Source organism: Thermobia domestica, chromosome 3 (genome assembly GCF_964235325.1).
Source record: "Thermobia domestica chromosome 3, izTheDome1.hap1.1, whole genome shotgun sequence".
In the NCBI taxonomy this organism is placed as follows: domain Eukaryota; kingdom Metazoa; phylum Arthropoda; class Insecta; order Zygentoma; family Lepismatidae; genus Thermobia; species Thermobia domestica.
In genome coordinates, this window is record NC_137456.1 from 35,946,073 (window position 1) to 36,018,161 (window position 72,089).

The 72,089-nt window shown below is 34.8% G+C and overlaps 1 protein-coding gene across 1 annotated transcript; it reads left to right on the top strand.

Moving 5' to 3' along the window:
* The first annotated feature begins 1,950 nt into the window (after positions 1-1,950).
* Positions 1,951-49,971, top strand: LOC145680279 (uncharacterized). Its single transcript, XM_081750634.1, has 2 exons — positions 1,951-3,030; positions 42,657-49,971. The coding sequence occupies exons 1-2, from the start codon at positions 2,675-2,677 to the stop codon at positions 44,296-44,298; spliced, it is 1,998 nt and encodes a 665-aa protein (XP_081606760.1). The 5' UTR covers positions 1,951-2,674; the 3' UTR covers positions 44,299-49,971.
* The last annotated feature ends 22,118 nt before the right edge of the window (positions 49,972-72,089 follow it).

Genomic DNA, 72,089 nt, shown 5'->3' on the forward strand with positions numbered 1-72,089 from the left:
ATAAGATTTAGTCTACAGGGCAATTCTTACTTAAAGAGTGTCACACACTACTGCGAGAATCGAGATAAGACAAGAAATATTTACGATACTTTTCGTCTCATCTCGATTGTCATCTCCAAACCGAGAATATAATTTAATTTAGCCTTTTACAGTCCCGAATGTTAAATGTGAAGTCTCATCCTGATTTTTTTAAAACGAAACCGAAATGCTTTTTGCCCAATGTCACGTTTCTGCTTGTAATGGCATAACCTGAGCGATAATAAGTTTCTAATTTTTAATATTTTACGAGATAATAATAATTGTTATTATTGCTATTGTTATTCCTGAAGATTTGATAGTTCAAGCAGTGAAACATCCGAGTATTCAAATATTTGAATATAATAAAACGTGTGTCTTCGCGAATTAAGCGCTATCAAAATTCCTAAAGTAAAAACAATTGCCCGACGTGGATTCAATCCAAGAACCTCCAGATTACTGTCCAAGCGCCTTGGCCACTGAAACACGATGATTACGCTGTAAATGATTCGTCTTTCGTTTGGTTACATTAGGTTTCTTTGCCCCTGCTTGCATAGTTGTATGCTAGTTTTCTTCGTTTCAAAAAGCGTTTCGTGTTTCTTTCATGATGATATAAGTGAATAATCTTCGGGAAAGTTGAGCTGAATAATCTTCGGAACAAACAATATTGCCACCTCCACGTAAATGTGATGGATGCAGTGATACCAATTTTCAAATCGTTATTGATATATTTAGGCGAGAATGTCTGTTAAAAATGCGTGTTTTATAATTCTTTAATGCACGCCTACAATTTATTTGCACATTCAAAACTGCTAAAAAGTGTGCGTTCTAAAATTATCGTATAATCACCTATTATCGCAATTGCATTATCGTATATCGTATTAAGGCTTAAATTATAGTATAACACGATAAATTATCGTATGGTTGGCAACCCTAGTGCTATACACTTTAAATTGTGCTTTATTTTGTAAGATTATGCTTTATTATGCTTTTAAAATTAGTTTCTTCTGGATCCTTAGACAACCACAATCATGTTCAAGGTACCAACCATTTGTGTAAATTGCTTTTAAGCCGCGCATTCATTGCTTCCGAATGTGAAGGCGAATGCGAATTTCTCTGCACGTGTAAATAAGTGTGAGTGCCTCGACTAGTTCCCAATTGCAAATACTTACGAAAAGATGCTATTGCGAACAATCCTAACGTGCTGGGATTGTTCGTCCGAACTCATGCGAATGGAGAGTCGTCTGCAGAGGAATTTAGATCTACGTGAGAGAAAAAAGTTTGATTTGCGCGAAATCAGACGGCGTTGCGAGGCGCGGAGATAAAAATACAATAAAAATATAGTTGGAATAAATGTTTATGTTTTATTTTTTTTGTGGGGGGGATAAAGTTCCATTTTGGAACCAAGCTCGTCCAGATTACCAGAAACGACGCGTCGTGAACAAAACATGGGCTGATGTAAGCAAGGAAGTTGGAGAGGAACATATGTATATTTTTCTTTGTTTTGTCTTTAAAATATAAAGATTTAATTAATAAAAGAACCACAACTTTTTATTCAATGTATATTTAATTTTTGTTCCTTAAATAATAATTTTACAAATACACGTAATGATGTAATTATTGACAAATATGCTTGAAATAGCAAAAACAGGTTTCTTTACTCATGGAGAAAATATAGTATTTAATTCTGTAATGTCTAATTTTATTTAGTTAAGTTAAGTTGCCACGGAACCATAATAATAATGGGAGCGACATTCACTCTATTTTGCACACAAAGGAAATTAATAGATATTATTATAATTAGGCTCTGAATACTTTAAGGTACGAACTTACAAGCAAAAATATTTCACATTGAAGCTTTGAAAAAGACATTGAACTTGATTCGCACTCACAAAGCTTCGGAAGTAGTAGAGGCACATGAATTCGCTGTTGACGTTCGCATTTGAATTCGGTATCACATTCAGAAACATTGGAGACTCGACCTTTTGCTTTTTATGCTTTTGGATTGTTCTACTTCTAATTTTATTGTTAATAATTATAACATGGAAAATGTAAGGCATGACGATGACTTAGTGTTTGTAATTTTACTATTATTGTCTGTTTTACTTCTGTAAACACAAAAGTAAATATATAAATCACGTGTCCACTTTAAATGGATTGTAATACAGTGTAAAATGTAAGAAAAATGGACGAAAATAAAGACAAAACAATACAAACAGTATCATAATTTGCATGCAGTGTTGGATGGGTAATGTACTTTTGTAAAGACAAGATTGAAGGGAAAAGTAAAAATTACGAGCATAGAAGACATTAATGAAACAACTTTACTTGGTAGTTCAAGCAAAAAAAAAAAAAAAAAAAAAAAAAAAAAAAAAAAAAAAATCTTATCACCAAACTTCTAAAGGCTAGGGAAAATTTCTAACGGACATCTACTAACACTGAATCAGGCTCGTAGAAGCAAACAACGAAGGCGTTAAAACCTTTTGTTTTCAAAGAGCAATTATTGTGTATTTTATTAAAATCTGACTGTATGTTTGATTGCAAGTATAAAGTTGCTTCTGTGAACTTGTTAAGTCATTTCATTAACATTGGCAGCATAAAATAAAATGAAAATATCAAGTACAGTTGCAAATTGGTACGTATTAAATGTAAAGTCATAATGGCTAGTGAGGCGTCTGTTAAGTTGGAATTTTTGTGCAAAGAAGAAATTGATTATGGATTCCCTCAGGAAGATCCACTCGAACGGAAAGGGTGGACATACGAACTGATGACTGATAGCAAAGAATTAATATTATCTACAACTGAAGAAGAGCAAACAATGGAGAAGGATGTAGCTGTGCGTTCTTCGGATGTGAAATTAAACATTGATGCGCTGAAATCAGCAGCAAAAGGTCATGCATTTGAAAATAATATGGAAACACGAAGAAAAGTAGAGGTTGAAGTGACCTCTACGTCGTACTCTGGTGAATATAAACGATTAACGGCAAATGGTTCTAATTCAGTTGGGCAAGAAAGGTAATGTTAAATTTTATATATAGTAATTGGTTCAGAATGATAATCCAGTCACATGGGTTGGGACATTTTATAGTGAAAAGCAATGGTTCGCGAGAAATAGAAATGGGAGATAGGCCTACGTCAATCCTAAGTTAATAATTACAGTTTAGAAGCGGAACGACAGACGTACTCTAGTTGTACGCAAAGACACACGTGAGTAACGCCATACCGGTACAAATATCATGTAGCTCGTATCTCAATGAAGTAATGATTACTATTGATTACACATTTTTCACGAACTCTTGTTAATATTTGAATTATGGGTGACTTGTGATTATGTTTCATATCTAAAGACTTGTGATAAAGAAAAGGTATGACTCAAGGGGATCCGAAAATTTCCGAAATGCAAACGTAATATTTGTTATAGTGGATTTTTTTTTAATAAATAAATAACCGACTCTTGTGAGTTTGCACACAGTTCATTTCAAGTATGTCCAGCCGCACTTTTCCAAAGAACTTCCAAAGTCAGCAAACCGTAACACAAGAGATAATTATATCTGCAAACTGTAGATTTGCCAAAAATAGGTCCCGATTTATTGTAAGAACCCATACATAAATACTTTCCATACGTAATTCTTTTTTAGAAACTTGACCTTTTGTGTTTTCAACAATCGTTTCTGGAGAGTGGACTTGCATGCCTTCATACAGCTTCATTTGATGGAATGCTCCCGTGTACATACACGAGAATGGTTGTTATACAGAAGGCACTAACCAACTTTTGCGTGGTGACCACTAGAAACTTAAGTGCTATTTAAATCAGAGCAGGAGAGCAACATATTGGCCACAGAGCAATCGATTGATGCGTCGGTTCTGGACAGGCGTGTCACCAAACTTCAATGTGAATATAAACGAATGTAGCACAAAACAATATTTGGCTTAACCCGTAAGTACTATGGACCGTCTCTCAGACCGCTGCGACTTTTCATATCATTATATTTTCCACAGTCTCACTATTACAAGTGGATCTTTTCGTCTACCTTCCTGTCTAGCAAATGGTTACGTATTGTGAAGTTCGTGTTATAATTGATCCCCTGTGCGCGGCGCTGGAGGGGTCGAGCGGTCTCGCAGACGTACTATAGTAGTTACGTGAGTATTTTGCTGTTCAGTTGTCTTTCGTTATCTACTGATTATCAGCTGTTTTCTGTCTTACCGTGTGGCACGTCTTGCACCACACATCAAATAATGACCCAAAACCTGAAATAATCACCTTTTGTAACATGAGTAAAGGCGGAATGGATACCCTAGACAAAAAATGTACAGATTACACATCAAGTCGTCGCACAAGACGATAGCCATTGACAATTTTCTTTATGCTGGTGGATGTTGCGTGTGGAGTCAATGCGTAAATCTTGCATCAAGTCTACGCTAAGTCCGCATTGATGACAAGACTTGATTTCATGAAAACGTTGGCAAAAGGACTTGTTAGGCCTCACATAGAACGTAGATTGTTCATCGGACATCTGCCGCGAGAGCTGAGTTTTTCAATCTAGAGCATACTACAGCTTGAAAGTGGGTTTCCCACCATTGCGCACAAGGAGTTGAAAAGGAAAACATAATCTTCTGTTAACTGAGTTGTAAGCGGAAAGCAAAGATATTCATTCGTGTCAGCGGTGTTGGATACCGATTTCCTTGCAGTGCAGAATAAAAAAGATATAAGTGCCTACCTGAAGAAAGTGCATGCTGTCAGAAAAGTTAGTGCGGTACTTTCTTTACCAGCAAAACGTATTTTCTTTACTTTCTCCATCATATAAGAACTAAAAATAAGTTTTATTCATTACCTTTTCACTACAAAAAACGTAAAAGTACAACTATAACAGCACTTTCCTGTAAGTTTAAAATAGCTAAAATTCCATGTTTTTTCCTCCGGTTTTTACTGTACTTTTTATTCCTACTGCATCTATAAGAACAGTGCATTTTAAATTAGTGTTGTTTTGACTACATAGAAACGGAGCAAAAATTGAATATTTCAACAATTACAATTTTAGAATAACAATGAAGGCATTGTTGCAAATTTTGACTATGTTCTCTTTCTCATTGTTTTAAAAATATAAAGCATTTTTTACATCGTGAAATTACTATGTTTTATTTTTCTATAAGCAACTAAGATATGTAGGATATCATTTTAAAAAATAAGCAATGAAACTACTATTCAGAAAATGTGAAACAACAATGCGGTCTGACAGACCGTTCCATAGTAGTTGCGTGATTCTTCTCGTCCATAGTACTTAAGGGTTAAAGTTACTTACCTTTCGTGTTGAATTATGTATTTGTATACTCGTAAATACGTTATAGGTAACATTCAAATACGTTTTCTTTGCTTATATCTGTGTGTATCGGAATAACACGGTTACTAAGATATATTTCGCAATTATGTGGATCCCTTAAGTCTGGACACTCCTGTAGTTGCGGTACATTTACTTTAGATACTTCACTTCCTTTCACTTACAATGGTTACCGGATACTTTGTCGGGAAACCCGTGTATAACAGGTTCGACCTTCATTAATTAGTTTTTACGTTGGTAGGAATCTGACGGGCAAGAAAAAAAAATATATGAAATATCTACTTGTGGTCTGTTAAATATTATTTCGGATTTGTTACATAAATTATACAGTAAATCTACCCCAGTTAATGTTAGCGCCTTTGTTTCCTCTGGTATAAAAATTCACGCCGTAGAGTTTGAATACTTCAAAGTAGTTTATCGAACACAGCATAGTTTAGGTGAAATCGTACGATATATTAACGGGTTACTGTCAAAGAAGTGTATCTACATTTTTTTTTTTTTTTTTTTTTTTTTTTTTTGATATACTAACATTTCTGACATTATAAAAGCCCGAATATTTCTCCGTGTAAAAGATTATAAGTTAAAAATTGCTTGTAAGAAATAGTTGATCAAATAAAAAGCATTGTGGATCATCAAAAACTAAAATCAAATATATATAAAAAAAAAATATTTTCGCAATTATGAAAACAAATCTTTTGTAGATACATACCTGTTACACTAAGGCGTCTATATATAAAATTTTTATTTACTTTAAATGGAGGGAAGAAAGCATCAAAATAGAAAACATGGGTGAAAATTTACTGCCTTTCTCTTATACATATAAATATATATATATATATATATATATATATATATATATATATATATATATATATATATATATATATATATATCTAATCAATCACATTAGAGAGATAAAAAACAGTTTGTAAACTGATTTCCAAAAACAACATACACATTTAACTTAGAAGGCGAAGAAGGGCACTATTAAGGTGGGCGATTCCTAGGGTTTCGAAAGAGCGGAGATGTGAAAATTATCTAGAGGAGCCACTATTAGTGTCGAATCCGTAGTCTTAAAGGTGACTTAGTTGATGGCAGACTCAATAACACTAAGCCCAAGTTAATTCAAGAATAATTCTCATTTTGCATAGAAGTTGCCCATTCATATTTATTTTGCTCATTTATAATAATAGTAATGATAATGATTAATATAAATCAATCGTAATTGTACCGGAATACGTACAGAGAACGCAAAACCATAGCTCTTATTTATTCTCAATATTTTATTTCAAAATAATTTGCTTAACCATATTATTTTCCATACAAGTGCTGGTGTTTGAACTGTCACATGATGAAATGCAAGTTTGTGCAGAATTACAATAATAATTTCTTTAAAAATATCGGGTTTCCACGCTACAAAGCGGAATTTTCGAACTTTTGAGTTGAAATTATGAAGTTAGAAGCACGAGACATTCCAAATTTGCTGTATAAATTTTCTCAGCAATCCAATGTAAAATTTAAAAATGGCTGTTATTTATTTTCAAACCATCAGTGAATAGAAAATTGTTGCAAATTTTGACAATAACAACCTTGAAATAGAAATCACATTTTAACACTTTTACCCCCAAAACATTGAAATATCTGGAAAAAAAAAACAAAACACCTTGTTAAGGCCAAAAATTCCAAAGAAAACCTGGCCCGGTTTTTTTAACAAAACTATTTTTTTCAAACCCTAGTAATTTTACACTTTTCCAGATTCCAGAAAATAATAACTATTTTATTCATCAACTGCCGACAACATAATTTCAAACGAAACACTTCCACGTTAGTTTCCCTGAGCGGCGTATATAAGAGGTCAAATTTTAGAGTAAGTGAAAAATAAAAGGTATTAATAATTTTTCGTTGGTGGTATCTGCGGAGGTTTTTACATGTTTTATATGCCATAAGAGAGTAACCATGTATTTTTACTCACCTAACCGTGATAACATAATTTCGAATTGTATCCTTTGCGTTGAGAAGAAGAAAAGCTACAATTGCCAATTCTAAGTTCCACAACATTTCAAATAGAATGACTTGTAACTTATTCGTAACATGATTCGGACTTGTACTTTTTAATTGCACCAATTCTAGTTCAAACTGCTGAATGTGTAATTTGAGATCTCGTCGTTTTTCTTAGATAAGTGTAGTAAATTACTAGTTTTACTTCCCGAAATTTAGAGGATTGGGAGAATGTCCCTACCTATAAGCTACGAAGAAAATTATATTTGTTCTATTACAAACATATTCTGAATTTGAATCTCTTGGTTGCGGCTCAGTGGAACATATCGTGGAAGTATGAATTTTGCGTCATGCTAACTCTACTGACAAGCAATGAGAAAATACTCGATCGTTGTGTTTAAACTTGTTGGAAACTTGGTAATTTGAACGGCTAGTTTCTGCTTCTAACTGCGGATTTTACAATATCAGATCGTGTTATTTCTGCGACAAGTGACATAAATTGAGATCATATTTTGAAAATTTAGAACAACAAAAATATCCCTAAGTACAAGCCGTGAGAATATACACGTATTTCCAACTTGAACCAGCTGCTTTATTGCGAATATTTTTGCTTCTAACTGCAGAGAATGTAACCTCAGGTCAGGTGGGTGAATAAATCAAACTTTGCATTTTGTAGAAATATTTCTTCTGTGCTTTATTGGAAAGCAGCTTTTAAAATCAAGGATCTTTTATTTCATTTCTGTCCTTTAGATTATAATTATATTCAAATATTGTATATATTTGTATTTTGTTATACTCGACTGATACTTGTTCTCATTTCATGTAGTAGTGTATTATAATGCTATTTTTGTTAAAAATTTTCTGTTTGTTTCGAACTAATCTGCACCGATATCCTTAAGAATTGCGGCCTGGTAGGTTTGATGCATACCGTCAGTAACATCACCAACGCAAGATTTTGCATAGGTATGTATTTCTGCCACCCTTATGCAACAAAGGTAGCGAGTTTTTCAAGCTACTAATTAACTATATGATGTAATTTGTATATCTTTAACTAATGAAATGTTACATATATTTATCTTTAACTATACATTGAATGTTATGTACAGGAGATTAAAAGTATAATTTCCAATACATAATAACTGTATAGAATATATTTTCGAAAACAATAGACTGTTAATATCTTTTTGAAATGTGCATTATTCACTACGTTGGCTTCTTCTGTGAAGGCTTCCTTTAATGAAAGATGATCATTATGACTATACATCAATTTGTAAGCTACGTTAGTGTCAGCGTTTATTAAGGGCAATAACATTTTCTTAGAAAATATGTTCCTAGTACATTTGAAAATTCTATCTTATAAGTAATGTTGCATTAGTCTGTGCAGAATCCTTTACGGCGACTTGTTCGTTATTATTATTATTATAAGTTGATTTCAGAGCGAAATTAGTCTGAATTTTCATTGTCGGCCACTAACATTTTATCATAAAATAACAGCGAAAGGTTATCTATTTATTTTCCGTTAACCAACTATGGTCCAGTTAATGTCAGCAGTACAAAATTATTTAGTACACCCCGCCTTGAAGAGAAAAGTTTCTTAGTAGCATAACAGTTCCACCTTTTAACCGTCCTTGCATTTTTCAGTGCAAGTTTACATTAGGAAAGCACAGTGATTGCTATAAATAGAAGGTTTTATGAAAGTAGTTAGATGTAAAATACTTTCTAGAAAGGTAGTATCCTCGTTTATTAAGTTTCTTGCACGGAGGAACTCATTGCATGATATAGTGGAAATGTTTTGAAGATGAGAGTAAAAGCAACTCAGAGAGACAATTAGGTTATGGTTCAAAGGCACTATTTTTAGTTTACTTATATATCAGTTTTATAACTTATATATCAGTTTTATATATCAGGTCTCTACTTTGTGCACTTGAAGTTAAATGCAGTGAGCTAATCCATGTCAAGTAAAAGAAAAAAGTTGAGATATGAACCCTTACAAATTTAAGTTAGATTTCACATTCGAAATAATATGGTCAGTGTGTAAAATTGGAAATCTCAGGTTGATTTCTAAGCCACTTTTGTAATTACAATAATTCCAAAGATACCGATAATCTACCAAAAAATTGCATTCATGACATTTCTCTGATTGTGATTTGCAGCTAGATTACAGGACATACTGGTTTGGGAGCCACTTTAAAGCGTATGAGTCACCAGTGCCAAAGTTTCCATTATCAGATGTATGATTTTTTATTTATATTTTCGTTTTTTGATTGTAGCTTGTATTTCTACCTCCCTTGTCTTGGTCGAATTCTTACGGTCATATCTATGGTAACTTGTCTCATGCTGTTTCTCTTTTTTCTTGTGCTTATTTATTTCCTTTGTCTCCCTTTTTCGCATGATTAGTTATAACTCAGCATGTTGAGGCATTGTAGATTTTTATTGTTATCTGAAACTTTAACTCATGTCCTTTCTCCCTATTTTTTACGTTATTTTTTAATTTAAGAAATGCAATATTTATTTACTACAAACATAAAAAACGTATAATAGTTTGGAGCTAACATATATATATATATATATGTATGTATGAAACAGTTTCTCTTCTATATCTTCGGCAAAATAATATTTGGATGAATTCTTCGTGATTAGTTCCCAATTAGTATCGTCTTAAAATAAATAGTTAAAATGTGACCTAAAACGGAATTAAAACAAGGAGATAATGCTGGCAATCAACAAGGATATTTTCTAAAAGTTTTTTGTTGGTTTTGTATTATTTGTATCAACCACCATTTTTTTTTTTTTTTTGTTTCCATTTTGTTTGTTGCCACACTAAAAACAAAGATCTTCAATCACACAGATATATTAGAACGAACATTAATAATAAAAAAAAAAAACAACTGAGGTTTAACTGTTCCAGTCTATTTCCAGGAAAGTTTGTTTTGTTTGTAACATACTTCCGCCTTCATCTATAAAGCTTTGTCGTAGTCCGTGTCAAAGTAACATATGACTTTCTTCTCGATTTTCTGTATTCTTCCTCTCGACATATTCTGCAGTACTTGCTTATGTAAGATCTGAAATTTATTTGATTTTATATTTTTTCTTATGATGTTAGATTTTTCTCACGTTTTAGCTTATTTCTAATATCTCTACTGTTTTCATTTTTTCGTTCGTGTAATCTAGACTGCAGTAACATACTTTATTATATTCCATATTTAATCTTTTAATATTTTTTTAAAGGGACCATGATCTGTAACAGCTTCCATTGTTTCTTTGTTTAATTCTACTGTATCCTTATTTCAATTGACCGAATATATTATTTTCTCTTCTTTCGTTGAATTTTCGCAGCTTATTTGCTACTTTCTTTTGAATACTGCGTCCAGCTTCAGTTTGATAATCGGAAATTTTGCAATTATTTCTTTATATTTTATATATTTTTTATTTTCATCGAAATTTTTACTACTTGTTCTAGTACAACTAACGACTTAAGTTTCTGGGGGTTGGAGTTCCAAGGAAAAGTAGCTTTGTCCATCAGTAGAATTACTTCAGTGTACGCCTCATAGCTGGAGATCCAGCATCACGGTACAGACATGTCCTAAAACATGACATGCCTGGATATTCGTTCTTTTGAAGCAAAAAAGAATGAATTGTTCAATATCATTTAGAGAACCATTTGATAGATATTCCTTCAGTAGTTTATGTTAAATTAGTGACCATGGGTTAGTGGTGGTTAGGTGTCACGTTGTATTGTTACACTTTTCTTCCTTTCGACAGTGTAGATTATTCTTCTGACCGGGATGTGATTTTTAAGGTGTTTTGATGTGTATAACACTTAGGATCTTTTACGAACTAATTGACTGGCTTTGACACCATCTTCCTCTAATTTCGCCTTTTTATTCTGTAATTACAATGGACAGAGCAATATTTGTAAGGTTGTCTCGCTGGCGTGATGGTTGTAGCGTTGGTATCTGGAATGAAGAGACGGTCGAGTCACGGGAGTGGCTACTTTTTCACTTGCAAAATATATGTCTATATGTTCATATATATTATTATTATTATTAATTGCTTTCTTGCATTTTTTGTACATTGTATTAGATTATGCTACGATGGGTTAGAGTAGATTACGTAAAGTCACGTTTGTCGTTTCTTTCTTTCAAAATACATTCCAGTCTGTTTATATTTATTTGTAATAAGTTGCTTCTTTCATGTTTAGTGGACATGGGTTATCGCTAGATAAGGTTACGTTCGCAGAAATAGTAGAAAACGGTCGGACATTTTCTTACACAGCAATGGGTTGTATTTTCTTTCGTACTGGAAGTTACTGTGTTCAGCCACTGATAGTGTGTCAGCAGCTGTGTTACACTGCATTATTATCCCGATAAAAAATATAAAGTATATGTGTTAAAATTTGTACTGGTTTTATCTGAAAACCCAACAAATGGTTTAGAGTAAATATAATATTAAAACGGATATATCACAACTGGATTCGGATCTGGCATAATATCACGGCTATTTTTTTGTACTATATACAGAAGTCTTTTTTAGGTAAATTTTTGTCATAATGTGCAATTAAGCAAATACAGCGTTTTACACTTAAACTATTGTGTGCATAGGTGACAGAAGTCTTGTAGAATGGTTTGTGTGTTCGTCCGTCTGCAAACAGCTATAAACAAAATTCTAATAATAATAATAATAATAATCGACAAACGGATTTTTGCAAGCGGTTAGACGTCCGAAGAATAGGTTTCATCTCCTATGTTTATTCTATTCAAATCTGAAGTGGTTCAAATTTTCCATTTCTAGTTGCAACGTTTATTGCCACAGCTCGGAAATTTTAATATAGCGAGAAGCGGACATTTGTTAACGATTCAGCAATTTAGCACAACATTCAAGGCTATCCAGAGTATTCTACCGAAACCGAAGGTAGTTCAAATTTACTATTACGTCCGGTTTCAAAATTGGTTTCGGTACAAGATAAACAGTCAATGCTTTCAAGATGAGGTTTCTTATAAGTATTTCAGTATCTCATGAATAGGTTCCATTTCGTCCCATAGCCCTGTTTTCGAACCAAACTTTATTTATCTTAGTCATTTTAATTTTAACATTTATTGCCTTAGAAGGAAAGTGTAACACATAACGGGAAGGGATTGTTTACAAACGATCCAGTATCTATAGATAACATACGTATCATGTCTATTTATAACTCTGCCAGAACCGCTGTTGTTAAAAATCACTGTTACCTCCGGTTTCACATTTCCTGCCTACTCCTATTGAAACCGGAGCAACTGAAACAGAGTACTAGGTATTTCGCTATAAATATTTGTCACCATAGAAATGAAATCGTAACAGGTAGCTACAAATGCTTTTTATATTCAGTTGAGGGTCCAAAGAAGACATACACCCACAGCACGCTAGCAAGATCGGAAGTGCTTGAAATTTAATAGTATATCTAGTTCCTATACTGACTTCTATACACTAAGGACAGAAAGAGATATATATTTATATGTTTTCCTGTAATCGATTCAGCTTGCAAATAATAGGTTCCATCTCCTCCGTTAAACCACTATTCAGTCCGCAAGTTGTTCAAATGACGTTTTCTAGTTTCAACATTTATCATTTCTGATCGAAAACAAAAAAACACCATATGCTTTATGTTTTTCGGCGTTCTCGCTTTTTTTATTTCACCATTTCATTCTTTCTCATCATGTCTTTGTCCTTATGAAAAAATGAAATCTTTGAGTTTAACGTCCCACGGTTATGCCGGTTAGGCTAAAGGAGACGGTGATTATGAGAGATGAGTGAAATGGTGAAATGAAGAAAGTGGGAGGAAACGGGAGAACCCCGAGAAAACCCACGAGCACGGTGTTTGTCCACCACAAAGTTCACTTGGCGGGGGCTGGGATCGAACCCGGGACCCCAAGCACCAGAGGTGAACGCTCTACCACTGAGCCACCGCGCCCCCCTTTGTCCTTATGCCTAGCCAGCATATTCGTGGGACGTAAAAGAAAATATTTTATTTCATTTTATTTTGAATGAAAAGGGGTCAGTGTTTAAACGTTACCTCTGGTACATGGGTTCCGTGGTACGATCCCAGCTGGAGCAATGGAGCTTTTTGGTGGACAAACATCGTGTGCGTGGGTATCCCCGGAGTTTTCCGATTTTCTTCATTTCACCATTTCATTCATTTATCATCATCACTGTCTCGTTTGGCCTAGTCGGTATAACTGTGGGATATAAAACATATTTCCTTTCGTTTCTTACTTCTAATCGAAAATTTTAACAAATGGCGAAACGCGGCTTTCTGTAAAATAGTCAGCATGTATTGCAACATATCATGACTACCCAAAGCAATCTACCGAACCGGACGTGGTTAAAATTTACTATTTCTTCTAGTGTCTTCAGATTTTAGTACTGTTAATGCCATAGAACAGAAACTGTTGAGCATAACGAAAAGTAGTTTCCTGCTAAGGATTTAGCATCTCAATACAATATATATTGACTATCCTCAACAATATCAAAATAGGAAGTGGGACCGCGCTGGTTCTTGTAGACCTTACCCCTCTGGTGCATGGGGCCTTTGGTTCGATTCCAATACGCGCCAAGTGAGCTTTGTGGACAAATACCATGTGTGTGGGTTTTCTAGGGTTCCCTCCTTTTTTCCACGTTCTTTATTCCACCATTTCTTTCATTTCTCTTCATGACCGTCTTCTTTAGGATAGCCGGCGTATGCATGGGACGGAAAACTTAATGAATTTCAAGATTGGAAATCGTTCACATTTACGATTACATCCAATTTCAGAACTGATATACCTAGTGCAAAAACGCAAAAAGATGTTAATTTGCGTTTTTTTGCAATCGATTCGACATTGAAAGGATATGTTCATTTTCTCCGTTGAAATTCAATTCAAACTGGAAGTGATTAAAATTAACCGTATCTAGTTTCAACATTTATCGCCACAGAGGAAACACTTAATAGATAGCGAGAAGTGTTGTTTTTTAAATGATTCAACATTTGAAAATACGACTACAACACTATATGATAAGCAAAATCTTACCATTAAGATTTGAACTTTATTTCCGTAGAGTAAAAATGGTAATAGATAGGGATTTTTTTTTTGTAGTCGAGTTATCTTGCCAAGAAAACGTTCTATCTTTCTCGTTGAAACCCTATTCAAATGAGAGGTGGTTAAAATTATCAGTTTCCTTAACTTTTATCGACATCAAACGAAAATTTTACAAATAGCGTGGAATTATTTTATTTGCAAAGACTTGAGGAATTTTGAGCGTCTCAAGACAATTTGGCATAACTATCGACAAGAATCTACCAAAACAGAAAGTGGTACAAGCTTACTAATATTATCAGTTTTATTACTTATTTCTATAGATCAAAAACGATAAAAATATCTATGAGTTTTCTCAATTCATATAGTTTGTCAAGAATCGGTTCTATATTTTACGTTAATCCTAAGTTCAAACCGAAAGATGTCCAAATTATTCATTTGGGGCTTCAAAAGTTATCACCATAGAACACAAATGGTGATAGATATCGACAAATCATATTTGGAATGGATACACCTAGAGAAAAACTGTAAAAGATTTAGAGAAATGTTTTATTCTGACATATTCAGCGTCCCAAGTGTAGCTTCTGTTTCATTCCTTAACCCTCTATTCGAATTGGAAATGCTTGAGCTTAACTATTGTTTTCAACATTTATCTGCATTGAATTAAAAGTGTAAAGTGTAGCTAGTAACGGCTTATTGAAATGGACCCAGAGTCCAAGGAAAAACTTCTATCTAGGACCTTATTCTCTATTGCAGCTAGTATTTACAGATATATTATCTACAGTTCGAATATTGAATTCGCTTCGTTTGGAAGTCTTAGTTTCCCACTTCATAACGATTTTCACTTGTTTAACTTAGGTATTTGTACTGATGACTCGTGTAATAGATTTCACTGGGTTGACTCTTAGACATGGAGTTAAAAATTATAGCAATGTACCAGATATTTGGCAGACGTTTTGTGTATTTTTTTTATCAAGATATGTCTCCTTCCCCCCATTTTCCTCCAGTACCACCAATTTAATCCTTTCTTGTTATTGTAACTATTATCCTAGTACTAAAGCAATGCTGTTATCGTTGAAACAATCATATATATGTGTGTCACATCGGATTCTTACCAGTTCGACATATATCTTGTGTATCACACACATTCCGTTAACAACTTATCACTTGTTCAATCAAATATAAGCAATTTTTAAACTCGTTTAACTTTACCATGGCAGTTCTTTTACTGTAAAAAAATGGTTCGGTGAGATTTTTAAGCACTTCTTTTATTTTCTCATTTTCATATGTATGAAATACGTTGTCCGCTTCTATCCCTCTGCTAACTATCTTCTAAATAAGAGCTAAAAACATTGGGCGCTATGCGTTCTGAGGCGTTATTAGTGCCATGCTAAAGTCTTCGAACAATGTGTTTCCTGCTCTAGTCAGGCCTGTAGTAAGACGCTGATCATATGTCAATCCATTTTGCGTACGGCCCATTAGCTTGCGGTAAAGCGCCGGAGTTACATGCTTAATGTGGTGAGTTCGATTGTAATTTGGGTCACACTTTTTTGGTATTTATGGTATATTCGTTAGTGCATGAATAATTATATAAAGGAAATTTCGTCCCATATTATATTCATATATGTGCTACCAAAGTTTATTATCTTCTAAAATTCCAAAGCTTAATATCAATGCGGTGTTGTAAGAGAAATTTGTTTCGGATGTATCATAATTTATGTGAGTTATAGTTGTTGTAATCATGGACATAAATGCAGTTATTTGTATAGGCCAGTCACACAGCCACAGTTGTATTTTTTCTGACATAAGACCTGCAAACATTACTTGCAACCGAATGGATAGGAGAAACTTTCTGTTGACCAGATTCACACGATATCTCAACTGTAAACAATGCACATGCAGTACTACGTTGAGAAAAAGATCATTTTCCAAACTATCTCGCTTTTAATTAAGCTGAATAACATAACTTTGTGCAATAAATTATATTATATAGTTTGTTAATAAGGCGCAGGAAAGAAGACTTATGAATTTTCAAAACAAAGTTTTGAATAACTTACATAAAACGTTATGTGAAATAAATGAAAATTTACATCGCTAAAGATATAGCTGATGTTTACAACAGGAAGAGATAACATTTATATACAAAATTAAAGAGATCGAAATGACTAAGCTATTGGTTCACTTTGCTCGCGTCAGTAATACGCATGGGAAATGAATTTTTTTTTTTTTTTTTTTTGTTAAAGAATAAAACTATATAGGCGGGCTTGTAGGTGAAAAACGATAAGAGAATATTATGAAACATAATCCTATTAGAAGTAGGTGAATTCAATCTTTGGTTGCTTTGGTTCTATCCTGGATATATCCAGTAGAGAATTTCTTTTTTCTGAGGCCATGAGCTTTCGTGTTCAGTTAATAGCAGGGTGAATGTATTTTGTATATTACCGAATGTATACGAAAGTCTAACGTTGATGAGTATATTGAATTTTCTTCAGTGTTTCACATATCCTTCTATAATTGTACAGTGAAAATTATAGCAGAACTTCAAATGGAGGTCAGGTCTGTTGCAAATATTTAACTCGTTTAGGTATTCATTCATACTTTCGTGAACGTATGCACAATAAGTTCTTCGTCTGCTTGTAGCTAGCAAAACATCTGCTCGCGAGGGTGACAACTCTGCAACAGTATGCCCAAAAAACCACTGCTTAACTTCATCTTCTTAATTTGACAGGTAAATTCAGCCGGGGTGGGTTTGTCTAAGTTTATTGTACCTTGATTAAGGATCTTTGCATGTTCTCGATGTTACTTTTTGCTGGAATGAAATATTGGCCACTTAAATACACATTTCTACTAAGAAAATGTAACTAATATATATATATATATATATATATATATATATATATATATATATATATAGTTAGATAGATAGATAAATAGATAGATAGATAGATATAAATGAAATGTGTACTTTCTTTTGAATGCATTGGTGAAGGCAGGGCAAAAGATATATTCTAAATTTTTATTTTAAATGTGTGCTTCTTTTTCGGAGTTGTAATGATTTATAAACGTTGAGTGTTCATCACAACATTAAGAATATTGTATCACAATTTTTACTTCCTCAATCAAATTAAGTAGATATACTAAAAGAAATTGTCCAGAAAGTGTTCTCGCGTGAACATTGTTCTGTAATAGCTCTGGAACGAAACAGTTAATATGAACGGGAATTACGCACGAAGAAATTGTTAAATAACATGTTTTTATCAGGAAGTTGAATACTTCACATGAGTAAACGGCAAATTGCATTATTTGGATGAAAAATGATGACAATACTTTTTTTGTCCGAAAAAGATTATTAAGCCTTATGCCAGATCACCTTCTACAGTTTTAGACGTTACACAAGTTAGAATATCGAAACTAGTCCATAACATGCATGGGATCACAGTTGAATAGGATTTCATGACATTCTCATGAAAACGTAGATATCCTAAAATTTCTTGTATTGTAGCAAAGCTGCGAACACTGAACTGCATCAGATGAACTGCGTGGTGGAGGTTTGTACAATCGATATTATTACGAAGGCAGGTCGGAAAGTAACGCAGAATATTGTTATTCTTTTTCAAAAAAGTTAATAAGTACCAAAACCAGACAATGCGCTAACGAACTTATATATTTGTCCTATCTTTCTACATTGCCACCAAGTTTCTCAACACATTTCTACCAGCGTAGTACCAGTTTCAAGATGCTCTGTTCGTAGCAGTCCGCTTCAGTTCCGCATCCGTCGCAAAATTTTGACCGGCCTGGAATTTCTTCCTGTGACCAAAGATATGAAAGTCCGACAATGTCAGATCTGGACTGTACGAAACACCTCCCACCCAAATTTGTTGAGTTTTTCACGGATAGGAGCATCAATGTGTGGACGGGCTATCATGAAAATATTTTATATGTACAGCATTAATGTTACGGCGTTTGTTACGAAAGGCGAAGGGCACGACGCAATTTAACCAAAGTTTTCATGTAGGCTGGAGCATTAACACTGGTCCCGTCCTCAGGAAAATCCACCAATAACACACCAAGCATGTCCCAGAACACTGTCACAAACAGTTCCCCCGCAGATTGATTCAGCTTAAACTGTTTTCATAGTGAAGAATCAGCATGTTTCGACTCCGTAGAGGCCTGCTTGGTTTCGGGCGTGTAGTAATACACTCACGACTCACCACTAGTGACGATTCCTTACAGAAAGTCATGCCGTTCTGTGGCGTAACGCGTTAGGTGTTCCAAACTTGTCATCGTTCTCTGTCCCTTTTAGCTGTCAGGTTCTTAGTAACCCAGCAAGCACTAACTTTATGGAATTGCAACGTTTCCTGAACAATTTCGTACACCACATAATAGGAAATGTTGAACTTCTGCGAGAACGTTCGCAGAACACACGCCTGTCGTTCAAAATTTCTGCCTCAATGACGCGGATACTTACTCTTAGAATTAAGTTTACACTATATATGTATTTGTGCTGCTTATTAGTTCCTGATATATGAGCTGGATTAAATTTAAATGAAATATATTTTTTGTGTTCGTGAAATCTAATATGAAATGCTGCTTTTTGTCTTTGTATGTCAAAATTTGGCGTTATATCAAATATACCCTATTACAGTGTTCATCATTTCATTATTTGAAAATTCCAGATAATATATAAGAAATGTGTCCAAAAGTATCGGTATCGGTAACGGCAGTGTCGCCCTCCTTAGTATCGGTATCGGATATCGGTGAAAAAGTGGTATCGGTTCATCCCTACAATACATACAAATACAAGGATGCGAGCGAGTAATATTATGGGAACAATTTTCCCATGTGTACGAAATGTAGCAAAGAACTGGTAAAGTTTTTCAGAATGTTCTCAGTTCAGAATGTTCAGAAGTTTTTCAATTATTTCTTGCTGGCGAGACACTGGAGAAAATCATACACAAGACGAACATATTCATAGACAGTGCGTCCCAAAACTATAGTATAAAGATTAAGAATAAAATAAAAGATATATCATTATTAGAATTGAAAGATTGATTTGTCCTTTGTATATAGCTGGTGCTTACAAAGCAAACAAAGTAAATTTAAATGATTTCTGGGCGAGAAATTTTATAGGAAAGGATGTATTTTGGGATACAATGACTGCAACGCTCCCGATTCTCACACCCTTGTCTGTATTTCGACGACAAAACTACAACAGCTGAGGGATAAACTTGCACAAGTAAAAATCTTTTAGTTTTGTTTAGTAGTGTAAAGTACTTAACCCTCTCGAAGATAATGCATGAATAGACAAGAAACTCATAGATTGGTGTCCCTTTCTGCAATATTTACCCAACAAAGCAGACAAATTTTTGCAATTAGAATTTTTGCTCTTGTAGATTCAAGAATCTTTCCTTCGCAAAACCTTGCAACATATGGCGATAAAGAACCTGATCGACCGCTCATGACCAGCAATTCTCCGGAATCTGTGTTAAAGCGAAGGAGTCACCAATAACAGGTTCTGGATGAATCGCTATGATAGTTAATGGTACACCAGCATGCCGCTGGTCAACAAAACTATTGATAGATCATAACCTAACCTTACATAATACAATAACTAAAAACAAGAGAGAGATATCAGCTGCGCTAACTGAAAATACACAACAAAGAGTGAACAGAAGTGTCTTTCGTTTCGTCAAATATATGACGTTTGTTTCATACTATCCCCCCAAAAAATAAGATTGCACCTGTTTTCTATTATGCATCATAACAACAGGATTGACGAAACAATAAGTGACCTTTGAAAATCACAAAACATCACAACGTATGTGTGGTGCTGATACTGTGGATTAAATTTGTGGCACGTACTGTTTCTAGAAACTAGTTATTGACATTTTACCGTATGTTACATTGTGCTCAACACCTGTGGCGTCAATTCTCGTCTAGGGAAATTGTTTAGTCAAATGATAAATTTGGCAACATGGTGTTAACACATATAGCTCAGAAACTTCGAAGTGTGAGAGAAAGTATTTAGTCTAAAGTTAAATTTGGCAATGCATATGTTAAGAGTTACAAGTGATACATATAACTTGTGCCAAAGCGATAGGAAGAATATTAATGAAAGATGAAAATTTTTCACGCAAGTAGCACATAAAGGTAACATGCTTTGATGTGACGAATGTGTGAAGGGACTTATTCTAAAGTCAGTTTCGAAAGATCCATTTTAAGATAAAGGAGCTGGTAACTGGAAAGCAATATAAGTATAAACCACATATTTATACGTGTTCCGTAAAATTTCCTATGTATGCAGCATTTTGTTCATGTTGTTTCTACTCTGCTTTTCTTGTCAAAGACTTTCCTCATAGAATCTGAGCATGCGATTTACTTCTGGGCAAGCTACTAGCAAACGGCCTAGCTTTTCTGGATTTTCAGTGGTGCCACTTGTGTCCCCATTTACTTTGAGATAGCATTCAGCTGTTCGTGAGCGTGCTCCAGAGCGATGGCCGAAAAGGGTTTTTGGGTCTTCCGTGACAAAAGTTTGACTTCCCGAAATGGAACCGGACGTCTAGGTTTCTCTTCTCCAATAAAAGCATATCTCTGATGTGCATCCTGATTGATCTTGCACAATTTACATGATCGAAATTTAAAAAAATGGTGTAAATCTTATTAAAGACTATATATAAAGCTTGAGGTCTGCTTCTTTGAAGGAACGTACTCAGATATTAATATGTGAAGTTCAAGTCTGACTACTACGTACTAAAAGTTGTATATTGGTTACTCTCGGCACATTTGTAGCCTCCATTATTCGATTGTATTAGTTTTATCGTCATCTTCATCTACATACTCGTAGAAGATGTTTTTCTGTACAGCATACAAGTTCGCGGCCGTGACTTCATGCAGGTGCGTGATTTTCACAAAAGCTCTGGGATGCTAAGAGATGGTTCCTCTAGGGATAGGTATAAGCTTTCTCCTCCTGATAAAAGTTGTTATGAAGCGACAGAAAGAATGCTGGAACAGTTTGAAATATTGCCGGAATTCGTGCTACTTTCCTGGTTTTGACATAAGGACGTGGCAATACTATTTGTCTTCCATCAACTGGTTGTTAGAAGTAGGAAGTTGCATGACGAAATTGTAATTACATGCAAGCAAGTGTCTGCATTGTTACAGCTTTTAGTATGATTCATTTTATCAAGACGAACAGTACTGTACAATGACTTCCTTAGATTAGGACAACCTACTTGTTCGTAAAAGTACAAGTAGCACAATTCATTTGTAATGTTATTCGAGATACTTCGGAGATGCTCGTACGTTATGCCTAAGCCGAGGGTATAGAGTATATCAACTAATTCTTTTTTTCCTTGTTTCTGCTATAAGTTGTCCTTGAGTCAAAGCTATAAATTGTCAATTACTAACAGGGATTTAGAGCTTCTCTGTCTACACATAACTTTTGGGGTGAACGAAAATAAGCTGATTTTATAAATTCAGAAACATTGATTAAGAATATGACCTTTATTTTTCAGTAGCATATTGGAAAACTGTTTTCGAGAGTTCAAAGTTATAAATTTCTTTAATTTCGACATTTTTTTAAAGATCCCTGTTTACAGAACATTGTAAGGTGGATTGAACCAGACAATTGAGTTGAGTTGATTTTGAGTTTAACGTCCCGTTCAGCAGCGAGGCTATATGAGACGTGGACCTACTGATTAACGTGGAATCCGTACCACATGAGCTCCCGCCGGGAATCGAACCCGGGCCTCCCACGCCAAAGGTTGAACCAGACAAATGTTATAGTTTTGAAGGTGCTGATCACGAACCTGATCTTTACTTTTATTGACGTCACTAGAAGGTTGTTTTCCAGAGGAAACTGAAAATTGAGGATAGATTATAACGTCCAAAAAGCAATTTTCTGGCATCTGAAAACCAATTCATCTAACATTTTTGAGTCATATGATTACAAATATCAACGTTGCAGTTCTGTGGTGTCTTTCTGGAGGAGTCAAACAAATTTACTATGACTAAGATTGTTTTAGTGCTCTCTGTCTACTAAAAATTTGGATTTGGGTAAAGGCAGTGATTACGAATCTAACGTTTGTACATATGTGGCGTGGTTAGAAATTAACTTTTTGAGCTGGTAAAATGATTAATTATGGTACTTTTTTACTGTTATAGAGCATCCCTGTCTACAAACCATTCGGTTGGAGGATGAAACGGAACTGGTCCTATAGTTCAGAGACGATGATCAGGAATCTGAATTATATTTTTCATTAGCTTGACTAGAGAGTAATTATGGGAGTTATACCAAAACTGAAACTGAACTGTTCTTATAGATTCAAATGGCTGAATGTTAATCTGAAATTTACTTTTCAGTAGCCTTATTATAAAGTCATTTTCAGTCTAACACACTCTGATCCACGACCCACCGTTATCCACTCTGACCACCAGGCCCTACTATAAACTATTGACCAAAGAAAAGAGAGGTACTTTTTCATATCAGTTATATTTGAGTTGAATTATACGTCGTGACAGGAAGTTTTAACACAAATTATACAGGATAATTATAGTGCTCTGCTGTACGTGGAAACATTTCAACTCAGAAGCCATAATACCTAGAGAAGTGAAATTAGGACAAAGATAATCCAGTCAACTACAGCAATTTGAATAAATTTTAAATTGCTCCGTTTCTGAGATGCTTTCGTTGTTTTCCGTACGAAATACATTAATTTTTAACATTTAACCAAATAAGCGGAATTCAACTGAGATTAATGCAAACAAATACTTTTCTGGAATTCTCGATACTTCCAGTGGCTATCTTATAAAACGAATATTTCCCAATATCTCGAGTACTTCTTGGTATGTTTTAAGTAAACTAAAATAAAGTTCGCTCGTATTTAACTTGTAATAACGATTTTTAATATTTTTCGAGGAGAGGCCTACTTTCTGCTCCATCTTTCAAAGTAGATACTCCACTATATATCGGGTATTCCTTAGAGTATTTTAGTACAATGAAGCAGTAGTAGTATTGGAAATAATAATAGTAATAGCAAATTGGTCTTTTTTCCCGTTGTACTGGCTTTGTCTCCGAAAGAACACAGGGTTGCTTATGTCCAAGTTAGTCCGCGATTTCCCACTCGAGAAACGTGGACAAGACATTCGCCATCATATTCTTTCTACCTCCATATTCATTTGAAATATAAAAGGCGGAGTGGGGAATCAATGCATTCTCACATGTTGATAAGAGTGAACGCAGTACTGTATAAAGTATTCTACTAATTTGTTCTGCCTGTGCAAATGCTATACGCTCAATCTAACACGTGGACATTCCTATTTGTTTACTCTCCTTTCATAATAAAAATAATTTTAAATGGGTCGCTTTATTTTCAAGATAATTAGTTCCCAAAGTTACACTAGCTGATTCCACTTCGTTGTCCAAAGATTTACGTCATTGGAACTGTCACTAATAGGATTAGCCTACTTGAAAACTTTGGAATTAATTCCGTCATTTTGGACATTTTACTTGTATTTGTACCAACTTTTCGATGCCAAACAAACTTGAATTTAAGGGCATTGAGAACTAAATATTCATCTCAGTGAGACTGACAACTATGGATTTCACAGTAATATCAGTCTTTTTCGATCATTTTTGTTCGTTACTATTTTTTTAATCTTATTTGCAATGCTGAGATGACGTAAATCACAGCATCAGAAATATCGGTCTTTTTCGATCATTTTTGTTCGTTACTGTTTTCTTACTCTTATGTCCAATGCTGAGACCACGTAAATCACAGCATCAGAAATTCCACTATTTATCTTCGCGACCTTTAAGCTATGATTTGACGGTGATATTCGTCGTTTTCAATGTTACCTGCCATCCACTTTCATCCCCGCTTCTTAACTCCTAAGCGCAGGAGGCTAATTTTGGATTTAAATGGCATCCGAAACGTCACTGTTGCCCAGCGCTCCCGTTAACTATAAATTCGGCAACAATATCGGGTCTAGATTATTTTACATTTTCCTCCCCCGAAACTGGTGGTAAGGATGCACACCAAAATATGCTTTTTTCCATGTTAAAATGTATATGCGTACTAAATTTGATTGAAATTGCTCGAAGAGTTCAAGAGTTATGATGGAACATCCTCATGTTTTGTATAGATAGATAAAATGAAATTCAAAAGTATAAATGCTTTTTTACGTAAACTGACAGTATAAATCCTTCATCATGTAATATAGGAGTAACTAAGAAATATAAATATTTTCGGAGACATCATTCTTGTTATTCTTGTCGTGTTCAAACAAATACACATTTATATATCATTTTCAATATGAGGCTCTGAGGTTGATCCTCAGAGAGACACTATAGGTCTCGGCAGTATTTTGATGCTTTACAAACCATTTGCTCATTGAATATTTGTTTGGAGGGCCTATTTCCACTACGGGCCAAAATAAAGGCGAAAGACGGGTAGTCAGATATAACTTGTTCTGTAAGTAATTATAATCTTTTATTTGAGTGTATGATTTAAATAAAAATACCCCAACGTCGTATATATTACCCAGAACACAGAACATCTGTTTTCTCTCTCTCTCTCTCTCTCTCTCTCTCTCTCCCTCTGTCGCAATGAACGACAAATTTTCCTGCTATGTTTCCTTTTCCTCTTATGTGGAGTTTTTCTAAAAACATTCCTTTTAGTTCTCATCATTCTCCAACAGAAGAAAGGTGTTGGAAACACTACCAAACAATAGGCGTATAAATACGTTATTGTCAAGAGATCTTAGTAGTTTATTTTCATTAATTTAAAATATTTTTCATTTTTATTTTCTGTTGTAGAAATCTCAGAAATTTTTTGTTTTGGGTGTGGTATGTGTAATGTCAGAAAACAGTCTGCAAATGTGAATGGTGTAAATTGTCTGAAATGATGTTATGTCAATATGGGCATTTTGTAATTTTTTGTGCCGTTATGTATGTAGCGTTGTAACACCAACTCATTGCAATGCACAGTTTTATTGAAGTTATATAGAATGCAGAGTGCTGACATGACGCTCCATTTTAAGAAGAATTGGCTACCGAAGGTTTCTTCAGAGAAATCTTATACGCAGGTGTTCTAATAATTTTGACCCCAATTTTGGAAGTCACTTGCTTGGTTACATAAATACTAGAGTCTACTTGGTCAGGAAAGGAGATAGTAGGAAGAATAGAGCAAATAGGGTCCAGTAGCTAATTCACGAAACTTAGAAAACAAGCTGAAAGTAGTGTCTTCGACAAGTGACAGTTATCAACAAATGAACCTACTGTCTTAAATACATTATAATCATCGTTATGTGATTCAAGTATACATGAAGTTATTTCAAATAGACTGGTGTTAATTGTGAATATTCCAAAGATTGCGGCAATTTGCATGGTGGAACTTTTGAGATTTGGTGGTCATCACTGACGCAAATCCCTGGGTGTGAGGGGGACATATCCTCTCAAATATTGATACTGGGGGATTGCCCCTCTGAATAATATGATTTTAAATGTGTTTTTGGCGAGAAATGTCATGATTTGTGTTGGATTACCACAAAGATGAAATTGATGTCCCCCAGTGAGCCTCAAAACTGCCCGTCTCCCAGTGACAAAGTTAACTCTGCTCCCTGATTCTCGACAGCTTTGTGTATCAAGTTCATAAATATTTTGAACATCGCTTAAAGATAAGATTATGGAAGAGGTCTTACCCGTCCCATCCAGTGTTGAAGGTAAATTTGCGCCGCTGGTGGCCATCTTCATCAATGTTGCAAGTATGAACCCTTTCACCTTTTTCGTCTTTCACATTGAGAACTATTCATACACTTGGAGTCGCTCGAAATCACACTATATACCTTAAATATGATACAAAATTCATGACATCTATTGCTATAGAAGTTTCTGTTATTTGCATCTACGGTTCTATTTTGCCGACTCAAAACAGTGGTGGAGAATCCTTAAAAGTACCTCGTAAACATCTCATAGGTGCAATCTTTAAATCATTATTAAGATAGGTAATTTAGGAAATACCTTGAGCTAATGCCAACAATATGGGTTGACTCTAAGTGCTCTATCAGATATAATGCTACATTCCAGACACAATTTAAAGGAGTACAAACCCAGGTTGACATAGCGGCGATGCTGCGAGTTTTACGCGTTTGTTACGATCCCAAAATCTCCAAAAATTTTACTAGTGTCGAATGGCATGTTTGAAATACTAAATATGGCTTACGCCTATAATACAGCTTAATTAAAAAAATCAAAACTTTCAAAAATTTGTACATTTCATGTTATTCAATTGCCAAGTAATTCCCACTTGGCCTCCCTCCCTGATTAGGTTGAGTAATAAGATTTGATACAATTAAGATATAAAGTAAATTAGTGTTAAGTAAATTTTGGGTTAAGTATTTAAGGTTTTATGTATTCAATGTCATGACAGATAAGATCGTATTAACTCGTGCACAGAAAAGATTAGAGGGAATTTATATAGGAATAGATAACATTTTTAAAATAGCTACACCTCCTAGAGTAGGAAAACAAGAAATAAGAAAGGTCGATTAATCAAATAGAAGAAATTAGTAAATGTTTAGAACAGAATATAGAGGAATTAGAAAAGCCACAGTTCAAATTAGATAGTTCTGAAGAAGTCCCACTGGCAATGGTAAATTTTCCTACAATTAATAATAATCAGTTAGATAATACGAACAAAACAAAAGGTGTAAACATGGCGGAATCTAAAAGGAAAGTTGCTGTAAGTGTGTTTACAGATATTGGTAGGCCTCTGTGTTTTGAGATAAAAAATAATAATGACATTGTTTTATCTTTTGCTGAGTTTAATGATGCATGCGGTATTTCAGGCTACGATCAGGGAAAACGAAAAGCATTATTAACATCGGTGTTCAAAGGCACAAGTAGAGGATGGGTTAAATTGTTATTAAAAGGAAAAATTTAGACAACATTAGTCATAAGGATTTACAGAAGGAATTAATTGACTAATTCCCAAGTTCCAATTTTAATTTAGATTCAGAAGATAGAATTAGGGACATATTACAGAAAGAGGACGAACCGATAATTAACTTTGCATATGATATTTTAACCCTAGCTGAACGGCTAGATGACAGGATATAAGATAAGAAGAAAATCGGTTTAATTGCATCAGGCTTGTTACTAGAGAAAATTTAAAGACAAATACGCATGCGAGGTTAGATGAATTTCTAGAAGATTTGCAGAAGATAGAGGAAAACATGTTGAAAATTGAAAGAAGACAGAAAAGAAGGAGTCGAAAAGAAAGTTACAGTTATATTTAATAAAGAAATTGACGGCTCAAGACAGTGAAGATAATGAATTAGAATTAGGGAAATTGTTGTGTAAGGAAGATAGTATGTACAAAGAAGAGAAAGAAATTAAAGAAGAACCCATAAGCATGTCCCAGACAGCTAAACTAGAAAAGAAGTTAGATGGTTTGCGAGTTTCGTTAGCTAGTAAAAATGAAAGTCAAAACAAAGCTAATGAGGAGTCACAACAACATAAGAATGGAAATTATAGGAACGATAGACAGAAACAGTTTCGAGGAAGGAATTATACGAATCAAGTTAATAGAGGGAACTATAGTGATAGTAATTACACAGAAAAGTATGAAATCAGAGGTAATTTTGGAAGAAGAGGGAATTACAATCGAAACAAAGGTTTAGGTCGTGGTAGATTTCAGAAAAGTTTTAGAAGGAAGTGGCAGTATAACAATTCTGTTAGTGCATTCCAAATGGTAGATAAATGCTTTAGCACTGCATTAGAAAAAGAAGATAACTTAAAGCTATACTAATTAAACAATTTATTACGAGCAACTTCATAATTTATACCGTTTACGTACCATTTGCCTACCATCTACGAGGGTCGGGTGGAAAGTTTATGCAATCAGAACGGAAGAACATAGGAACGCTTACAAAATTTTAACTAGAAATTCAATCTGGAGTGATTTAATGTGGGGCAGGAGCAGTTGTTCCTACTTGAATTTGAGTGATACAAATATTTTAATTAGTTATATCCTAATGTACTAATAAAAAATTTGAAACTCCTACATCGATGGAAAATCTTGACCTCCCACCCCCAAACAAAATTTCTAATTACGCTGCTGTCGAAAAAGACCGTTAGGAAATCCTATACAAAGATGGAAGGTCCATATTGAGAGGAATCTCGCAAAAATATGAATATTATGTAAAAGTTGTATCCAATTGTCTAAGGACAGAGGAAGCCAATTAAGGCCGTTTGTGAATGCGACTTAGGTCATTGAGTTAGCCCAATAATGTCAGTTTCAAGAGGAAATAATTAGATTTTAACTTTAAATAGCGAAGGCTTCAGTTAATGAAAATATATTTTTGCTTCCAAGAAAATAAATCTTTTTTTCTGTGTTCGTGTAAGTTTGATTATGTATACGATGTTCGAAAGGATATGGGGTCTCAGAGTGGCCCCTGAGAGCAATAAGTGTGGATACACAACTGTGCACGATAGGAATATGATATTGTATAACATTTCCTACTCAAATTTAGTTTTACAACTATTCTGTAACAAGGAACTGCTAAAGATGTTAAATACGAAGATCTTTTTAAAATTTTCCCAAATTTTCAATTTTTCCTTTCTTTGGAAAAAAAACTTTTAAAATCAAATTTAAAAATGCATTTTCTTCGACTTTTCACACCAGTAAACCTTCTGCGGGATTCCTATGGGACATTTCTCAGGTCTTTGCGACATAATCACAGGAATGCGTTTGGATATCGAAATATTGTTTTGTCGTTGGCATATATCAATTAAAATTTAAGGTTATGTCTTACGTATTTCCATTATATCTGAAATTTCTACTGTTGCAGGCACATTTAATATAACTCAAGGGAAATGCTGTGGATATTACCAGTACACTTAAAGTTTATACAATAACACGTCCATCCCATTGAAATCCTACCGAAATTCAGTGTGTGTTCCCATTATCCTTAAATTTTCTATTGTAACAGGCACATGTCACTAAACTCAAGGGAATTCTAGGATATTTTCATTACTTTTAGGGATCCAATAGGTCAATGTTATTGAGACGCTGTACTCCTTCACGTAGATTTTTGAGAGGTTAAGTCGGACAAACTTCTTCCTTATTGGTGATTATGCGCGACCGCGTCGAATCAGGTGGCGGAGAGCTCGAAACGAAAATGTATTTAGTAATGGACAAGTCTGCTATTTCCCCGACTAGAATCACGTTCAGTCCGTTTAGGGTGCTTGTTTGACAGCACATTTAGATGCACTGAGAACCTTTCAGCAGTTGTTAAAAACACTGATCGAATATTGTAACTCAGTACGACAACAATTCATTACCAACTTTGTGAGCAGCATGGAAGCACGTTGCGGAGCATGTTCCCACAACACTCCTGTAAGGGACTTTGGACTTATTCAGCAATGTGAGGAGGGCACAATGATCGCAGTGTTTTCAGTGTAAGTTATTGCTTCTGTGTAAAAGTCATTTTTGTTCTTGTAATCACGTCACTTTCTGTTATTTTCTGTATTATACCATAACATTATTTGCTGTGTATGGTTTGAGTTTCGTTAATCAATGGGGGCCGCGGTTGCTCAGTGGTAGAGCGTTCACTTCTGGTGCATGGGATCTCGGGTTGAAACCCTGCTGTCGCCAAGTGAACTTTGTGGTGGACAAACCGTGTGCGTGGGTTTTCTCGGGGTTTGTGCACTTTCTTCATTCCACCATTTCATTCATTTCTCCTAATCACCGTTTTCTTTAGCCTCACTGGTATAAGCGTGGGACGTAAAACTCAAAGATTTCATTTCATTTTTTCCTTAATCAATGTCAGTTGCAAGTGGCACAGCATGCGAAACTTACTTTCGCCCTTAAGTTTTGCACACTGGTGTATTAGTTTGTAATCCATCCAGTAGTTCTTTATATTTTGTGTCTCCCGGATGGAGAGAGAGTAAACATATAAAGAGAGTGTTCCGTATACCACATTCGTTAGTAACATTTTTTAAAAAAATAAAAATTCAAACGAATGATTTACGAATTGTGTTGATGATTTTACTAGTTGCTTGCAGGTGAAATACTGCGTTCTAGTCAATGAATCAGCAACGTGACTTTTGGTGTTAGAAAACAAGCACATCGCCAGATATGGAAGAGCTGATAAGAAAGACGTTCTTGAAGAGAATCATAATTAATAGTTCATTAATTTATCATATCGCTTAAAGCATAAAAGGAAACTATGATACAGTTTAGTAGAACTAGTTGCTACCCCACAAATTATATGCTTGTCTAGAGTTGCCTACACGCTAGCATAATATCTTGAGTTTAGAGACGATGCAGTACAGTTAGTGACAAGTATTAGCTTGACTGGGACTATTAGGATAACTTGAATTATTAGCCAGACTTGAACCATTCACTTAACTTGTACTGTTATCCTGCCCTGGACTTGTCTGTGAACTATTGCTTGTCTGTGAACTATTAGTGTAACTTGGACTATTAATTTAACTGCGAACTACTATTCTGATTTGGACTTAGCTTGACTTTGGACTATTTTCCTGACTGGATATTAGCTTAACTTGGTCTATTAGCCTGAATTGGTCTATCAGCCTGACTTGGTCTATTAGCGTGATTCGGACTATTAAAATGACTATGAACTATTAGAAGCGTGTCTAACAGACTGATGCGTCTTACTTTTATAATGAACATAACAAGTACACAGAAAAATATATATGTAATACTAATACTAATAATAATTATTAGGTAAATTTTAAGAGAGTGGCAAACATGATGGCTACCGGAGTGCTAATATACTAATATACTCTTGTATTATTAGAAACACGTGCCTATGTTTAGCAGAAGGGGTCCAGTTCTTTTCTCTAAAAAATGTTACAATTTTGGTAATTTCTGTTTACATTCGGTTAGTTTTGGGTAGGGTTGGATAGTTTAAGTTAGGTTAGGCTAGTTTAGGTTACGTTAGGTTAGTTTAGTTTGTGTTATATTAGTGTAGGAGTCCCGCATAATTTTCGAAAAACTGATAGAATTTCGCTTATTTCTATTAATATTACGTTAGTTTAGGTTAGTTCAGGTTAGCTTAAGTTAGTTTATGGTAGGTTAGGTTACATTTGATGACGTTATGTTACGTCTAAGTACTTGCATCACTCGTTTCTCCTGTAAATTTTGTGTTTTTACGTGCTTCTGGACCCCTTGTACTAAACATACCCCGAAACACGCTAAACGAGAACTCTTGTACGAATGCGAATTTTTGAATTCCGTTTCTTGTGGTAGACAGCTAGAGCTAAGTTATCTCGAACGAGTTTGCTAATGTATACAATATCATATCACGTTTAAAAACTATAACATTCCTTAGCGTCTATGCAACCTGGACAGAAGCAAAGAAATGTTGGTTGCTTATAATAAATTGATATACAGTGGAGTATCGTTAATTCGAAATATTGGATAATTCGAACAGAAGTCCATTCCCCTTGAAAACTGTATTGAAAACAATTAGTAAAAATTCGGGGATAAATCGAACTTTTGAACCTAAGTTTTGGATAATTCGAAGTAAATACAGTTGAAAATTTTTAATGTTGGACAGATGTAAACAGAGAAATACAGTTTTAACGTGTTTTCTGCTATCCAGATACAGCCATAGGGAAGAGTAATACAAAAGATAATTAGAAAATCGATGTAAAGATGAAGGTTAGTTGGGGAAGAAATAAAGATAGAGAACGTGTGCCAATCTCATTTTGTTTCAGAATTGGATGAAAATTTAAGATGAATTATTGATAAAGCTAACCAAGTGTTATTAATATCGTATTTCACGCAACACATGAAATTCAAGATTTATTGACCGTACAAAAACAATCAAATTTAAGCAAATGAGGTTTACGACTTCTTAAAAGTGAGAACAGAATATTCAAATTATTACTGGTATTTAATTGTTTGGGCTGTTCAATGTATGTTGCAGAGTTGTACGTAAATATATTTCCCATTGTACACGTAGTTCGAATTATGTGGAGTCAATGTCGTTTGTTAGTTTGCGGTATTCGATCACACAAATAATAAGCTGCTTTAAATGAAAAGTCTACACCATATGAATATTTTTTTTGATGGACAGTACTTTGGTTTGTTTGTTGTTATATATGTGAAAATGAATGTTGTTGGATAATTCGAATTTTGGAAAATTCGAAGTTTTTTTGTGTCCCCTTGGACTTCGAATTAAAAAGAGTCCACTGTATAGCTTTTCTTACTGCAATTATCTTGACTGGATTATTACTGAAGATAATCCGCTAACATCTTCACGGGTAACATTAAGTTTAATGGTGGCTATTCATATCCAGTTTAACACCTATAACATTCCTTAGCGTGTATGCAACCTGTGGTAGCGAAGAAATGTTGGTTACGCATAACACAAGGATATATAGTTTTTCTTTCTTCAATTATCTTGACCGAAATCGTTAATTAAGACAATTTGTTACCATAATCATGTGTAACGATGGCATTAATGATGGCTATCCGTATCGAATTTTCTATTATTGGAACAAAGGTCGTAGAAGATCTGCATCTTGCAACTAGATTGCAGCAAACATCCTGCAGCGGTTGACATCTACTTGTCGAAATTGAAACTTTTCGATATAGAAATATGTTTCGTGTGATCCTGTTTAGTCATTATTTTTAGTTTTAGAGAAACCAAATCAAATCTCAGGGCTCCACATGGACAGCTCAAAATTGACGTCGCCCTAATATTACAATAAAGTATTTTATGATTTTTTTTACAAAGATGCTACAAAGAAGGAACTTAAAATTACATTAAGAACTTTAGTGTAGTTTAGTTCACTGTCATTTTCAAAACGTTAAAGAAAATGTTGAGCAGAACTTAGGCTTGAACCTCGTTTTAGTAGTTGCGGCTTTCTCACGTTTATGGAAATAACGTTAAAATTGATTTGGTGCACCGGATTTTTTTCTTCAACGATGATTACTAATTATAGGAATGATCGTTCATTTTCCTAGTTGAATACCTAGATAACTAGAAATGAATTAGAAATTTACGTGGCATAATCCAAACTGAACATCTTAAGTTAAATGAGCATTCAACATGAACTTTTACAAAATTGTTAACTTAAATGTCTTAATATATGATTTTAACATATCATAATGTAGGATAATCGGGTGGAAAAGTAAGGAGACTTCTAGGAATATCTATAGCGATCCTCTCTTCTCCCCCCCCCCCCAAAAATACAAGGGGCAAAAGGATAGGCACCAGATACGGTGTGACGTCATGTGTTCCTCTACCTTTTCAGATCCACTTTTAACCCTGAGGGTGATCATTTTATAACATTAAATTTAATATGGAGGTAGCTTGTAGCTGGAAATGAATGAAATTTCGCATTATTATTATTATTATTATATGAACCTGCGGCCTCTACACAGCGCAGTGTTCACATATGAACATGAATCTTCTGCTATTTCTCACAACATATATACACGTTGTCTCATATAGCTTGGCCGCCCTGAGGAAAGAATTTAAGTCCAACTTCGGGTATCTTCGGAGAAAGGTAAATGAGTTTCGAACCTCCAAGCTAACCTTTGCAATCGGGAAAAATTTTGAAGATGTGTTTTGCTTCGTTTAAATATAATGAGACTTGTTACCAAGTGTAGAGAGAAGCAACATTGATTGAAATACTTAATTATACAATATTTGGAAAGCTTGTATTAATGTCAGAACCGGCTTATTTGTCATTTAGCTCTCCATACGTGTTAAAACATAGAACATAATTCTTGCCAGAGTACTAAAATAAAAGTTAAAGTAGAATAAAAACAACACTTGCAGCGTATAAGAATGTCATTGTCTTGAGATCTTGTTATACGTCGCTTAAAGAATGTTACAAAGAGTGCTTGTGCCAGATCTGTGGTAAGCCGTTAGATTTCAAATCGTAAGGTGTGAGTTCGATCCCCATGTGGTCAATGCTTTTCTTATAAAATTCTCTTTCCCGCAATGCATGAACAATTATATAAAATAATTTCATTAAAATACACCAGTTATATATATATAACATAGTCATTGCAGAATATAGTAATTACTATGTTTAAAATATAACATCTGAGATAGGTGTTCACAGTACGTTGGTATTCTATATATGAATGTTAAATACAAATTAAGAAAATATTTTTTTGAAAGGTAAAGGGAATATACCGGTATAAACAGAAATTATACAAACTCGAATCTTGGTTCCAGACAAGACTAACGAACCCTAAAACCATCTAAATAAGAAATCTACGAACTCCAAGTCATGTCTAAGAGACTTATTTATAGTTTAGAAAGAATGCTGAATAGAACTTATTTCCGAAGGATTTGAGTTTAATAATCTGCAATGCTTTTGTATATGGAAGTGATCTCTTTTTCTCCCCCTTATATATATATAGATATATGTCGGTTCCTCGGATGGCGATTCTTCCGTCTCACCTCCCTTTTCTTCTTTCTCGTACATGAAACTGTATTTGTGCTAGCTACTCTAATAAAAATACCGTTTTGGGGAGTTCTAAACTAATCTTGCAAGAAAACAAAACCAAAGGTGCGTGTTGTTTCAAGGTCTGTAGTATATTTGGAACGCCCTTTTCCTCTTTGTCAGTAAAGATAAAAGGGAAGATTTTATTTTTAAGCTTATCATTGAAACTCGGAGCGCCGGCCATCTATATACCAACAATGCGTTCTTCATCCGCCGACAAGAAAACAAAACAATTGAGGTACGAGCAAAAGCACAAGTGGACCAGAGTTTTCCCTCTTTCCCGTGCATCACATTACAGAAAGAAGAAATATTTATTGCTCTTGCGGTCAACATGAGTTTGAAGTTTTGGATCTTACAGCCTCCCCAACCAAAGGCAAGAATGAATACAAGTATGTGCTGTCATCTGCAGTAGTCTTTTTTAAAATAGCTATTAAAGGACTAGAACTGGGAAATTTGTTCTCAGGAAAACACTGGAAACCTACACTATCACTAGAATAGAATGGTTGTTGAGAAGGAATAAAGGCAACGGGGAAATTATAGAGGAAATTCAAGTTAGTATACATTCGCTCTTGCGGGGTCAATATAATATGTGTTTTTCTTCTGCGGCTGTCGCCGTGACAGATCCGTTTTTAGGACATTAAGTTTTATTGCTCAGTGGGCGTAGGAAAACAGATGCCCCTCTATCGGTTGTAGCTACATAGGTGCCGGCGTTAAATTGACAACAATAAACCACTTTGGTTAATTTCGATTTTCAAACAATCGAAGAGTTACATAGGTTCCATTTGGCTTTAAAGGAAAAGAAGAGAAATAGACAGGGCCAGAGTTGTTCGCAGCAAGTTAGGTGTGGATGAGCCTTTTAGTGTTCTCTCGTGTAGAGTTGATGGTAGGTTTACGTTCGTTCTTGCGCGGACTGCAATTTACACAGGTGCAAACCGAATATCTACTTATATCGATCAATATTCTGGTAGTTTTTTATATGAAATCATAAATCTATGAGTGTGTATAATTTATGAACATTTTTTTTTTTCGTGCAGCTAATCTTAAACATTAAAGTGCGTGTCTGTAGTACCATTTACGTACAGCCGTCATAATGAAGAAACAACGAATTATATTATCATTTTATGCTTCCAGTACGAAACAACAAGAACAGAGACCGCCAAATATAACAGCAAATGAAGGCACTTCATCGGGTGAGGTAAATCTTTGTGATAATGTGAATGCTGATATATGAGTTCAGCAGAAAAACGTGCTAAATGTGACGCTAATAGTATCGTTTTCACAGAGCCGGGAAACGGGTGTAGTGCAAATGTCGGTGGTTATGTTAAATTATCTCGTTTTAATAACTGGAAGGGCAGACCATAGTTGGCAATAAACAAAATGAAATTAATTATTTATTCCGTGTGCAGTGAAATTTGATCTCTTAACGTAGATAGTATGGAATGCGTACTAATCGACAATGCGTTTATGGACGATGTATCTGCAAATAATCCCAAGAAACTTTATGACAAATTTGGCGATCTTGGAAGATGCAAGTCCCACCTCAAGTGCATGGAAATAATGGATAATCGGAAGAAACAGCACATTGAGGAACCCATGAAAAAAGCACGAGTGTATGGCACCTTCAAAGTGAAGAAAAAATTTGAACAGCAGCAGCTCTCATGCGTATTCCATATTGATCCTTAAGAAAATTTCTCTTTCTTCACACATTCTTCTTTCGTTGAACTTCAGGGATAAAATGGGGTTTCCGTGGGAAATATGTCATACTCCGATCATGCGTGCAAAAGCATGATAATGTTTATGGCTGAGGATATTAAAAAAAGGCTTGCTAAGTATATTGTGGAGTCAGGAGAAAAATTTAATATTTTAATTGATGACAGCACGACATCATCTAATAAATCTTGTATGATAATTAATTTTCGTGTAGTTTTTGAAGGTGTTGCGTGTAGGTATTTTTTGACAGTGTCGAGCTTGACAACACTACAGCAGAAGCTATATTAGGAAGCTTGTTAGAGATCTTATCTAACCATGTCATAACAGAAAACGTTCTGAAGAATCACCTTGTTGGCTTAGCAACAGATGGCGCCACAGTGAAGCAGAATTGTTACAGTGGAGTTGCAAAAAGATTACATGAACTGACCAACGACTTAATTGTAGTTCACTGTATGAATCATAACCTTGAGCTTACAGTTCAAGGTGGGATTAAATATGTCTCTGACGTGTATGATATGCAAGCATTTATGAATGTTTTATATCCAGTGTTTTCTCATAGCCCAAGAAACCAGAGACTACTTAAATAATTATTAGATGAACTGTCAACAAATATTCAGAAATTAGGTCGTGTGTTTGGAGTACGTTGAATTGCATCTTCATTCAATTCTGTGCGGTCACTGTGGGAAAGTTACATTGCATTGTGCAGTCTGATTAAATGTAGAAGAGATACATCCCATCCGGTGCGCGAGAGATCGAAATTCGAAGGTTAATAAAAAAGCTAACCAGCTGATTATAAGGGAAGTTATATTAATCTATAATGCTCTTGAGGTTTTGAGAGGTCTTGCAGAACAAAAGTGCCTCTGCAGTTGAAGCCAGACGAGAAAACGATTTGGTATATCAATCAATTTGCGTGTTAATAACTGTTGATCCCCGAGATCAAGAAATGCTCTTAATGAATTAGAGCAAAGAAATACTTTCAAAGGAATGTCCATGACTAAGCCTACTGCTAGTGACAAAACAAACTTTCCGACTGAAATTTCTTCAATCCCGTTTAGACAACGTAAATTCCCCTTTTCCAAATAAGGAATTTTTCGTTGATGCTTCAGTGTTAAATCCTCCTTCTTGACATGTTGATCAAAACGAACTACTGTTCTTCGGAGATGACGCAATCCCTCGATTATCCAAATTGTTGAAACAGTCAATAAATGGTGTAGTGAAAGAATTTCGTTTGTACAAGAACAATCCTTCATATATGTCTCAAGCTGTTTAGGAATTTAAGAAAGCTGTAGAAGTAATACCGATTTCAACTGCAGAATGTGAACGTGGGTTTAGTGCTATGAATCAAACATTGAATAATCTGAGGAATAGTATGCAGATTGTGACATTTAGCAAGCTCTTTTTTGTATCAATAAATGGTCCGATTTTGCGTTCCTTTAATGCCAAAAAATATGCAACAATGTGGATAAAATTGAAGTGTCACAGTACTACAGATAATCGTACCGGGAAAGCAAAAAATGCCGAAGAATGTTCACATGCATCTCGCCTTTTCAACTAAACCTAAGTAATGTTTTTCATTATAGAAAGACAACTTATTTTGTTGTATGTACGTACTTTTTATATTACTCTATCTTTACTACATTTTCTATTATTGTCTTATTATTTTTGATAATTGAATGTTTTGTTAGGCTAAACTTTGAATTTGAACATAAACTATTACTCTGATTAGAGGAGTTACCCGGAAATATTTTTGGGCATCTCAAACCTTGAAGCTCCGCTGCTCCTAATGTATATGCAAATGCACTACACATTGTGATCTACCTACCCCCCACTGGTAAATTAAAAAATCGAACCCTGGTATGTTCCATCATAATTCTAGCATGCCTGGAGTAATTTTAAACCAACCTCCTATATCCGAGTTCCAGTCTAAGAAAGAGTGCTGTCGAGTTAAGCTATTGGGAATTGGAGGTATATATATATATATATATATATATATATAAAGTGAAAGCGGTCGATATTAGTGTCGAATTGAGAGTTCTAATTGTTGCACATAATAATTACAACTCCGATAGCGTTAAGATCCAAATTCAACTCCCATTGTAAAGCTTCTTTGCATATACAACCTGAATAGGATTTTGGGTAGAATTTCTCTCATCAGTTTAACCCATATTGAAGGGACAAAGCCTTGATCTTTTGATCGCTTCTTCTTTTCTATATGCCCAAAATTTCTGCCAATGGGCATGAAAGATGTCCTGGAATGGAGAAGTATAATTAAATACACGGAAAACGGACTTACGATATATCAGCCAAGAAGATTGAGCTGAAACGCAGCTGCAGTCCAGAAGGCCCTGGTGTCGAAATAGACGTGGAATAAGATTGTTCCGTTTGACCTACACCCGTTCCTGATGCGGAAGGTGTACCCTCACTATCACTGTCGCTGCTACATGTAGCTCCTAATTCCCTCATATAAAAGAAGTCACAAGAAGCGGTATATCCAGAGCCATTATCTTCAGATAAACATTGACATGTGACATCGTTACTCGAATCTTTGTCGGCGTCAGCCATCTTTTTACTCTGTAGTAAGCCCTCTGGAAGAAAAGCAGCAGCGCCACTCGTAGAGCAGACGCAGAACGAATTTGACTTAACAACATCTGCTCCCAAATATAACCTTAAGAACTTCTCTTCTGAAAATCACACTTCCTTCCTAAGGGCAGGTATGTGATTTGAACGATTTGATGCCGGCTGATTTCTTTAATAATTAACAATGATGTAGACCTGTATTGCAGGATATTTATCATGCACTTAACATTTCTTCTAAAACTTAACAACTTCTGATTCTGAGTGCGTCAATTATATAATCTGTCAAATCATTTTGAAAATCTTACATTTTGTACTAGATTTTTGAGTCTCACAACTTTTTAATCTTCTCGTAGTTTTCTTCCTTGCAATTTGAAAAAAACATTTATTAGGTGTGTTTTGCAAGTAAACTGCTTACATTCAGCACATCGGATGGTGGTTTTTTGTCCTTGTTTTGTTACATGTCTGACATTGTCCAGCCCTCCGGTTGACATGTTCTGGCGGCATTGCCACTGGGACACCAATTGACTGTTTTCATCAGTCTTTAATTCCTCTTCGACAGATGTATTCTGCAGTCTTCTATGCATCGCCTCGTGTTGTCTTCCGTTAATATAAAAAGTAAGAATTATCTTGTTACAGTTGGTCTGAATACCAGAGTAGATACAACTTCGTAGGTTATGTATGAGTATACTCCGCAATTGTTCAAACTTGCGTAAAAAATTCAAGGGAGCCATTTTCTTATCTTTCTGCTACATGAGTACTGAACAGGCATTTGCTTGAATATATCAAAATGTCTGCCATAAAATATATTCCAGAAAGTCTGCCTCATTTTCACTTTCATACATTTCCACCGATTCATCCGGCTTAGAGGAACGTTCATTCCACTATTTCTTTCCCTTCTCGTCATTCGTTTCTCCTTTATCCCAGCTGTCGTAATCGTTTAACGTATATTTAAAGATTACATTTCACTTTGATGAAAACGGGACAGTAATTGAAAGTTCACCTCTGGTACACAAGGTCAATGGTGCGATCCCAGATCGCTCAAATCGAGCTTTGTGGTTGACAAACACCGTGTGCGTGGCTGGCTTCGAGGCTCTCCCATTTTACTCATTTCACCATTTTATTCATATCTCATCATTACTGTCTGGTTTAGCCTTGTTGGCTTAGCCGTGGGACATAAATATTAGATTTCATTTCATTTTCATATCAAAATGAAAACGGTAACATAACGAAACGCGGCTTTCTAGAAACAATACAGCGTCTAGTTGCAACATATAATGTATACCCACAGCAATGTACCAAATCCGGACGTTGTTTATATTTACTATTATTTCCGGTATCTCATATTTTTGAACTATTATTGCCATAGAACAAAAACGGTAACGCAAGACGAAAAACTGTTTTCTGCGAAGGATTCAACATCTCAATGCAATATATAATGACTATCGTCAACAATCTCGAAGTAAGAAGTGGGGCCGCCGTGGCTCAGTTGTAGAGTGTTCCCCTCTGGTGCATGGGATTGTTGGTTCGATCTGAGGCAAATTGAACTTTGTGGTGGAGAAACAAGTTGTGCGTAGTTTTTCTCGGTATTCTCCTTTTCCTCCCACGTCCTTCATTATACCATTGCTTTCAGTTCTCATCATAAATGTCGTTTTAGTCTAGCTGGGAGAACCGTAGGATATAGAACTAAAGAATTTCAAAATTTCATGTTTTTCACATTTACAGTTACGTCCAATTAAAGAACTTTATTTTTAATAGCAAACACGCTTTATTCTGTTAACTTGCGGTTCCTTGTGATAGATACGTCATTCAAAGAATATGTTTATTTCCTCCGTCGAAATTCAATTCAAACTGAAATTGATTAGAATTACCCATATGTGGTTTCAACAATTATTCCCACAGAACAAACGGTAATAGATGCCGAGAAGTCTTTTCTTCAAAGGTTTTAACGTTCGAAGTTAACATGACTATTTACAGCACTATACGAGAACCGGAAGTCTTAGATTTACCATTCCAGCCTGAAAACTGATTTCCGTATAGCGAAAACGTAAAGAGATAGGGGTGTGTTCTTTCGTAGTCGAGTTAGCTTGCCAAGAAAATGTTCCATCTTTCCCGTTTAAGTTCTGTTGAAACAAGAAGTTGTTAAAATGACTGGTTTCCGGCTTTAAGTTGTATTGACATAAAACGAAAAATGTAACAATTAGCGTGGAATTATTTTATTTACGTAGATTTCAGAGTCTCAAGACAAATTAGCATAACTAACGACAGCACTTGAGCAAACCTGAAAGTGGTTCAAACTTACTATTATTACCAGTTTCGATATTCATTTCTATAGAACAACAACGATAAAAATATGGCAGACAAGCATGATGTTAACTTTAAGTACAGAGAAATATTTAGCTGCCGGTTTATATCTGTTTTAAATACAGAAATGTTCAATACACTTGTGAATGTGACCATTTATTTTACATAATAAGCTTATGTGTTAAATTTTCTTTATGTAATAATAGAGAGACAATTGATGATAATTTTTGACGTACATTTCTAAGCCTCTTTCACTCCTTTTGATACCACTTTCAATTAAAGTAACATGATAACACTCAGTTGAAGATAGGCACTCAACATATTACGTAATTTATTTCAAATAGTTGAACTGGCTTTTTTTAAATAATCAAATCTGTTTCTTTCAATTTTTAATATTCAGAGTGTAGCATCTGAAATGATTAGTCATTTCTCAAAATATTTAGTTTGGGAAGAGTGTCTTTTTCTTAGAGATATATATCAAAAGACAACAGGTTCGTAATGGGATTTAAAATTTATCTCAGATCATTCAAGTAATTTCAGAAACACTAATACATTTTAGTATACTGCTTGAAAAAACGCATTTTCTGCAAAATTTTAAAAATATTAGTAGCGTTATCTTATTTCTTCATATATATGTAATCCGAAAAGTGCTTGGTTAGTTTAATTGCAAAAATCCCTCGCAACTATTAAATTTTCTACCACAAAAATTAATGATATAGAACATAAGCACTTACAGTGACGGGCTGCCACGATTTTCACCTATAATTATCATATCTTAATTCCATAGTGTAACATATGTACCTTGGTATGTATTTGAATTAAATCTTTTAACTGATATATAAATGTAGATACAATTTGAGATAGTAAAGGAAAGGACATACTCGTCTGTGGAGAATAGAAATGATACTAAAACCTCTCAAGAGTTCACATGTCCTTATATTTACTAGATCTCATGTAATAGAAAACTAATATGAAACGTCAGTTTATCAAGAAATGAAAAACTTCAAACGCCTCACATAAACATGCAATATTTTTTTTATTGTATTTTCAAGCAAGCTTCTGTATTTCTTTGGTGTTTGGTATATGTAGCTGGATATTCACTTTCTTCTTTACTCATTTTTTTTTCATGGTTGATGAACATATCCTCTGCACTGAACCGTGTATATTTATTAGACAAAAGAAAACAATTTCTCATTCAGATGAGGAATCTCAGGCTCTCAAGGAGTTTAACAAAGGATTTACTGAATCCCATTTAGGAAGACATACGTTAACACATGAAAGTGCTCAATATTATACTTACCTAAATATTAAGAAGGTGGTTTGCGGATATTCAACTTCGACTAGTCACATGCTAATACATACTGGTGACGAATCTCACACATGCCAAGAGTGTGCAAAGGGATTCAATAAACGTAGAAATTTAGCGACACATATGATCATGTACTCAGATAAAAGAAACAAGATATGCCAAGTGTGTGGGAAGATACTTGGTCGACGTTCGGGACTAGCTAGTCACATGTTAATACATACGAGAGAAAAGCGTCTCAAATGCCATGAGTGTGGAGAAGGATTTGGTCAACGTTCGATTTTAGCTAAACACATGTTAATAGACACAGGTGTAAATCCTTACACATGTGAAATCTGCGGGAAGAAATTTGGTCGACGTTCCAATTTAGCTAGACACATTTTAATACATACAGGAGAAAGGCCTCACAAATGCCAAGAGTGTGGGAAGGGATTTACTGGACGTTCCGATTTAGCTAGACATATGTTAATACATACAGGTGTAAAGCCTCACAAATGCGAACAGTGTGGCAGAGCATTTAGTCAAAGTTCAAGTTTAGTTGCACATATGTTTGTACATACACGTGAAAAACGTTACACATGTGATGTATGCGGTAAGAATTTTAGTCTACGTTCCAATTTAGCTAAACACGTTTTAATACATAAAGGTGAAAAACTTTACACTTGTGAAGTATGCGGAAAGAATTGTAATCAACGGTCCAATTTAGCTACACACATCTTAATGCATACAGGTGAAAAGCCTCACAAATGCCAAGATTGTGGCAAGGGATTTAGGCAAAGTTTAAGTTTAGTTACACATATGTTTGCACATACACGTGAAAAACTTTACACTTGTGAAGTATGCGGGAAGAATTTTAGTCTACGGTCCAACTTCGCTAAACACATGTTAATACATACAGGTGAAAAACTTTACACTTGTCAAGTATGCGGAAAGAGTTGTACTCAAAGGTCCAATTTAGCCACACACATGTTAATACATACAGGTGAAAAGCCTCACAAATGCCAAGCGTGTGGCAAAGGATTTACTGGTCGTTCCGATTTAGCTAGACATATGTTAACACATACAGGTGAAAAGACTCACAAATGTCCAGAGTGTGGTGGGGGATTTATTGGACGTTCCGTTTTAGCTAAACACATGTTAATACATACAGGTGAAAAACCTCACACATGTGAAGTATGCGGAAAGAATTTTCGTCATCGGTCCAATTTACCTAAACACATGTTAATACATACTGGAGAAAGGCCTCACAAGTGCCAAGAGTGTGGCAAGGGATTTACTGGACGTTCCGGTTTAACTAGACATACGTTAATACACACAGGCGAAAAACCTCACAAATGCCAGGAGTGTGGAAGAGCATTTAGTCAAAGTTCAAGTTTAGTTGCACATACGTTTGTACATACACGTGAAAATCGTTACACATGTGATGAATGCGGGAAGAATTTTAGTCGACAATCCAATTTGGCTACACACATGTTAATACATACAACTGAAAAGCCTCACAATAACTAGAGTGTGGCAAGGGATTTATTGGACGTTCCGATTTAGCTTGACGTATGTGAATAAATACATCATAATGCCGAGAGTGTGGAAAAAAGATTTAGTGGTCGTTCTGTTTTAGCAAAACATATATTAATGCACACTGGTGAAAAGCCTCACATAGCGAAGAGTATGGGAGTTGATTTAGTGGTCGTTCCGTTCTAGCTAAGCACGTGTAATTTCTAAACTGCTCCGGGAACTGGGTCAAAGAAATCGGTTGCAGTGTCCGTGTCAAAGTAAAAGCTTGCCCGAATTTTTTAATGCTTACATTTTTGTGATTTGACAGTAAATCTGTAAAAATGAAAGCTTGCGTGTGATTCCTCTGGTATAGAAATTCACAAAGTACAGGTTGAATACTTTAAAGTAGTTGTATCGAAAAAATCATAGTTCGGAACAAATCGTAGCCTTTATATAAATGTTTGGTTGGAAACTTTAAGTGGAGAGAAGGGAGCATCAAAGAAGTAAGGTTGGTTCAAACTTTTCACATACTCTCATCTTATATATATTTACATCAGTTAATGATTACGAAACCAAACACAATTCGAAGCTTTCTTACACCCACTGTAAAAGGTGAAGTATATTATTATTTATTTGCATATATTGTTATATCAGATGTTTCCCGTCATGCCCAACGACTTCGAATTTACAAAATTTGATAAATTTCTTTTCTTTTTTTTTGTGGTCAATTTGAAGGCATTTCTTTATACTACAATTAAGAAAACCATATCCGTCATATTTCGAATCAATCATTATGGAAATCTTTCATGTGTTACACGCAGCAGGAGTTCCAATCTTTGAAAGTTTCATTTACAACGATTTTTTAAATTGATATTGTGAGTAATTGTGCACTCAGCATAAAGGTACAGTAAGATTCTCCCTCTCTCTCTCTCTGTGCCTGTGTGTGAGTTTCTAGTTTCGTTCGTAAGCTTGTGGATATTACCAGGTATACTTCCGTGTGTACATATGACAGTATATGTGTGTGGCGAGTGTATATGAAGTATTAAGTCTGACCGCGTATTGGAGCTTATCAATTACTAGTACGTACATACCTGCGGCCATTACTTCATAGATAACTTTGGAAAAATCCGAATTTTTTATTTCTGCTTTTTGCAGTAAATAAATAGAGTGATTTCTCTCAAGTTGTTAAGGGAGGTGATTCGCCAAATGGAAATGGTGGAAATGAGTCTTTTTTGATTTTAACGTTGATCACTATACAGCGGAAATGGTAATATATACTAAGAAGCAGCTTCCAGCAATCGATAAAGGGTGTCATGGATAACTTTCAGCTTCGTCCTTAAGATCCTGGTAAAACCGCAAGGGATAAAAATTAATTATGATTTCTAACTTCAGTTTAATCTACATAGTGAGATAAGGAGTACCTGCTTTAAGAATGAATTTAGCATTGTGGGAATAAATATCGTCTTCTCTTTTTAACTTCTAATCAAATCGGAAGTAGCAATACTCAACTACTTCGCATGTTAGTGTTGATTAGAAGAGATTTAAACGATACTAAATACCGAAAAGAGGTCTTCTGAAATCAGTTAAGTGTTCCAACAATATGTTCTATCTCGGCTCTAATCTTTCCACTAAAACTTGAAGGGGCGCAAATCAATCGCTTCCGGTTATAACATTGAGCGTTATAGAATGGATAGCGAGAAGGCTTTTTATATAATTCATTAAGTGCTCAAAGAGTATATTTCATCTTGGCAGTAATCCCTCTACTCAAATCGGAACTGAAATAAATATACTAGAACTTCTGGTTTCCAAACCACTTCAGAAAATATCACATGATCCCCTTTAAGATTTTTTTTTATTATTAGAATCACGTAGTAGAATTCGTAATATCGTAATTTTAGTAGGTACGTACACTCATGTCCAAAATTCTTATCGCATGTCTAAAAATATGTTATAAGAATATAATTTGATAATGAATTTGCCCAGTATTTCTTATAATGTTAGTATATGTATAATAGGCAAAGGGATACATGTGGCAAATTTCATGTCAATAGAGCAGTAAATAAGAAATATAAGACGAAAATTAAACTTTATTGTCCATTTAGCAACATTTTGTTTTACTCATTCTAATTTTCGTATTTATAATTATTTTCCTATGAAATTTACCACAAGTATATATTTCCCGATTATAAACATAGTATCAGAATTAGAAGTACCTGCATAATTATTAATAAACTATAATGTTACAAGAAGACAGTTATACATATGCGACAATCATTTTAGACATGAGTATAAATTCATACTTCCGTTACATCGAACTATAACATTTGAAAGCCTGCTATATTTATAATTGTTTTTTGCAATAGGTATATAATGTGATTTTCTCGGGAGAGTTCATAATAGAAGTGATACGACAAAGAAAATGGTAGACAAACAAAACAAAAACGGTAATGGATACCGAAAAGCTGTTCTCGGTAAATGATTATGTGTTTCATGGTAATCTCTCATCTTATTCTTAACATTCTAGTAAGGTGGAAAGGGTAGAGATGAGCCATTTCCGGTTTTAGCATTCATTACTATAGAGCAAAAGCAAGATGTTTTCGGGAATCAATTAAACATTTCAAGGATAACCTTCCTCACATTTAACAAACTAGTAAAACTGAAAGTAATAGAATTGAGTCTTTCCGGTTTCAACGATGATAACTATACAGCAAATACTGTAATATAGTTAAAAGCAGTTTCCAGGGATCTATATAACATTTCAAGGACAACCTTCATCTTCACCCTAACACTCTAGTAAATTTGAAAGTGGTAAGGTATGAACCACATCCGGTTTTAACATTGATAACTATAGAAAGAAATCGAAAATAGATAGTAAGAAGCAGTTTTCAGCAATCGATAAAGCAATCCATTAGTAACTTTCTTCTTCGTGCTTAACACCCTAGTGAAAAGGAAACCTAGAAATCACCTATAACTTCCGATTTCAATTTAATTTACATGAACTATAAGATATAGGGAGAAGCAGTTTTATGGAATCAATTTAAAGTTGTGGGAACAGGTAAGTTAATATTTATCCTAAACTGCAAACCGGAAGTAGGAAAACCCAACTACTTCCGGTTTTAGTGTTGATCGCAATAGATTAGAAAAGATAAGGAGAAGCGGTTTTCTATAATCATTTAGTGTCCCAAGAATATGTTCTATCTCAAAACTCTAACCTTTATACTAAAAGCAGAAGTGGCAGATATCAATCACTTCCGGTTATAAATTGAGTGTTATAGATTGTAGAGCTAGAAAGGATTGTATGTAATTCATTAAGAACCCGAAGAGTGTATTCCATCTCGAGAGTTATCTCACCATTAATTATCTCACCTTTATTTTAACTGTTAGAGGAAAGGTCCATTTTTTCTACAGTCTTTCTTTTTCTATAATGGTACTTCGGTTATTATGCTTAATGTTTAGTTAACTAAAGAAGAAGCGAATCTAGTTGTATGGAGCCGCCATTTCATATTAGCCTTCGGTGACCATTTAGTACTGTTCAGCGAGATAATTTAGCAGTAGTATAATGTTTTTATAGATTATTCGTTGCATTGTTATAAAGTAGGAAATGATACAAGACGCTGTATTTTCTAAATTAAAGTTTGGGATCCTCTAGGGCAATGGTTCCAACCTTTTTAACAAGCACCCACACTTATAAACCCTACATACTTCACGCCCACATCATTTTCGCATGTCGTTGACCATTTCTGTAATTTTAGTTGCAGCATTGTAATCTCAAATCATCAGTAATAGTTACAAAAATTGAAACACAGCTCTCCAATATGAAAAAAAAAAAAAAATGTTCCGATGATTTTGGTTTGAGTGGCATTTTCTTATAATTTTAGGCCGCTGATTACGAATATAACATCAATTTTCCCCCATCACGTCACGTTTCCCTAGAAATGTGAGGAATGTTTATATCAACACGTACAAGTTACATTATAATACAGAATGCATAATATATATTTTTCAAGTACATACATTGGTTTCAGAATGACAACAATAACTAAACACACACAGATCCAAACAAATTCCAAAATTTACTCAAATATGTTTATTTAATCATACAAAAGCCTACTACTTCGAAACAATTTCCTCCGTTTCGTCAATTTTCGAGGAGTTACAACGCGTATGTTCCCCATTTTCGCTAGCAAACAATAGTTGGCCATCATATTAATAGTCCAACCACCTTCATACATTTTTCAATATCCTGTAAGTCCTGGTAAAAGCGTTCACCGTGTTCTTCACTATAAACATCAATATTGTTGGAAATTTTCGAAATTTGTATTTAAAATTGTAGTTACACACTCATATTACACCTAAGATTTCTAAGATCTTGCAGCAACTTTTCTACAATAAGTTCTTAATCAGAGCGTCTTGTATTACCCACGAAGTTTTTCACAATTCCTGAAGCTTTGTCATGTTTTCTTTTCCATTTCGGTCATGGGATTCTGAAAACGGATGGTTGATAAGTTTTTTTTTTTTTTTTTTTTTTTTTTTTTGTATCTGTGGACCAGTATATATATACAACTGTGAGTTTTTCGAAGCTCATAGTACTAAATGCCCTGCATATGTACTGCGAACACTTAAAATCTTATTTAGAGCACGAACTAACTGTGTGATGATTCCTAACTTTATATGTAGGGGAGGAAGTAAAATTTTTGAATGCTCCACGAGTGATTCACGTTCAACATTCTTCACTTCAGGTGACAGAGCATTTCGGGATGACCATTCTTTCCTAACCTAATATTCACCCCTTGCACGACTGTCCCGTTCGCAGACATAACAAGGATGTTTGGAGTAGCCTGATTGAAGTCCCAGCATGGCGCCTATAACTTTAAAATTGCCACGCGAAAGCCATTGGTGTTGTCTGTAGTACACACAATGTAGCAAACTCTTAACATTTTCATATGTCTCTTTCATATGAATAGAACATACAACATGAATACACCAAAGGATATTACCGTTGTTAAATAGGAAACCTTTCAACTTGATTTCGATGAATCGGTAAAATGTCTCTGATCAGAAGCATTGTAAGTCACACCAACCCATAACGTAAGTCTTGGTATGTCACAGCAGTAAACCATTCATCTATGTTCAACAAAAAAGAAATAATTTCATGTTTTCTTCGCCTATACCAAGAGAAAGTAGTCCGGGATGAAAGTCAAGACATCGTAGGACTCACAAATAGCAAAATTAATGTCAATTTTCTAGCAAATGCTAGAATATATCATGTTTTCTACTAGTTTTTCCCAAGGACATAAGTAGTTTTTCCACTAAACCTTGATTTTTGAATATGTCGAATTCTCAAAACCTGTCGTGATAGAAATAGTGGTAAGAATATTTGTAATCAGTGTATAAGTCCGTTTGAGAAAATATCACTCTTTTGAAAACATCAGAATGCATGCAGAGCAGTGAAATAATAATAATATTAATAGTCTATACTGTATATAAGACAGTATAAGTTAGTTACTCATTATCGAACAAGCCATAATACTATAATTAGCAAGAATACTCTTTTTGACGAAAGCAAGTGATATGGAAGGATTTTTGGAAATATGTATCCTTAGGGGCGTAAATAGCTTTTTTTAAAGGATAGTGTATCTTGCTAATCCCTGAAGTAAGGAAGATGAAACTAGGAAAATAAACTAACCATCAAAAATAAATTAACATGTTTCTCACAGGTTCTGAAAATTCCGCACCTAAACAAGGAAGGATTATTTTTTTTAAAAAAAAACAACTGTATTTTATTCCATTTATTTCTAGAAAATAATAAATATTATTTCATTAATTGTAATAAATATTTTTCTCTATAATTAAAAAAAATTAAAGTAATATGTGCTACAAAATAAATAAATAAATATAACACTTCTTTATATTGGAGACGTGCAATTTCAAAATTAAATTCAGTTAAAAACAAACCGTTATATGCTCAACTTTTCCGAAAATTCTGTCCTAAGAGGAGGATGGAGGATAGTGTCTACCTATAAAAATTTCTGCATTTGCTTACGTTTGAGGTATGAAATTTGCTTTTGACTAAAAATAATTGAACGTATGTTTCCGGAAATTTCCCTCTTAAAAATGGAGAAAAGAGAGGATATCTATAATATTAAAATGTACCACTATTTAGAAAATGTCATGAAATATGAAATTCGCTTAAATTCGAAATGTGAAATTTTGTATATAAACTTTGAACAAAAAAGAATGGAATACGTATTTCAGTGTTTCCGAAATGCTCATTTTAAGCAGAAGGAGGGAGGAATTAATTTATTTATTTCTCGACATTCAAATCGGTGTTCGCTGCCTCATCATCATAGAATGTTCGAGGAGAATTACTGAACATATTTAGAACTATTTTAGAGCATGGTTTCATCATGTCACTTTCACTGAAATGCGTATCCTAAGGCAGAGGGGGTGAACGTCTAAATTATTAGCGAAAAATACAGTATCTTACAAATCTCTCATGTTATGAAAATGAAATTTATTTTAAAAACCAAGTAGACACGCAACCCAGCGATCTAGGAAATTCTACTTCCGTCTCATCTAAGGTTTTAACCATGTCAGCTTCATTAAAACTCGTATCCTAAAAGGGTGGACGAGTTAATCTATACGTCAAAAATTAAATATCTTCCAAGCCAAAAAGATGAAACTAGGCATATAAACTTTTTAATTAACGAAGTCATCATGTGGACATGCCCCAACGTTTTCGGAAATTCTGCTTCCAAAAGAGGTTACAGGGCCATTTCTAAAACTTATGACTTGCCGTTTTGTATTCACAAAATTACCGACATGGCAAAGTGATTGAAACGTCTTAAAATGAATTTTTAAACATATTTAGCACCTGGGACATTTCTATTTTATCAAGTAACTTTGAAAAAAAGGATCGTAAAACCAGAAGAGAATGTAGATTTCTTGCAAAAGTAAATACTGCATCGTATGAAACATATTTTTGAAAATCGTCGAGCTAGGGGTTTTATTTCACGTTTGTTCAAATAAGATACGTAACGGGGAAAGGGTAATCAAATATATCTTTGAATATATCCCATAAACCTATTCTACACGTACAAAGAACAGCCTTGCATATAATAATAGTAAATAATAATAGCCATATTCTCAAATTTATATTTATTTCCAGTCAGATTCCTGCATAGCATTGTAGTGTAGTGGAATATTATATTTTACCAGTTTTGCCTTAATGAACCATAGTTCTTACACAATAGTTATTTCGTGTTTAAATGATATTTAATTTAATGTTTGTTACAACATTCGTAAAATTTGTAATTTTGAATTTAATTCTGTCAGAGACTCGCACCCCGAGATTAGGAACCACTGTTCTAGGGACTACCTAGAAACTTTGAATTTACACCTATATAGGATTTGTGACATGGGGTACCACTATGATTTTTTTTTTTTTTTTTTGAAAATTCACGAAAAGATAAGGAATTGGAGTGAGAGTTATTTTAATAAGATACCCTTATCTCCGAAACGTATAGGACTGGGAACTTGAAATTTGATATTTGGTTTCCAATTTAAAATAATTTAACACGTGTTTCGGCATTACTTTTATACCTTACTCGTTAGTAATATAGGAAAAGGAAAAATGCGAGAATAGCAATTATTACTCATAAAATAGCATGTCGGTATCTCAGAATCTCTGAAAGTTAGAAACATGAAATTTGGCTTTAGGACTTCTCATTTAAAACAACATCTCTCAAAGACAGTAAACAGGACCACCCGATGTTTTTTTAATTCAAATTGAAACCAGAAGTTGAAGTAGATGTCTACCATTTAGTGTTGTAATCTAGTAATTAGAGTGGAGATGGAATATATTCTAGGGACCCTTAATTGAATACAAAAACCGTGTCGCGCTATCTATTGCCGTTTGTCATATACAGTCTTGTTCAAGAATACTTTGCCACTCACCTCGTTCTGAAAAGCCTGTAGTCTTACCTACAGTTAAAATTAAATCAAATAAATGTGAATTTTGTTTGGTCGATTAAGACGTTTATTTAGGGCCACAGAATTATAATTTCCTATTGCGGTTGCAAGAATATCATCTTTCATAACAGGGTGGGTGGTTAAGGTTTCTTGAACAAGACTATACAACGATGAACGTTAAAACTGAAAGTAGTTCATTTCTAAAAGTTACGTTTGATTACAGGGAAAGAGATGGTACCTATTTTAAGAACTCTAACTCACTTTTTCGAAGAAAACTCTTCTCGCTGTCACTTACAGGTTATGTTCAATGTATATTAAATTGAAACTGGAAGTCATACTGGATTACCAAGGTGCCTATCGGTCACGAAAGGGATTTAAATAGTCACGAGATCAGAAAACAATCATGAAAGTCAAGAAAAAGTCACGAAATTTTGTTTTTGGGTCACGATTCATTTTATATGTACAAATATAAGTACAGACTGGAAACTTTTGTTCTATAAAGCGTCAAAATTCACCACAAAAATGTGTATGATTTTAGACGCTACCAAATCCCAAGCAAAGCACGCATCTATCGCGTGCATGAAAATTTGACCCAAGTCGCACTCAAATTCGCTCTTGAGAATGTTACTAAATTTAATGGTTTGTTAAAGAAAAGGTAATCGAATTTATTTTGGAACTTTAGTAGACACCCTTGTTATGGACAGATAAAATGTATTCTTGAGATGCTCAATCGATTGTCCAAAACAGCTTCTCTCTATCTATTACAGGTTTTGCTCCACAGTAATGAAAAATTAACCGAAAATTGTTGATTTCTACCGGTTCTAGTTTTATCAAAGTGTTAAGGATAGAAATGAAAGGTGTTCTTAGGATATTTAGTCGATTTCCCAAAACTTCTTCTCGCTATATATTACCGCTTTTGCCCGTTCAATGTTAAAGCGGGAACTAGTTTATTTCTACCACTTTCTATTTCAATATAGTATTAAGGATCGAGTTTAAAGGTACTCTTGGGATGCTAATTCGACTGCCAGAAACCGTTTCTTGGTATCTATTACCCTTTTTGGTTTACAGGATCAACGTTAAAAGCAAAAATGGTTGATTTCTATCACTCCTGGTTTCAGATCCACAACCTCCTGCTTTATGATCCTCTACTAACGAACTCTTTCGAGATAATTAGCTATTAATTGCAAAAAAAAACAGAAGTAGAATTCAGTTACGTTCAAGAGTTTCGTGCGGAGTAACGGACGGGATGGACAAACGTACTAACTGTATAATATTATTATAAATCTTACTGTGTAATCCCAGTAACTAGACACATATTTCAGCGTTTTGATTGTGATCTAGAAAGGAAGAAAAGGGTTTGGAAGAGAATAGAGGTGGATATTACAATTATTATTATTATTATACTAAGTTGTTTATATCTCGGGATCCCGTGAAGTTGAAGACATTAAAGGTGGTATTTGAACTAATTTGGTATGCTTCCAGATATATATAAAGTGCAAGGCCATAGTCCGAACAAACACAGTGGCTTGGGAACAAAGCCGCAGGTATTTGAACTGAAATTCAGTATACTTGGAGGTATGTGAGTTGCGAGGCCGTAAGCCGAGCAAACACTGATGATTGCAGGTTTGAGTTGCAAAGTTTTAGACTGAACAAATTTGCGGGTCTGAGGGTAAAGCCTCCAGCGAGACGAAGGCTTGTATTGAATAAACTCTGATGAAGACACTAAGGAGGCTCACACAATGTTTTCTTAATTAATAATGAAATAGGAAGTTATAGTAGATTTATACCACTTCCGGTGTTAGTAGAGGGTTAAGGATGGAGATGAAATGTATTCTTGGGACGGTTAATCGATTACGGAAAACAGCGTTTTGTTATCTATTGCAGTTTTTCTTCCATAGCAATCAACGTTACAAACAGGAAATAGTTAATCGCTACCACTTGCTCTTTTAGTTGTACGTTAAGAACAGAGATAGTATTCATTCTTAGGACGCTTAATCAATTTTCAGAAACCGCTTCTAGCTTTCTACTAACGTCTTTTGCTCTACAGTGATCAATCTTAAACTGGAAGTCGTTGATTTTTGCGACTTTTAGTTCAAGAGCCACCTCCATTAATTTTAAAACATTTTTTCCTACATAATTATGTAACACTTGGTTTAATTCCAACTTAACTTGATACATATATGTCTTACAATCTGGAAAGAAATACTCGGGAGGGTAAGGAACCCACAGCATCCCAAGGAGTGGGAATGGGAGATATGACATTTTAAAAATAGTTGTATTGATCGATATTCATTTTGAATCTATAGTTTTCGGGTCAGTCGCTGATATGGATAATGACTGTTTCCATGCCGTACAAGTTCATCCCTGAAGAATTGGATAAAGTGAAATTTTAAAAGCAATCGAAAATGACGGATATTAAAGGCGAATCCATAGTTCTCATTAGTGCAAAGGCGAATAGTGGTACTTTTGATACAATTTAAAAAGAAGTTAAAATGCAACTTTTGAATTTAATTAATGTAAACTTATGCATTATGAAAAACTAGGCTATTTGCCATCCAAAGTTGTAGGTGAGACTGTAGTTTTTTTTAAAATTATTACTTTTAAATTATACTTTTTAAATAGCACCACGACATGGGAGGGAGAGAGAGTGAGAGATTTCTGGCCTTTTCAACTTGTTCTTAATCGTTTGTAAGGAGTTTGTTAAGATTTTCTTATAATTTTAATTTATGTTTGTTTCTTATATTGCAAGTACACACAACTTGTGAGATGTAAAAACAACTTAATTTTCAAGAGACTCGAAAACGGTGTCGCCTTTTTCGTTGTTCTAGTAGGTAGCATGCGCGCCTTTCGTGCACTTGGTCTAACGTTCAATTCCCGGTGTGAGTCCCTTACAAAATTTGAACGATTACTGTATTCGAATTTTCAACTTAATCTTTGAGTCCACGTCTCATACAACCTTGATGTAGAAAGGTAATCCTAAACATAAATAATTCACTAACTCGAAACCGATGAGAGCACAAAACTCAAGGTTTCGGCAGAAAACTAGCACAAAACTTTGGCGTAGAAAAAGTATCAATGTCCAGTTGGAGGGGGAGGTAAGGGATGGGAACATGGATATAAGTTCCATAAAACACATTATTTAAATGGCACTCAGTGATGATTATAGAGTGGCTCGGGGTTCCTACCACTTCGAAATTCCCTCTAGAGCATTTCTCCGAGCGCACTCAATCTGAGTTAGAATTTTCGCAGTACTATATCCACCCCCCCCCCCGGAAAAACTGAAATGAACATTGCCTCATATCGTGCTCAATATGAATTACAAGTATTTCTGCAATAGTGCTTTTCATCTCTTGTGTAATGAAATTCTTCCACGGGAAAATCTGTAGTCAACACTGTCAGTAGCTATGTCCTCGACTAATATACATTTAGAAGTACAGCTTTATTTTCGTATTCTTTTAACAGTTAACCAATTTAAAACTGTATTATAATTCAAAGTACTGATCATATCTTTATCGTAAATAAGAATATGTAGTTAACTTCTTAAACACTTCGCTCCGCAGGAACCCTTTAAGAGCGTGTAACAAGCAAAAACAACAGGTTTGGTGTCTCAGAAATGACAAAGGAGAAAAAAGAAAAGCAAAAGCAGCACAGCAGTGCCTTATCGCAGTCAGTGCTGACAACATAGTTTCAGTCGTCACTTACGCCAATAGACCTACAAGCGGTGTACAAGAATTATACAATTACAATATACGTTGTGCCACAGTAGCGCTACAGGCCGAATGTGCATGAACTACAAATGAGTATGTTTCTTACAAGTATCAGTCACTGTTGCACCCTCTTTAGATTCTACACATGATTTTTTCTCCCACTTTTTGACCTTGACAAGCTGAAGTACCAGGCTTTCCGAGTTCAAAACTATAAACTGTTTGTGTACAGAGTACGCTTTTAGGCCTTCGAATGACTGTGAGCGCGAAGAACAAGGGTGATGATCGGGCGGCCATATACGGCAGTCAGATAGTAAATGTAAAATACAAATATAGAGCCTTTACAATGCAGTTAGGATATATATATATATATATATATATATATATATATATATATATATATATATATATATATATATATGGAACAAATCAATTACGTTGGGAAAATGGAATTCTGTTCGTAGTCTGATTTCAAACAATGAGTTGAAGTACACATGTAAGTTACAAATCAGGAGAAGAGTACTATCAAGGTGAGAGACCCCCTCGGGTTTGGAATGGCGGGAGAGATGAAAATAATCGAAAAGGGCAGCTGTCAGTATCGAGTTCATTGTCTCGGAGATCACTAAACTAATCGGTGGTAGATTCAGTAACACTATGCCTAAAGTAAGTGAAGAACAATATCAATTTGCACATTGACATTTATTTTGCTCATTTATAATAATAATAAAAACAATAATATTTATTATTGTTATTATTAATAGTCAGTTTTACAAGATTAGACACGGATAACGCAAAAATATTACTCTTCTGTATTTATTTTCGTCAGTTTTTTTAAAAAATTATTTTCATGCAACTGCTGGTGTTCCAAGTAGAGATGATGAAATAGAAGATAATGCCGATCACAATAATAATTTTCACCTAACGAAGTGCAAGAAAAACTCTTTATTTTAAATTTGATTTTTGAACCATGCACACAAGAAATATAATTGCAAAATGTATATTGATAATCATACTCGTTGAGAAATCAAAGAAAACACAACATGCAGTTTATATACTGATATAAAGAACAAATCTCAGAAATACTCTCCGTCTTTAATATTGAGAATGGCGCCAATGATCCGTAATATTTCGAAACCCGTTTTAACCTTCGAGTAGTCGCGCCGCGGTCAAAAGCACCACAGGGAAATTATTTTTTAACGTGTGTCCATTCTGCTTGTCCGACAGACTTCTCCGTCTAGCTAATCTTTCTTCTCACCTTCCCGAACATTCCTGCTCAACCACTCCGTTATCCGTTGTTTAGTTTAACTACTAGTGATTGTTTAGTGATTCTGCGGTGCTTTCCACCGCGCGCGACTAACCGTGTAATGTTTTTTTCCCAGTGTTTCGCTCTGCACATGACCTTTGCTTTGGAGATGTTTAAAGCTTTATAAACATAAATATTATTTTAATGGACGGAAGAGAGTTCGACAGAGTTAAAAACTAATACCAAGTGTGAAAAAAAGAGAAAATTAGAAATGAACAGCTTAAAACAACGGAGGGAGATGTTAGGAATGGGCTATTTGGATAAATCAGCCGAGATGATCTCGTGGAAGCTTTGTCTCAGGAAGATCATAAGAAATATATATATATGTAAGTGAGTGAACACGAAAGGTGAAGTGAGGAGTCTGCAAGCAAATCTGAAGATCTTAAACCAGAAATGACCAGCGATTCCCCGAATGTATCAGAGCAGGAGAGGACGAAATAAGCGACGACGAAGTGTAGAACAGTGAAAATTTGAAGATAACCTAAAATAATTAAATGTAGTGCTGTATAGGTGAAGTTTCAAAATAACAGGACCGTAAAATAATTGAATGTAAATTTGATTTGATTTCAAATTAGCGCCCTTTTCAGCATCAAGGCTATGTAAGACGTGGACCTACTGCTTAACGTGAGATTCGAACCACATGAGCTCCCACCAGGAATCGAACCCGGAAGCTCCACGGCAAAGACGTGCATGCTAATCGCTTAGTTACGAGTGAGCTCTAATTGAATATAAAATGCGCTGTGAAGCTTTGTTTTAGTGTTATGTTTATGTAGTATATTTTTACTAATTTACTATTGCATTTCTAATTTTATACGAACCAGAGTTGACAAAAACAAAAGATCGTCATCAGATTTAGAATTTTCCGTAGCTATCTATCTAAAGAAATATGTAACGAAAAAAAAAATTATTCCAATTAAGAAATAAAAAAAAACAGTACATGTCTAATTGTAGGTTCCGCTAATAGTTATTACTGTAAAACTTATCATAATAATAAAAATCTTATTCCCTCTTAATCAGAAAATATACAAAATTACGTTTCTAATACAAGAAAAATGTTTAAAACGATATTTGCAACACATTATGTTCGTGCGGTCCTTTTGACCGCTCGCGACTACTCGCGTTACTTTTTTAGCGCGACTTCTCGAGGGTTAAGGAGGAAAAGATAGGAAATAGTTTGCGACATATCTAGGTTGATATTTACATTCCTTTAGATTCTAGAAAAGAGATCATCTCATTTGATTGGTCTAACAAAATTGATGTGATTTCAAATTGTACCCTATATTAGAAGGGAATATCTGCCATTAATCGTTGAAAGTTCAAGACGTGTTTCCAATAGAACGATTGGAAATTTTTTGATGCATCGTACCTATGCATTCTTACACTTTTCCAAATTCTAAAAATAAGAAAAGAAAAGCTCACTTTATTTCATTTTTGAAATGTCAATATCATTATATCAGATGAAACACTTCCATGGTAGTTTCTCATATTGGCGTAAATAGCAGGTCAAAATTTATTATAAGTGGAAAGTAGAAGGAAGAAAAATTTTCGTTGCTGGTACCTAATGCTATTTTTACAGTAGAATGCATAAAATTATAGGAAATATTTTTTTTTTACTCAGGTAATAGGTATAAGAAAATTTCAAATTATATCCTTGCGTTGAGAAGCAGAAAAACCAGCATTACAAATTCGAAGTTCGATAACATTTCAAATAGAATGATTGTAACTTTTTCGTAACGTTTTCCGGACTTGTACTTTTTAATCAGAACCATTTTACTTGAAGGTGCGAAATGTATAATTTTTTATCTTGTAATTTTTATGAGATAAGTCTAGTAAATTTCGAGCTTTACCTTTCTGGAATTGGGAAAAATATAAGAATGTACCTAGTTAGAAGTTACAAAGAGAGTTTAGTTCGTTCTATTTAAAACACATTCGGGATTGGAACATCTTGTCTGCACCTTATTGGAACCTGTCGTCGAAGTATCTATTTGACATCATGCTAACTCTACTGGCAAACTATGAGAAAATTCTGGATCGTTGTATATAATCTTGTTGCACGGTTGGGCATTTAAAGTGCTACTTTTCGGCTTGTAACTGCGGATGGTTCAGATTGAGATCCTGTCATTTTTTTGACGAGTGACATAAATTGATATCACTTTTGGGAATTTAGGAAAGCTAAATGAGATCGCTAGTACGAGCCACAAAAAATTTCCCGACCGCTCTATTTCAAGTATATTTTAAACTTCAACCAGCTACTGTATTGCATTTTTTTTTTTTTTTTTTTTTTTTTGCCTCCAACTCCAGAAAATGGAACTATTATTATTATTATTATTATTTTAGATTTTGGAATAACCCTAGATACAAATCAGTTTTTTTATCAGTTTCGTTTCAAAAGTATTGGTACTGTGCAATACATGTTATTACCAGGGAAGATTGGAAAGTAACGCACAATATCCCCTCCACCGAAAAAGTTAATATGTACCAAAACCAAACAAAGCACAACGAACTTACGTATTTGATCCACTTTTCTACACTCATTAACTTTCTTAATACATTTCTATTATCGTGGCACCAGTTTCAAGATGCCCTGTTCTTGGAAGTCCGTTAAGGTGTAGTAAACTTGTGCAGTATGTATGTGCAGACTGCTGTTTTCACTTCCGCATCTATCGCAAAATTTTGACCGGTGAGGAATTTGTGCATGAGACCAGAAAGACGAAAGTTCAACGGTATCAGATCCAGATGGTCAAGCACCTCCTGCCCAAATTTGTTGAGTTTCTCACGGACATAAGCAGTGACGTGCGGATTGGCAGTAATGATGAAGTTTGACGTTGTCAGCATTATTGTTGCGGCGTTTGTCACGCAGGGTAAAACGCAACATTAACCAAGGTTTTAATTTAGGCTGCTGCATTTACAGTGGTCCCGTGTTCAACAAATCCCCCAATAAAACAACAAACGTCCCAAAACACTGTCACTAGCACTTTTCTCGGAAAGGTAAATGAGATCGCCAGTACAAGCCACGAAAAATTTCCCGACCGCTCTATTTCAAGTATATTTTAAACTTCAACCAGCTACTGTATTGCATTTTTTTTTTTTTTTTTGCTTGCAACTCCAGAAAATGGAACCTAAGGTCAGGTCTTTCTTACTAGATGAATAAAATAAATTATTATTATTATTATTATTATTATTATTATTATTAATATTAGATTTTGGAATGACCCTAGATACAACGTACAGTGGGGCGAAAACGCAAAAAGCTGGCCAAAAGTCAAAAAACGAAAGTTAGTAATATAAGAATTTTTTTATGTAGTTGGCTAGAATGATGTTAGAAGGGCCCAAATCCACAAATAGAATAGGGTTTTTACTTTATTCCCACTACCTGAGCCACTCTTAAGTAGACCCTTCAGCAGATCAAATGCGTATAGAACAATAGAAGAATTGTGACGCGTGCGTTTAAACGGTTGTACCTTTGGAACGCGTTCATAGTTTTTAAATCTGTAAAGTTTTCCTATATCGTACTGGTAAGTAGAATAAGTGTATGAAGTGAGAAATTAATAATAATGATGTAATAATTTATAATTTGAATCGCAAGTCAGGCAAAATTTTCACATTGTTTATATATTTTATTAACTTAAAGCGTTGAAAACATTATGTGCACCACGTTCATATTTTGTAGAATGGTAGTCTGAAAATTAATTAATGCTGTCGAGAAAAAAGTAGCTGCCAAAACGTGCCAATTACGAAGCGTGTTGATGTTAATTATTGCTCATTAATGTTACAGTGACAAGCCGTTGCAGTTATCATAACTGAATCAAATACCAATAATTTGTGTCATTTAAGTAATAATACATTTCTAATAAATAAGAACGTAAGTAACAAGTAATTGTTCATCAAAATATGTGAAAAAAGTGAATGTTGTTAAAGATACATTATGAAGATTACGAAGTATGTTAACATTCTTGTTATTCCGCCATTTTGTTTTTTTTTTTCAACTTTAGTTGCAGAATCGTAATCAGCAACCTCAATAACCCCTTTATCGCCAATTTTGAGAACATTTCTACGACTTTTTCGACTTTTGCAAATTTTATTCCGCCATTTTGTTTTTTTCTACGTTAGTTGCAGAATCGTAATCAGCAACCTCAATAACCCCTTAATACTAAATTTCATTCAATCTGAATATAGTTATCATATTTTGGCCAGCTTTTTGCGTTTTCGCCCCACTGTGAGACGGTCTAAAGAGGACATACTACACGCACAACACTCGAACAAACTCGAAAGTGTTTGAAATTTAATAATATAATTCGTTTCTGTACTGACTTCTACACACTAAAGACGGTAACGAATATCGAGATATGCTTTGTTACAATCGGTTCAGCTTCCAAATTTAGGTTCCATTTTCCCCGTTAAGCCTCTATTCAAACCGCTACTTTGTCAAATGACAATTTGCAGTTTCAACATTTATGGCCTCTGAGCAAAGACAGACAAGCTTGTGTATGTGGATTTTTCTTGGTTCTCCTTTTTTGTTCAATCTAATATTTAAATCCTTTCTCTTCATTCCTTTGTCCTTTAGCTTAGCCGACAATACGTCGGATGTGAAACTAAAGATTTAATTTAATTTAATTTTGAAAGAAAACGGGCCAATGTTTGAACATAATCTCTAATACACGAGGTCCATGGTTCGATCCCCGCTCGCGCGAATCGCACTTTGTGGTGGACAAACACCGTGTAAGTAGGTTTCCTTGGGGTTCTTCTATTTTCTTTGTGTCATATTTCATCCATTTCTCATAATCACTGTCTCGTTTATCCTGGTCGGCATAAGCGTGTGACTTAACACTTAGATTTCATTTTCGTATCAAAACGAGAACGGTAGCAGGTAGGGTAACGCGGGGCTCTGAAAAACAATTCGGTGTTTAAATATATGATAACGAGAAACACTTTTCTGCAGAGGATTCAGCTTCGCAAGACAATGTATAATGACTATCCTAAACAATCTTAAAGTGAGGCCGCACTGGCTTAGTAGAAGAACGTTCCCTTCTGGTGCATGGGTCCTTGCTTCGATCGCAAGTCGCGCCAAGTGAACTTTGTATTGGTCAGACACCGTGTGCGTGGGTTATGTCGGGATTATCCCCCTCCCTTTACTATCATTCCACAATTTCATTTCTTATAATCACACTCTCCTTTAGCCTAGCTGGCGGAAACGTAGGATATAAACCTTAAAGAATTTTAAAATTAAAGTTGATCACATTTAGAATTACGTTCAATTTCAGAGCTGATTTTCTTACAGCAAAAGCGCTAAAAGCTATTAACTAGCGGTTATTTGGAATCAATTTGGGATTTAAAGAACATGTTCAATTCCTCCGTTGATATTCTATTCAAATAAGAAGTGATTAGAAATAATGATATGTGATTTCAACATTTATCGCCACACAACAAACATGGTAGTAGATAGGGAGAAGTATTTTCTTCAAAAGGTTCAGCGTTTGAAGACAACGTGACTATTTACAGCACTATACGAGAAACGGAAGCCTTATATTTACCATTGCGGTTTGAACACTGATTTCCGCAGAGCGAAAACGCTAAGAAATATGGATGTGGTTTTCGAGTCGAGTGTGCTGGTTGGGATAACGTTCTGTTTTCCCGTTCAAGCTCTATTCAAACCATATGTGTTTAAAATTACCAGTTTCCGTTTTCAACTTTTATCGACATAAAACGAAAATTGTAGCAAATAGCGTGGAATTATTTTATTTAAAAAAAATTTCAGCCATTTTGAGCGTCTCAGGACAAGTTAGCATAACTACCGACAACACTGTACCAAAACAGAAATTGTTTCAAGCTTAGCATTATTACCAGTTTTAACACTTAGTTCTATAGAAAAAAAACGATAAAACATATCGATATGAGTGTTTTTTTTTAAATTCATTTAGTTTGACAAGAATTGGTGTTATGATTTACGTTAACTCTAAGATGAAACCGAAAGACGTTGAAATCGTCCATTTCTGGTTTCAAAGGTTATCATAATAGAACCCAAATGATAATAGATGTCGACAAATTATATTTGGAATGGATATAACTTCTGTTTCTTATATAATACCTCACAACCCGCAGCAGTATATCGAAACCTCAAGTGGTTGAATTTCATAGTACTTTTGGTGTCAGATTTTGATGGTAAGAACTCTAAAAGATGTAGAGGAATGTTTTTGCGACCTATTCAGCGTCCCAAATGTAGCTTCTATCTCATCCCTTCACTCTGTATTCAAATTAGAAGTGCTTCAAATTAACGATTGTTTTTAATATTTAACTGCATAGAATTAATAGAGTAAGGGAGAATATCACCTTCTTTACAGGGAATCAGTGTCCAAGAAACAAACAGTATCTTTGACCTTGTTCTCTATTGCAACCAGTATTTACAGATGTATTACATCCAGTCTGAATATTGAATTCGCTTAGCTTGGAAGTAAGTCTTAGTTTCACATTTTAAAATTATGTTCACTTGTTTAACTTGGGTATTGGTAGTGATGACTCGTGTAGTATCTGTCACTAGGTTGAATCCTAGTCATAGATGAAACAATTCAATCAGTGTAACAGATATGTGGCACACGTGCGAATCGTTAAGCAAGATGTGGCTTCTTCACCCTTTTTCCTCCAGTGCGATCAGTTATTATTTTAACTATTCTAAAGAAAGCAACGATATTTGTTTCGTCGTTAAGACAATGATATATGTGTTACCCATTCTTACCATTTCGACATTTATATTTTATATCTCAAACTTCGTTAACATCCTGTCACTTATCAATCAATTAAAATCATTTTACAAACTCGTTTAACTTGATCATTTGTAGTTCTCTTACTGTAAACAAAATATTTCGGTGAAATTTTTAAACATCTTTTTATTTCCTCATTTTCATATGTACGCAATACTTTGTCCGCTTCTATCTCTCTGCTAAGTATATTATAAACAAAAACTAAAGCTATTAGAGCCATGCTGAAGAGTTCGACGGCCTCTAGTATGACGGCAATCATACGTCATAACGACTCCGCATTAACTTGCGGTAAAGCACCGGACTTACAAGTGTAAGGTCATGAGTTCGATTCTAATTTGGGTCACACTTTTTTGGTATGCAATAATATATTCGATAGTACATGTGTAATTATATCAGTAACCTATAGTCCCGTTCAGTGAATATTATTCATGTATGTGTTACCAAAGTTTACTAGCTTGTAAAATTCTAAAGCATAATACCAGTGAAGTGTTGTAGAAGAAATTTCCTTTGAATAGATATCCAGGGTAGCTTCGTTTAATCGTGGATTACGTCCAGTAGAGATTTCTTTTCTTGATGCCATGAGCCTACGGGTCCACTTAATCGCAGAATGTCTGTGTTTTGTATATTACGGTATGTATACTAAAGTTCAACGATGAAGAGTATTTTGAATTTCTTTCAGTTTTCACATATACAGGTAAAATTCACACAGCCAAAACTATTATCAAAACTGCAAATAGAACTCGGGTCTGTTGGAAATATTCAACTCTTTAGGTCTTCATTCATACTTTCGTGAACGTATGCACAATAAGTTCTTTGCTTGTAGCCAGCAAGACGAATACCTTATAGCGAGGGTGACAGCTCAACAACAGTATGCCCAGAAAACCAATGCTTAACTTCAATTTTTGAATTCCACAGATCGTTCAGTATATATAGCCAGAGTACGCTTATTGTACCCTGGCTCAGGATCGTTGCATTTTCACAATCGTACCTTTGGCTGGATTGAAATGTTGACCAGTTTCAAGACGCATTTCTACAAAGAAAAGAAACTTTAACTAAGAAAATATTTCATAGTTACTTTCTTCGGAATGCGTTGGTAAGGCTTCGAAATACGATATTTTTTTTAAATTTTATTTTAAATGTGTACTTCGTTTCTAGTTTCTGCGTTTTAAATTTTTAGAAAGGTTAAGTGTTCATCACAACATTAAGAATATTGTATCGTAATTTTCAATCCCTCTATCGTGTGTTTAAAAAAGTTACACCATATATAAACCCTTAAAGCTAAAAAATGTACTGAAGTAAAATTGTCCACAGTGTTCTCCCGTGAACATTTTTGTGTATTAATTCGCGAATAAAAACGGTAATTTGAGCTAGATTTACTCAGGAAAAGTCGTGATTGTGTAATATATTTTGCCAGTTCACATAAGTAAACGGGAAATTGCGTTATTTAGAAGAAAAATGATGAAAATACTTTGTTTGCCTGAATTTTTTTAAAATTTTATGCCACGTGACCTTTGCAGTTTTAGACGTTTCACATATTAGAATACCGAAACTAGTCTATATGTTGTGTTTAAGATGTATGGGTTCACAACTGAATAATTTTTCATGACATTCGCACGAAAACGTAGTTGTTCTAATTTTTTTATATGCTGGCAAAGCAGTGATCACTGAATTGCATCAGATGATATGTAATGAATATCTGTGCAATACATGTTATTAGCAGGGAAGATTGGATAATAACGCACAATATCCCCTCCACCGAAAAAATTAATATGTACCAAAACCAAACAAAGCACAATGAACTTACGTATTTGATCCACTTTTCTACACTCATTAACTTTCTTAATACATTTCTATTATAGTGGCACCAGTTTCAAGATGCCCTGTTCTTGGAAGTCCGTTAAGGTGTAGTATACTTGTGCAGTATGTATGTGCAGACTGCTGTTTTCACTTCCGCATCTGTCGCAAAATTTTGACCGGTGAGGAATTTCTTCATGAGACCAGAGAGACGAAAGTACAACGGTATCAGATCCAGATGGTCGAGCACCTTCTGCCCAAATTTGTTGAGTTTCTCACGGACATAAGCAGTGACGTGTGGATTGGCAGTAATGATGAAGTTTGACGTTGTCAGCATTATTGTTGCGACGTTTGTCACGCAGGGTACAACGCAACATTAACCAAGGTTTTAATTTAGGCTGCTGCATTTACAGTGGTCCCGTGTTCAACAAATCCCCCAATAAAACAACAAACGTCCCAGAACACTGTCACTAGCACTTTTCTCGCAAATTGAATCACGTTTAGTTTTTTCGATTTGGGAACCAGCATGTTTCCACTCCATAATGGCTTGCTTGGTCTCCAGCATCTAATAGTATGCCTAACACATATCACCATTGACGATTCCTTACAGATAGCATAACGCGTTAGGTGATCCAAGCATGTCATCATCCGCTGAACTTCGTGGTTATCTGTCAGATTTTTAAGCACCTAGCGAGCACCAACTTTACGGAATTGCAACGTGTCCTCAAGAAGGTCTTACACTATAGCATAGGAAATGTTGAATTTCTGCGATAAGTTTCGTAGGTGCACACGACGGTCATTAAGAATTGCTGGCTGGATGGCGCAGATAATCTGCGGGATTGAAGCTGTTACCGGGTGCCCGGAGCGTGGCGGAATGCACCATAACTGGAAACATTGCAACAGTCCATACAATCGTCCCCATACACGCATGTTACAGTATTTTTTTTTTTTTTTTGGTGTATGCCCTTTCATTCACTGAAATCTAATCATACCTGACTTCTCTTCGCACGTTGAGAAAAGTAACTGGACGCCATATTTGTTTCGTAATTCAAGTTTCTGTCGCTAGAGCTACATAGGAAAACAAGGAAATCTCTGTAGCGAAAATTTCAAAGTCTCTCGTCATGCAATTTCACCATTCCAGCTGGAATAATTGGGGATAAAAAATAATAGTGATTTACAATCTGCCCTCGTATTTAAATCATATGGTAATTTTATGTATTAAGGAAACTACGGAAATTTCTCGTTTTCGTCTCTTAAAACCAATAACACTTGCCCACTTGTTCTCAGTAAAAATTTTAATTACGAGGTCCGACAACAACGTAAGAAGAAGGTCTTTTTAGCTGTTGCTGGCAATCCTGCAAACTTTAAGCGCCACGACAGACAGAATGAGGGAACTTGTGCGAGCTACTTAATATCAGACGCCCATTTTCTCGATTAATGTTCAGTTCATTTGCAATCATTTTCACGGTTAATCGGAGAAGTTCCCTCTCTCTGTGTGTGCTCTCTTCCATTCGTGTTGTTGTTAGTCGCCTACTGCCATGTTCATCTTCGATTTTTGTTCTGCCTTCCGCAAACATTTCGTACCAACGATACACCTCTGCCATTGATAACACTTTATTTCGAAAGGCCTGCTGAATCTTCCAGTGCGTTATCGAGGCAGTCTCACCAAGTTTCACAGAAAAGGATATTACGAAGCACTAGTCAATATTACTTGCTTCCGTTGTTTTGGCGGGGGTGCAACACACGATCGCACTCTCAAGCTTCTAACTTTACAATGAAAAATACTTCGTGCGTGCCACGTTCTGTTCTATTGGAGCAGGCGCAAGGCCACACGCTGGCTGAGGTTTCAGACTACAGCGTTGCCAGGAGAAGCTGAAACAATTTTCTAATTACTTTATTGTCGGACTTCACATATTGTAAATTTCATGTTCGTAACGTAATCCACTTGCCAGATATCCTACTCTTGGCGTACAATTTAAAAGTGTACTGTTACCCATAGAAATCTAATCCTAGTGATAGTAACGCAAACATACAATACAAGTAAGAAAAGGGGGAGGCAGAGTGCTCATCTGTCTAAAATATACTTTCAAACTATTCACCCGTTTCCTGAAATTATAGCAGACAAGCTGATATCAACTTTAAGTACTGATAAATATTATGCTGATTGTTCCTCTTCTCCCTCTTAAATATAACATTCTCCAATACATGAGACCGTTTATTTTAAATTATAAGCTTATGTGTTAAATTCTTCCTTCTTTAACAAGGCAGACACATGAGATGATAATTTTTGTTGTATATTTCTTGATCCTCTTCCTCTCCTTGTGATACCAATTTGAATGAATGTAACATGATAATAAACTCAGTTAAAGTAGGTACTGAACATATTAGCTAACTTATTTAAAAAATAGAGCTGCCATTCTTTTATAATTGAGTATATAACATTTTCTTCCATGTTCTTAATATTCAGGACGTTGCATTCTCAAAAGATTTCACTTAAGAAGAGTGCTTTTTTTCAAACATGTATATCAATAGGCTTAAAGATAGTAATACTTTTCTAAATTTAATATGTCAAAGCACTCAAATGATATTAGATACGATAGGAAAAATTAGTATATTTCTTGAACTGACGTATTTTGTGAAAAATTCTAAAAACGGTTAGAGTCTAGTTTTCTTTCTTTGTCAATATGAACAGATTTTGGTAATTGTAATTGCAAAAATCTCTCGCAATTACTAAATTTACAACCACAATAAGTAATGATATAGTACATAAGCACTCTCAGTGAGACCGTACCACCATTTTGACCTGTAATAATCACATGTTCATTCCATAGTGTTACGTATGTATGTTAGTATGTATTTGAGTTAAATCCGATAACTGATAGATAAATGTAGATATGATTTGAGATAGTAAAGAAAAGGGCATCCTTTTCTTTGGAGAGTAAAAATGATACTGAAACCCCTCAATAGTTCTCTTCTGATATCTACATGATTTTATGTATTATTACAATAATTTTATACATCAGTTTATCAGGCGAAAATGCAAAACCTCGTATCTCCACTTTTAACGGAATTTTAGATTTTTTTACATTATATTCCCCACATCTGAATCTACGCTTGTGCGAAAGCTCGTAAAAGAAAACCCGATAAAAAAATCGTGAAAAAACAAACTTTTAAACCCTGGTATCGCATATAAGATAATATAAGGACAGAAGAGTTTCATTGCTCTCCTGAAAGTTTAGTTTTATTAAGTTACGAAATTTAGCACTTTCGCCGTTGTAAAACTTATGATTATGAAAAGCCTCACGTTAAAAATGCTATATTTTTCTTGCTCTATTTTAGATGCAATCTTCTGCATTTCTTTGTTGTTTCATATAGTGTACCTAGATTTCCACTCCCTAGTTTACTGAATTTGTTACCGGGTCCATAAACATACTCTCACCAAAAAAGGAAAAGTCCTCAGAACACAAAAAGTAGTTTCTTCATTCTGATTAAAAATCTCATGTTTGCAAGGTGCGTAACAAGTGAGATACTCGATCACATATAGCAAAACATACGATATTACTTGACAGTGTTAAACAATATCCTGACTTAAAGTGTCAAAAAGTATTTTGTCGAAATTCAATTTTGACAAGAGACATGTCAATACATACTGGTGAAGCACGTCACATAAACCAAGAGTTTGGAAAGGGATTAATAAATCCTTCAAATTCAGTTACACATATGGTTATACATACAGTTTTAGAGACTCAAACATGCGAAGAATGTGGTAGAAAATTTAGTCGGCGTTCAAGTAAAGCTACACATATGTTAATGCATACAGGCGATAAATCTCACACTTGCCAAAACTGTGGAAAAATTTAGTGAACGTTCACAGTTAGCTAGACACATGTTAATACATACAGGTGGAAAACATTACGCATGCCAAGACCGTGGCAGGAATTTAAGTTACGTTCAAATTTAGATAGACACATGTTAATACATAGAGGTGCAAAACCTCACACATGTAAGGAGTGTGGCGACAAATTTACTCGGCGCTCAAGTTTAGCTAGACACATGTTAATACATACAGGTCAAAAACCTCATAAGTGCCGAGTGTGGTCGCAAATTTAGTCAACGTCTAGGTTTAGCTAGACACATGTTCATACATACAGGTGAAAACAATCACACATGCCAAAAGTGTGGAAATAATTTAGTCGGCGTTCAAGTTTAACTGCACACTTGTTAACATACGGGTGAAAAACTCACACATGCCGAGAGTGTGGGAATAAATTTAGTTAACGTTGACATTTAGCGACACATATGTTAATACGTAGAGGTCGAAAATCTCACATGTGGGAAGAGCCAAATCAAATGCAGTGAACGAACACATTTGCTTAAACATACGTTGATACATGCCTGTGAAAAACATTATTTATGCCAACGGTGTGCGAGGGATTTTGTCGACGTTCACACTTTACTAAACATATCTTAGCACGCAGTTATGAAACCTCATAAACGGCGAGACTGTGAGTAGAGATTTGGTCAAACTGCATTTATTTATACCTTAGTTGGTGCGTGTAGCTGAAATTTCACCCATGCCAAGAGTTTGAGCTTGATTTTAAGTTTAACGTCCCGTTCTACAGTGAGGCTATATGAGATATGAACCTGCTTATTAACGTGGTATCCAAACCACGAGCTCCCGCCGGGAATCGTACCCGGGATTCCCACACAAAGGTGCGTACGGTAACCGCTTAGCCAAGAGGAGCTCTCATGCCAAAAGTATGGGAAAGGATTTGTCCAAAGTTAACATCCTGCAGAACACGTTAATTAACACAGGATGAAAAAATAATTGTGTGAAAAGTGATTTAGTTTAGGTTTAGTTTGGCAAATCATATGTAAGCACACACTAATGAGAAAGGTGACATATCGAAGGAGTGTTAAGAAAGATTTCTGAAAAGATCAAACACATCGAAAGATAATAAAACATGCAGGCTATAAGGCTCACAGGTGCGATGAATACACAAAAATTTTCTCGCATATTCAAATTTTGCAAAACACCCACACAGCACGGTCACGTCCAGATATCATCCAGGCATTTAACCGTTCAGGTGGTCCGAACGTAAGATGGACCAACATGATACGTGCGAATTTCGCCTTCCGTGTATGGAACAGTTAACGTCCATAGATATTTCCCTATGAACATATAGTGTACATAAACAGAACACTAAGAGCATGTCCAGTGAACGTTTGTATAGATCTTTATAGTACTCCATGGAACGTGTTCGCTTTTTGGAAAGCCAGTGTTTCAGTGATTGACACTGCGAATGACTCTACGGCTAAGTAGGACGTAAGTAGATGTTCAGAATATGTCATGTAGACATCGATGTGTACGTTTACATACATTCATTTGTCATCGATGTGAACCTTAATAGAGGTAAACCGTTTGTCGAAAATCTTCCACTAAACCTTGACGAAGTCAAATGTGTATCCAGTGGACACCCATACGTACCTGTATAGAAGTGCAACGTATTTCGGTGTGGATGTCAGTAACTGAGTTTTATGAACGTACACAGACTCCCTGTATTCTGCCGTAGACGAAAACGGAGGTAAAACAAACGTTTAGTGTACAATCACTGGATGTTCTTAAGTATATAGCTTCACATCCACTGGACGAATCATACGTATATCGAGGAACGTTTCGTAAGTATATAGAAGAACGTCCACTAGATGTTAGACAATCTGTGTGCGCGGGGCTATGAATGTGAACGGGCGTTGAATGTCCAAATTAAAGGCAGCTCGTAAGGAAAATCATATCAGCAAAAGTAAAAATTTCTCGCCTCGAACTCATCCATTAAATGTATATTTTATTATAACAATATACAACTTGTATTTAGAAGAAGAGGTTGCTATTCCTTCCCTTGTTCGAGACAAGAAAACTTTTGACTTTACCGAAATGCTTACCCTTAAGAGAAGCTTCTAATTTTCGCTACATCCGAAGCCTGTAGCGGTAAAACACAGCTTGCCGTACCTGCGAAGACAAAAAACATTACACAATCAAAACATTGAAGTATACAATAACGGCTATATAAAAAGTGGAAACCAATTAAACAGTACTTCTAGAAACATTGTAAAATGTACTTCAGCAATCAAATTTTTGATTTTTAAGCGGATATTGTATGTGTATTACATTAACTCTGGAATACATTAACTAAATAAATGATTTTTAAGAATTATTCAACTACATTTTACAAATCTCTACACACACAAAGAAAAAAGTGTATATGCCCATAATTTGGCTTT

Bases quoted from the DNA above. Each gene is read 5' to 3' on its own strand.
- LOC145680279 (XM_081750634.1), top strand. From the start codon at position 2,675: ATGGCTAGTGAGGCGTCTGTTAAGTTGGAATTTTTGTGCAAAGAAGAA. The intron at 3,031-42,656 runs GTAATGTTAAAT...TATATTTATTAG, and splicing joins AATTCAGTTGGGCAAGAAAG to ACAAAAGAAAACAATTTCTC.